This window comes from Oryctolagus cuniculus, chromosome 7, assembly GCF_051225735.1.
Source record: "Oryctolagus cuniculus isolate XC-2025 breed Fujian yellow rabbit chromosome 7, ASM5122573v1, whole genome shotgun sequence".
NCBI classification, from domain to species: domain Eukaryota; kingdom Metazoa; phylum Chordata; class Mammalia; order Lagomorpha; family Leporidae; genus Oryctolagus; species Oryctolagus cuniculus.
In genome coordinates, this window is record NC_142873.1 from 1,039,773 (window position 1) to 1,111,861 (window position 72,089).

A 72,089-nucleotide genomic window follows, 5' to 3' on the forward strand; every position below is an offset into this window, starting at 1 on the left:
TGACTGACTGGAGGCTGTCAAACTGTCATTAACCTGTACCAGGCTGAGATGTCCTAGCTTCTATCCTGGTGCTCATGTCTGTAGAGAGGCATAACAAGAAAGAGAAACTCACCTCTGGCTGTGGTTGACCAGAGGGACTGTGGGAGGTCCTCCATTTGAAGCCAGAATCGTTTTACCCTGAGGTTTCCTCATTCATGGGAAGGCTCTTTTTCTTTTCTTTTCTTTTCTTTTCTTTTCTTTTCTTTTCTTTTCTTTTCTTTTCTTTTCTTTTCTTTTCTTTTCTTTTTTCTCTTCTCTTCTCTTCTCTTCTCTTCTCTTTTTCCTTTTTTTATTTGACAGGCAGAGTTAGAGAGTGAGAGAGAGAGACAGAGACAGGTCTTCCTTCCGTTGGTTCACCCCCTAAATGGCCACTACGGCTGGTGTGCTGTGCCAATCCGAAGCCAGGAGCCAGGTGCTTCCTCCTGGTCTCCCATGTGGGTGTAGGGCCCAAGCACTTGGGCCATCCTCCACTGCACTCCTGGGCCACAACAGAGAGCTGGACTGGAAGAGGAGCAACCAAGACAGAATCCGGTGCCCCAACTGGGGCTAGAAGTTGGAGTACCGGAGCCGCAGGTGGATATTTTCTTTTTTGCATTAAACTCTCCTGCCACCAGATCTCCCACATACCCACAGAGGGCAGATAATAATGACTTATTGAATGAACAGAATCTTGAGGTGTCAACTAAATAGAAGACTCATGAGTCAATACTCACCTTATGGGTGTACTGCAATATGAGAAAATTGAGGCAGGGGATTTTGGTCACACTCAACCTGAGAGTCCTTCTTAAAAATCAAAATAAATAGGAGCTGGTGCTGTGGTACAGCGGGTTAAAGTTCTGGGCTGAAGCACCGGCATCCCATATGGGCACTGGTTTGAGTCCCAGCTGCTCCTTTTCTGATCCAGCTCTCTGCTATGGCCTGGAAAAGCAGTAGAAGATAGCCCAAGTCCTTGGGCTCCTGCACCCATGGGGGAGACCTGGAAGAAGCTCTTGGCTCCTGGCTTCAGATCAGTGCAGCACCAGCTGGTACAACTCCAGCAACTGAGGCCATCTGGGGAGTGAACCATTGGATGGAAGACCTCTCTCTCTGTTTCGACCTCTCTCTGTAATTCTGTCTTTCAAATAAATTAAACACTCCTTGGAATTTACCCAAAGTAATATAAATTGGCAAACAAAAAAGCGGTCTGCACCCTAATGTTTATTGCAGCACAATTCACAATAACCAAGACCTGGAACCAACCTAAATGCCCATCAACGGTAGACTGGATAAAGAAATTATGGGATATGTACTCTTTAGAATACTATACCGCAGTAAGAAACAACGAAATCCAGTCATTTGCAACAAAATGGAGGAATCTGGAATACATCATGATGAGTGAAATAAGCCAGTCCCAAAGGGACAAATACCATATGTTCTCCCTGATTGGTGACAACTGACTGAACACCAAAAAGGAAACCTGTTGAAGTGAAATGGACACTATGAGAAATGGTGACTTGATCAGCATAGCCCTGACTGTTAATGAACAACTTAAGACATTATCCCTCTTAGTAGTTTTTTTTGTCTGTTCTACTTAATATGACTGGTTTAATTCTGTAATTAATACACAGTTATTCTTAAGTGTTGAAATTTAACTGAAATGTGATCCCTGTTAAACATAAGAGTGGGAATAAGAGAGGGAAGAGATGTACAATTTGGGACATGCTCAAGCTGACTTGCCCCAAATGGTAGAGTTAGAAACATACCAGGGGACTCCAATTCAATCCCATCAAGGTGGCATGTACCAATACCATCTCACTAGTCCAAGTGATCAATTTCAGTTCACAATTGATCATAATGAAAGGACTAAGAGTCAAAGGGAGCACACAAACAAGTCTAGTACCTGCTAATACTAACCGATAGAATAAATAAAGGGGAGAGTGATCCAACATGGGAAGCGAGATACTCAGCAGACTCATAGAATGGCAGATGTCCTAAACAGCACTCTGGCCTCAGAATCAGCCCTAAAGGCATTCCAATATGGCTGAAAAGCCCATGAGAGTATTTCAGGCATGGAAAGCCCAAGACACTCTGGGAAAAAAAAAAAAAAAAACTAAATGAAAGATCTCTGTGAGTTGAGCCAGCGCCGGGGCTCAATAGGCTAATCCTCCACCTTGCGGCGCCGGCATACCGGGTTCTAGTCCCAGTCGGGGCGCCGGACTCTGTCCCGGTTGCCCCTCTTCCAGGCCAGCTCTCTGCTATGGCCAGGGAGTGCAGTGGAGGATGGCCCAGGTGCTTGGGCCCTGCACCCCATGGGAGACCAGGAAAAGCACCTGGATCCTGGCTCCTGCCATCAGATCAGCGCGGTGCGCCAGCTGCAGCGGCGGCCATTGGAGGGTGAACCAACGGCAAGGGAAGACCTTTCTCTCTCTCTCTCTCACTGTCCACTCTGCCTATCAAAAATAAAAAAAAAAAAATAAAAAAAATTTAAAGATCTCTGTGAGTGAGATCCCAGTGGAAAGAACAGGTCTTCAAAGAAGGAGGTACCTTTCTCTGAAGAGAGGAGAGAACCTCCACTTTGACTATGACCTTGTCCAAACAAGATAAGTCGGAGAACTCAAGGGGCTTCCATAGCCTTGGAAACTCTTGACTGGTGCATAGGGAGATTACTGATGCCATAAACAGGAGTGTCAATTTGTAAAGTCAACAACAGGAGTCACTGTGCTCTTATTCCTCATGTAGGATCTCTGTCCTTAATGTGCTGTACATTGAGACTTAATGCTATAACAAGTACTCAAACAGTATATTTCGCTTTGTGTTTCTATGGGGGTTCAAACTGTTGAAATCTTTACTTAATGTATACTAAACTGATCTTCTGAAAAAAACAAAAAAGAAGAAGAAGAAATTATCAATTCCCAACTTGACTCTCACTGGGATTAAACATGACAATAGGTCTGATCTGATTTCATCATCATTTAAAAAATCATCTATTATTTTTCACTTTATGTTTCTGTGTGGGAGCAAACTGTTGAAATCTTTACTTAATGTATGCTAAACTGATCTTCTGTATATAAAGAGAATCGAAAATGAATCCTCATGTGAATGGAAGGGGAGAGGGAGTGGCAAAGGGGAGAGTTGCAGGTGGGAGGGACGTTATGGGGGGGAAGCCACTGCAATCCATAAGCTGTACTTTGGAAATTTATATTCATTAAATAAAAGTTTAAAAAAAGCAAAATAAATAAATAATCCCTTTCACAACTCAGAAGTACCCAGCTGCCAACCTCTTGAGTATATGCTCCAGAAAATGAGAAATCCCCTAAGACTAGAGGTGGGCAAGCACTATCTTGACACTTTCAAAACCATGTGAGGAGAAAAAGCCCCACCCCACTAGAGCCCATTCATCCAAGGATACAGCAGAAGCCTCAGAGGCTGGCCTCACTGCACATTTGCCAACAGGGTAGGCAGGGCACAGAAGGCGTGAAGATATTTGTGGCCTCATGGTGCTGGCTCTAGCTGTTGACACACAAAGAATGGGTGATAGGCAGGCATTTGAGCTATCCCTGCCTCTGCCTGGCCACCACTTCAGTATGCATGGACCAAATCTGCATCTGGAGTGCCTGCTGAGGCCAGGGGATACATGGGGACCTACAGTCAGAGGAAGTTTGAAGCACTAGCTTCAAGGTTGGAGAGTTGCCATAGCAACAACACTTTTGGGGGTTGATGTGACAGGGACAGCCCTGGGAAGATGAACTGGTCTCCTGACCCCATGTCTTTCCCTTTATGCTCCTCTGACTTACAACGTGAATGAGGCTCTGACAGAGGGAGAGTGGGGCATGGGATTTGCAAGGCAGACAGATGAGCAAGTGAAGCAATCTGACTTCTTACCGGGCACAACTAGAGAAGAGGAGAGATTTGCAGGCTAGAAACAGAGCAAAGAGACAGCAAAATAATACATCCCTGTTGCTCCTTCCCCAAGACGCACAATTGACCTCTTCCTAAATCAGAATTGATGGTAGTAGTGATGTTGGAAATTGTGAGTGAAGGGCCCAATGTGGCTAATTTTCTGTTTGTCTTTCCTGCAAAAGGTACAGCAAGTGATATCTACTTAAAACATACACATAGCTTGAGCCTGACTGAGAGTTCTTGCAAAATATAAGTACACCTTGTGAACTTGAAAGATGCTAACTGTGTGGCCCCTCACTGGGGATTTGGAGTTCTGTAATTAGAGCTGGATTTTGTCACTGGTGGTGCACACTGTTGTCTCTACTAGAGTCCATGGCCACTCTTGTGGCATTTACCCTGGTTGGACATTTCCTCACATTCCCAGCTGAAAGGCACCAACCATGAATGCCTTTAGCTAAAGAGTGAAATCTATCTGAACTGCAGCAGATTGTGATTGGATAGATTTTTATTGTAGAATTTCTACCAGAAATCACCTTCATCAAAGCATGCTTTGTTCTGACTTTATCATACACAGTGATGGAGCAAGGACAAAAGCCTTGGATCCATGATGACCTCTTACAAAGCAACAAGCAGGCCCCTGTTTTTTGGCCTTGCCAATACAGCGCCACCCTACTTTAACCAGGCCTGTCCTGCCTTGACTTTTGGACACATTACTATCAGAAGACTCCTGCTGTCAGCCCGAGATCTCTCTCACTCCTCCTCTCAAGCTATCTCCCCATATCTCAGCTGCTCAGCCTCAGAGTCCAGTCTCAGCCTGAACCTCTCCCAGCTCACACTGTTATCTCAAAGGACCCTGAAATCTAGCCCAAACTCTCCCTCTTTCTCATCAGCCCAGCATTAGCTCACATCTCCAAGCCCATTGCCTACAGTGCTAGCATCCCATTCAGGCACTGGTTCAAGTCTCAGCAGCTCTACTTTTGATTCAGCTCTGCTATGGCCTGGGAAAGCAGTGGAAGATGGCCCCTGTGCTTGGGTCCCTGCACCCACAGGGGAGAACTGGAAGAAGCTCCAAGGTCCTGGCTTTGGATTGGCCCATCTCTGGCTGTTACGATTATTTGGGGAATGAACTAGTGGATGGAAGACTTTCTCTCTGCCTTTGCCTCTATGTCACTCTGCTTTTCAAATAAATAAATAAATAAATCCTTTTTTAAAAAATGTTTTATGGGGCTTATTAATGTATGATTAATCAACATTTCTAGTTTCCTTATATAATGTCAATTATAGTATAATATTCTGCTATTAACTTTTAACTGTTCATTGTTTAGGATGACAACACAATTTGTTATCTTCTTTGGTTTTGTTACATGTTTTTCTTTTTTAAAATATTTATTTCTTGGTATGTCTGAGTTACACAGAGAGAGAAGGAGAGGCAGAGAGAGCGAGCAAGGTCTTCCATCCACTGGTTCACTCCCCAGTTGGCTGTAATGGCTGGAGCTGTGCCAATCCAAAGCCAGGAACCAGGAGATTCTTCCAGGTCTCCCACGTGGGTGCAGGGTCCCAAGGACGTGGGCCATCTTCTGCATCTTCCCAGGCCATAGCAAAGAACTGGATCAGAAGTGAAGCAGCCAGGACATGAACCAGTGTCTATGAGATACCAGCATTGCAGGCAGCACCTTTACCCACTACTCCACAGGGCCAGCATTGTTATATATTTCTCTTTTGAGCTTTATACCTCTTGCCTGGCAGAATTTTTCAGAAGTATAATTCCCAGCATAATACTCCTGGCCTGGCACTTTGAGATAGTGAATTCTGGCTACATAACAAATATAGCTAAGTTTATTAATGGACTGCAAGTAAAACTAGCCTGAAGACCACTCCTTCTAAACCCTCATTGTTGCTCAAAGTTGGCTAAAAATGTGCTCACACTGACCCCTTCTCATCAAATGTTTCTCTCTTGACATGGGTCTGGATCAAAAACCAGGTCAAATAAAACCTGGAAAAATTGGAACATGATCAGCTGCATTTTCAGAAATGGATTTTGGTCACAAAGAGGAAACAAAAATCAAGATGCAATGAGTCATTAGTGTCAATCCTAAATCAGGTTTGATGAAGCAGGATGGTTATAAAGGAAGGGATTTTTAATGAATTATTGTTTGATAGTAACTATAACAGAACATTCTGTCAGAACTATATCCTCTGGAGAGGGCTCCCATTTTGAAGGGGAGATGCTACCTTGATGTGATACTTAGTGTTCTCATACCTAATGCTAGAAATTTTGTACAGCACCCACAGTGAACTTCTGAGGAAGTTCTTTGACATTGTTGTTCCTGAGAAGCTGGGATTAGGATGCAGAGCACTAATTCAAACTTTGGAAAAATAAAATTACCGATGCTGTAAGATTGATCTGGGCATTGCCACGTGAGGCTGGCTGATATGTCTCAGAATAACAGTCACTTGTGTACTGCAGGACGCAGAGTAGCTCACTTTTGGCCAACCCAGCACAATACATACAACTCACTGTGTGTGCTTCCACTCCTGGAGCAAAGGTTACTGCCTCATTTTGGGCTCTCTGGGAGATATTAAGCCATAGTATTTGATAACCAAAATGTTATTTTGAAGCTATAATGTTTAATCCAGTCACCTTGCCACGAGACCGCTCTGGGACACATATATGTGAATAATTATATGATATTGAACAGCTAGATCTGACCAATGTCCCTTTAGCAGAGGGGGGAACACCCATTCCATGTCATAGAAAGCCCATGGGTCTGACCTTGCTAAGGCAACTGCAAATGGGACTTGAAATTCAATAAACCTGTAGCAGGCTAAATCTTTTTTAAAAAAGATTTATTTATTTACTTATTTATTTGAAAAGGAGAGAGAGAGAGAGGGAGAGAGAGAGAGAGATCTTCCATCCATTGTTTCACTCCCCTAATGGCCACAATGGCTGGAGCTGGGCCAATCGAAATCAGGAGCCAAGAACTTCTTCTGGGTATCCTGAGCAGGTACAGGGCCCCAGGTCTTGGGCCATCTTCCACTGCTTTCCCAGGCCATAGTAGAGAGCTGAATTGGAAGTGGAGCAGTTGGAACTTGAACCAGTGCCCATATGGGATGCTGGCACTGTAGACAATGGCTTTACCTGCTATGCCACAGTGCCAGCATCCCATATGGGCACTGGTTCAAGTCCTAGCTGCTCCACTTCTAATCCACTCTCTGCTATGGCCTGGGAGAAGAGTGGAAGATGGCCCAAGTACATGGGCTCCTACACCTGTGTGAGAGACCTGGAAGAAGCTCCAAGGCTCCTGGCTTTGAACCAGCTCAGCTTCTGCCATTGAAGCCATCTGGGCAGATAACCAGCAGATGGAAGACTTCTCTCTGCCTCTGCCTCTCTGTAACTCTGCCTTTCAAATAAATAAATAAATCTAAAAAAAAAAAGCTGCACAGAAACTGGCTGTGCAATCCTTCTCATAATGCAGAGGATCTCTACAGCTAAACCCAAGACTAGAAACTTTATCTGAAGCAATGCCTACAGGGGCTGGTGTGGTAGTGTATCAGGTAAAACTGCCAACTTCTACTCAGTATCCCATATGGATGCTGGTTAGAGTCACAGCTGCTCCACTTCTGATCCAGCTCCCTGCTAATGGCCTTGCAAAAGCAGCAGAAGGTGACTCAAGTACTTGTTCCCCTACCACTCATGTGGAACACACTGAAGAAGCTCCTAGCTTCGTCATGATCAATCCCTGGATTATGCAACCATCTGAGAAGTGAACCTGCAATGAAAAAACTCTGTCTCTCTTTCTTTCTCTGTTAACTTCACTATTATGTAAATAAATAACTAATAAAAGAAATACCTAAAACTTTGTCTCCTTTCATTCTTACAATACCCCAGTCAGTCATTGTTCCTTTTCTCTGAGGTTTGAGGAATAACAAGAAATTGGGGCAATTAAACCAAAACTTCCATAAGACAAAATCAAGGCTCAGCCTCTTGTCTGTCTCTTAGCCCAAAGCTTTCTTGCCTGTATGGTATTGAAAAAATTTGGGACCAATGCTGTGGCATGGTAGGCTAAGCCTCTACCTGCAGTGCCAGCATCGCATAAGCATGGTTCTAGTCCCAGCTGCTCCACTTTTGATCCAGCTCCCTGCTAATGGCTTTGGAAAGCAGCAGAAGATGGCCCATGTCTTTAGGCCTCTACATCCATGTGGAAAGAATTTCCTGGCACCTGGCTTCAGATCAGCTCAGCTCTGTCCATTGTGGCCATTTGGGGAATGAACCAACTGATGGAAGACACTCTCTCTCTCTCTATCTCTCTCTCTCTCTATCTCTCTCTCTCTATCTCTCTCTCCCTCCCTGTCTGTAAACTCTGCCTCTGAAGTAAATAAATAAATCTTTTTTTAAAAAAAAGGGAGTGATACAGCTGGCCTGACAAGCTAGTAATCACTGGACAAAAGAAGTCATTTGTTTCTGCAATAGATAAAACCCTGCTAGCCAAAATTGTCTGGAAAGGTTTATTTAGGGGAGTTTCAGATCAGGTAAGAAAAATCCAAGTCTGGGAAGTAAATAACTACCATTTACACATAAACCCCAGACAAATTAAGCTCACCTATACATCATAAAAATTCCCTAAAGAACATGTCATCGCCACCAATAAAAGGAAGATCACAAGCACCACTGAACAATCGGGAACTTGGACAAAGCTGAACATGCACCTGTCAGCCCCAATTTTAATCTATAAAAACATTTACCTCTAACTTCTTGGGGAGCCCTGAAATTAAGTGAAAAGTTCTCATCTCCTTACTTTGGACTTTGCCATAAACACCTCTAGCTACCATCACTCAGTGTCAGTGATTGGCTTACTGTGTGTTGTGCAAGCACATATAGGTTAGGGAGTTCTTTTTGTTTTATTTTTTGTTTCTGTTTTAAAGATTTATTTATTTCTTTGAGACTCAGAATTACACAGAGAGAGAAGGAGAGGCAGAGAGGGAGAGAGTGAGAGAGAGAGAGAGAGGTCTTCCATCTGCTGGTTCACTCTCTAATTGGCTGCAATGGCTGAAGCTGCACTGATCTGAAACCAGGAGCTTCTTCTGGGTCTCCCATGTGGGTGCAGGGGCCCAAAGACCTAGGGCATTTTCCACTGCTTTCCCAGGCCAAAGCAGAGAGCTGGATCAGAAGTGGAGCAGCTGGGACTCAAAGTGGTGCCCATATAGTATGCCAGCACTGCAGGCAGTGATTTTTATCCGCTATGCCATGGGGCAGGTCCTGGTTAGGGGGTTCTATAACAACAATGCCAATGAGTTTGGGGGGATTATTCTGCATAGGAGCAGAGATGGTGCTTGAAACCCAGGCATGCTGACATAGAATGTAGGCATCTCAAGCAGTGCTCCAATCACTATGCTAAATCCCATTCCCTTAGTTTGTTAAATTAACTTTCTACTTGAATGCCAGAGAGACTGAGAAGACAGAGGAGATGATCCATCTGATGTTTCACTCCCCAAATGCCCAGAATGTCTGGGGCTGAGTGAGGCCAAAGCCAGGATCCAAGAACTCATTCCAGGTCTCCCTCATGGCTGGCATGGATCTGAGTGGCTTAGCCTCCAAGGGCAAACATTAGCAAGATGATGGGATTAGAAGAGCCAGGACTCTGTCCTAGGCACTCTTGTAGCTAAATGTGGGTGTCCCAAGTGACAGCTTAATTGTTGTGCCAAATTCCAGCCCAGCTAACTTTGTTGAGGTATTTTCCCTCACAAGTCTCTTTCTCTACTTAGAAGAGGGAAAACTGATTTTTCTTTGAAAAAATTGTCAATTAAACAGGGAGATTCTCACAAATGTAAATGAGATACACTCAGTATTATATTAAATATATTATTTGAAAGTTTGCTTTTAATAAATTCAGGAAAGTAAGAAAATAATAGATTGTGGTTTGGGTACAAATAATATATCTAAACCGAGCATAACATGAGTTTTAACACCTCTGCTTTAGAAGACATTTACAACTACATTGAAGTTGTGTAGAAGAGAATGATATAGAATTAATGAAAGCAGGAATGCAGGAGGTCAGATTCTTCTTTTCCCCTCAGGCTTCAATGCAGGACCACCAAGTCCGTATTGCAATGTTCGGATACACTATGCATATTTTCACACTGTTTTTGTCTGCCACTCTCTGAATCTATGTTGGGATTTCTTCCCCAAGCCTTCTTGAATCTGTAGAAATATCACAGCATGATATAGCTCCATCCCATTAAAACACTCAATAATGGATACATGACTCTTCCTTAAACTTTATATGAAGAAACACAGAATAACTCACCTGGAAGCATTTCAGAAAATGAGGTAAACATTCAGGGAAAAAGCATTTGGCATGGTAGTGAAAAGACCCACATTCCATGTTATGGTACCTGGGTTCAAGTCCCAGTACTGATTCTGATCCAGCTTCCTGTTCATACACAAGCAGGTGAGCAGCAAGCTCAATAGTTATCTCTCTGTTGCCAGCGTGGTGGATTCAGAATAAGATTCTGGCTTCTGACTACCCTGGCCGGTCCCAGCAGGTGCAAAGACAATCTCTCTCCCTCTGTCTCTCTCTCTCTCTCTGTGTGAGTGTGTGTGTCCCTCTGTCTCTTAATCAGTATCTGTTTTCAAATGAAATTTTTTTTAAAGATTTGTTTATTTGAAAGGGAGAGTTACAGAGAGGAGGCAGAGAGAGTTTGAGAGAGAGGTCTTCCATCCACTGGTTCACTTCCCAGATGACTGCAACAGCTGGAGCCACACCAATCTGAAGCCAGAAGCCAGAACCTATTCCAGGTCTCCCACACGGTCGCAAGGACCTAAGGACTTGGGCCATGTTCTACTGCCTTCCCAGGCCATAGCAGAAAGCTGAATCGAAACTTGAGCAGCCAGAACACAAACCGATGCCTATACTGGATGCCGGCACTGCAAGTGGTGGCTTTACCGGTAACACTATGCCACAGTGCTGCCCCATGAAATGTTTTCTAAAAATGAGAAACATGGACAAGAAAAATATTTTTTCTTAAGCCATCAGGGTCATGTTCAGCATCTTTACCTACATGTGGAAACTGCCCAAGTCTTCCAGAAGCTGCAATCGTATCTTAGCTCAGTCTTGAGGGAAAAATGCTCTTGTTTTCCTGTAGGTGCTGTGTGTACATCACTGGTAGTAGCAAGCCTGTGCTTGACTCCTCCAGGGTGAGTTTTGGTGCAAAGCTCACTGTTTAGCGGTGGCTTGCTGCCCCCTGCTGGCCCTCTGGTGGAACTAATAAAGTGTTTGGCAGATACTGACAAATTGTTTACAAACTTTCAAGATCCTACATAATGATGAACTGCAAAGTTAAAGTGGTCACAACTTCCCATTTTATAAAGCTATAGGAATGGAGAGACTGAGCCTCCTCTAATCTCAGCTTCAACTGTATCCCATTACCTTTTTTATATGCATTTCATTTCCAATCATTTCACAATGTTTGCTATTGTCCTTTGTGATTTGTTTCTGTAGCTCCTAGGAGTGTGTTCTTATTTTCCACATATTGTGCACTTCTCAAATGTTCTTCTGTTACTGATATTCCAGGTGAATCTATTGTGCTCAAAGGATGTCCTTTTTTATTTTTATTCTTTTAATTTTATTTAGGTTCTTTTGTGACCTAGCAAAAGGTCTTCTGCAGACCATGTTCTGTGAGTACTTGAACAGAATGTGTATTCTTTTGTTCAAGTACATGGTCAAGTTGCTTTATCATTTCCAATATATTGCAAACCTATTCTGTCCATTATTAAGAGACATATTTCTGTTTCCTAATATTAATTTTTTAAGAATTATTATATCTAATGCTGGACTAGAGAGAGAGAGAGAGAGAGGCATTCCTCTGCTGATTTTCTTTCAAAATTGCTACAAAGATGGCCAGTGTTGTGGCGCAGTAGACAAAACCACTGCCTGCAGTGCCAGCATCCCATATGGGTCCTTGTTTGAGTCCTGGCTGTTTCAATTCTGATCCAGCTCTCTGCTATGGCTTGGGAAAACAGTGGAAGATGGCCCAAGTCCTTGGGCCCCTGCACCCAACTCCAGCCATTTTGGCAATCTGGGGAGTAAACCAGTGGATGGATGACCTCTCTCTCTCTGTTTGACTCTCTGTAACTCTTTCACATAAATAAATCTTTTGAAAAGGTGAGCTAGCCAGGAGCTGGATCACTAGAACTGCCAGAACTCGAATGAGTGCCACAATTGGTGGCTTTACTCCCTATGCCACAGTGCCCCTTCCTAATACTAGTCTTGACCAGTCTTTTCTCTACGATTTTTGTCATTTTCTTTCATTTAATGTTGGGCTTATTTGTTAGATACATGCATATCTAGAATTAATCTTATCCAGGTTGATTGACCCTTTTATTACTCTAAAATGTCATTTATCTGTAGTACCTTTATTTTAGAGTTTCTTCTCTTATTGGAATGGTCAGCAAGTATATACATCTCTTTTATAATTACCTTACATGGCATATCCATATTTCATGCTTTAACCTCTACTACTTTTGTATTAGAAGCACCACTGTTCTGGTGCTTAAGGTTCATTTACTCCATGATTCTGGCTTTTTCAATTTATCTTAAAGATTTATTTTATTTTATTTTATTTTATTTTGAAAGACAGATACAGCAATCATGAAGGGAGCACAGTCCAGAGTAGGCAAAGCAGCCCCTGGTACAAATCACCCCAGTGAGCTGTCTTGCTGCTTCCTGAATATTTCTTTGAATCAGAAATAACCTGAGCAACTAGTTGTTGACCTGGTGTCATTGGCCTAAGGAGTTTCAGACTGGCACAAACCAGATTAAAATTCCAACTGAAATCTAGGGAAATGTATCTGGTAAGTATCAAACTTGTACATGGTGCTACCAGGTAATATCTCTTTTAATGTTTTGTTCAGCTGTTAGTGGACATTGGTTTTTTTTTTTTGTTTTGTTTTGTTTTCAAAAGATTGAATTGATTTGAATGACAGAGGTACAGAGAGAGAGGGAGACAGAGAAAGAATTCCCATCCATGGGTCACTCCCCATTTGGCCATAATGACCAGGATTGGGTTGGTCCAAAACCAGGTATCAGGAGCTTCTTTTTCCAAGTCTCCCACATGAGTTCAGGGGCCCAAATTCCTGGATCATTTTCTGCTGCTTTCCCAAGCACAATAGCATGCAGCTGGATTGGAAGTGGAGTAGCTGAAAACATAGGAGGTGACTTTACCCATTATGCTACATTGCTGACCCCTGAACATTGCATTTAAGAGAGCTCTCCCTGGGACCGGTGCTGTGGTGTGGTGCCAGTTTGAGTCCTGGCTGCTCTACTTCCAATCCATGTCTCTACTCTGGCCTGGGAAAGCCAGTAGAAGATCAGCCAAGTCCTTTGGCCCCTGCACCTGTGTGGAAGACCCGGAAGAGGCTCCTGGACCCTGGCTTCAGATCACCACAGCTCTGGCTGTTATGGCCAATTGGGGAGTGCACCAGTGGATGGAAGACCTGTCACTCTCCCTCTGCCTCTCCTTCTCTCTGTGTGTAACTCTGACTTGCAAAAAATTAAATAAAATAGAAAGAAAGAGAGCTCTCCCTTTTGTAGTCAGATATCTCTTCCCTAAGAAATTGCTTTCTTATTTTTTTTAAAGATTTATTTTATTTATTGGAAAGATAGAGTTACACAGAGAGCTAGAGACAGAGAGAGAAGTCTTCCACCTGCTGGTTCACTCTCCAGATGGCCGCAGCAGCCGGAGCTGCTCCAATCCAAAGTCAGGAGCCACAAGATTCTTCTGAGTCTCCCACATAGGTTCAGGGGCCCATGGACTTGGGCAATTTTCTATTGTTATCTCAGGCCATAGCAGAGAGCTGGATTGGAAGAGGAGCAGCCAGGACTAGAACCAGCACCCATATGGGGTGCCGGCACTTCAGGAGAGGGTGTTAACCCACTGTGCCACAGTGCCAGCCCAAGAAATTGTTTTCTAACTTGGTTCTTTTACAGGTCTGGACTAAACAGCAATTGTGATCAGACCTCTATTCTTATTGCCCCTTAGCACTTATTTTCTAAAATAAATAAATTGTATTTGGAAACTACAAAAGAAAAAGCTGTTTTACTATAATGCTGCTTGACCTCCTTAAGACTGAATAAGAAATGGCCACTTAAAAGATCTCTGAATGGGGCTGGGGCTGTGACGTAGTGGGCTAAGCTACCACTGCAGGTGCCTGCATCCCATCTGGGCATGATTTCTAGTCCTGGCTGCTCCTCTTCTCATCCAGCTCTATGCTGCGACCTGGAAAAGCAGTAGAGATTTGCCAAGTGCTTGGGCCTCTGCACCCATGTGGGATACCCAGAAGGAACTCTTGTTCCTGATTAGGATTGGCCCAGCAATGGCCATTGTGGTCATTTGAGGAGTGAACCACATGGAAGACCTTTCTCTCTGTCTCTCCTTTCCTCTATAACTCTACAGATGGTCTGGGTGGAGGCTTCTTGGAAATAGAATTCAGTTGTTCACAGTCGATGGTTACATGTTTCCTCATGAGCTGTCATTGAGGTCTGCCTTCTGTCATTGCCTTTCAGTGGGCTCCTGAATCTCCCATGCAAACACCATTATTCATAGGTCATTCAAAACACCAGCAGCCAGTGAGTGTCAGCCAAAATATGAAAATTTTATCTAAGGTTAAAATTATATTCTGTGTATTGAGTACAATGAATCAGAATCAGCCTTTTGAGTTTTCTTTCATAGGAAAAATTTTCAAAATCGTAGCTTTAAGGAGCTGGCACTGAGTCATAGCTGGTAAAACCACTGCCTGCTGTGCCATTATCTCATATGGGCACTGGTTTGAGTCTCGACTGCTCCACTTCTAACCCAGCTGTCTGCTGTGGCCTGGGAAGTCAGTAGAAGGGGGCCCAAGTCCTTGGGCCCCTGCACCCATGAGCAGACCCCGAAGAAGCTCCTGTCTCCTGGCTTTGGATTGGCCCTGTTCCAGCAGTTGCGACCATTTGGGGGAGGTGAACCAGCCAATTGAAAACCTCTCTCTCTCTTTGCCTCTGCCTCTTTATAACTCTTCCTTTCTAATAAATAAATAAATCTTTAAAAAAAAATGTTGCTGCTGAACACTCCCAAAACTGCCAGGAGGAATTGCTACAGCAACTTCAAATGGGTTCATTTGAATGAGACATAGCAAGTCATTCACTGACTCTGGGGTAGTGAAAAGAAAATATAACTTTAGTTATATACTATCTCAGTTTCTTAAGACTTCTAGGTATTGCTGTTAAGTATAAACTGGGTAAAGCAAATTACATAAATGTTTCTAAATATAAACTGAAGTACTCATTTTTTGTTTGCTGATAGATCAGGATTTCTCTCATTTGTCAGTTGAAAATGGCTAATCAGAATAAAAAATGAAAGGGACTCTGTGAAGAGGCTGGAGTCTCACCTATTTAGAGTTTAGAACCCAGGTATCTCCTCTGCCCAGCACCATTCTAAGGTGGGCTGAGGGGTAACCCCCAGGGGATATCTGGAGGGGCCTAGGCCTGCCACTCCTTTCCTCTGTCCTGTTTTTGGCATGTGATGAAAAATATTGCATTTTGGATTTTTCTCTTCTGTCCTTGCACTTTAAAATCACCTTAACTGTAGGCTAGGGGAAGCTCTGAGGGGCTCACTTAAGAAAGCCACCCAACCCCTCTCTCCCAAGAAAGGGGGGATTTTCTAATAGTGTTTTGAATTAGGCCAGATGCTTTTCCTGATCCCCCTCCTACCACCACCACCAATGTCATGGAGCTCTGACCCCTTTCCTGGGAAGCTAAATGCCAATAAGCCTAGAAAACAAACTCTCCACAAGTCCTTTCCTCTTCTAACCAAGAGCTCAGACTCCTCTCTCCCCAGGTTTCTTTCCTGATCACTTAGCAGCAACAGGGGGTTCTACTACTTCCTTAGTTGGTAACAGACAAGAGAGGGACCATGGGGGGAAAGGAAGACTCTGGTGTCTCCCCTCTTTTCCTGCTGGTCTGAGGACCAGGAAAAGTAAGACCCTCCTTCTTTTACATATCCCTCCCTCATTTTCCCATCCCAAGATAGATATATAATTTCTTTGATATTTATACACACACCTGGTAACACAGAAGATTAAAAAATAGGATCTGTAACAATAATAAAAAATTATTTCTGGTTTAAAAATGATCTGGTTCCCTCCAGGGCAAGCAATTGCACAAATGTCCACTGAGTCTGGTCCAGGGATTAGGGAAGGAAGGTCTTAAAAGGTAAAAGGGGAGAGCTACTACCCCAGCCTCAGGGCCCCAACTCTCCAACTCCCCAACTCGGTTGCATTTTATAAAACACTCATCCTCTGGGAATCGGGGTTTTAAAACATGTCCATGCAGGGGAAGGGAGCCCCTTGAGGGAAGAAAGGTGGTCACCTGAGGCCCTTTGGTCTAGACACAGTGGTGTGGGGAAGGGGAGGTGCTGACGGCTCACACCATATCTCAGGTGGTACCACCCACTCAGGACAGTTTCTTGACTCCTCCCCTTGTGGGACAAGGGGAGGCTGAGCTGATGCTCTTGGGTTGCTGTTGGATTTGCTGTGGGCGTTATTGAGCTGTACTTCATCTTCAGGCATCAGCAGTGGCTGCAAGGCCACTTCCTCTATCTCAGAGACACCAGGTGGGGATTCTTGGCTGCTGTAAGATGTTTAACAGCCCAGATATGGGGTGGTTGGACCTGGTTCAGGGGACCCTAGTCCCTGGCCCCTTAGGCTTTCTGCCTTCCCCAAATGGGGGACAGCTGGGCGTCCAAGTGGAGTCTTGCTCGGTGGTGATCTCTTCGGATCAGCTAAGGAGGAAGCCCTATGAGGGCATGCCTGAGCCAGGTGTTGACTGAATGCCTGAGTCTCCCAAGCCTGGCTCTTCCTCATGGACTGGGAGCTGGGTGACTGGTGCAGCAGCTTCTCTCATTCCTGGAGGGAGGCCACAGATTGTCATAACGGACTGGTGAGGGCTCTCATGTTGGCACCAAATGTGCATACCTCTCGGCTTCCTGTTGCTGGGCCAGGAATACTGACAGGAAGGGAGAGGTGTAGCTGAAAGCTGGGTCTGGCTCAGGCTTCCGTTGCATGTCTGATTGGCCAGGCTCTTACAGGAGGTGGAAGTGGTGCCTTCTGAACGCATGGACTGCAACTCGTCCAGTACAAAACCTGTTCTCTGGGCTGACTTGAGGCTGGAGGAACGAGAGCCACTGGAAAGTGGATCGAAGTGAAAGCTTTTGCCAAAGGTGGGAGAACAGAAGCTCTTGGGTTCCAAGCTGGGCTCTGAGTGGTAACTGGGATGACGGCTGCTCTCTGCAGTTGAGGTTGGCTTCCTCAAACTGTCCCCATGACTAACTTGGTGCTGGAGGAATGAGGCAGGGCAGCTGATGTACTGCTGCTACTGTAACCCGGCTGACACTTGTACATGGTTGGTGTGGGGGGCTGTCCTTGCCCCAAAAGTTGCTATCTCCATTAGTAGCCAGGCAAAGGTGTGTTCGCAGTCCCATGCAGCTGCTCAGGTCTGGCATAGGAGAAGGCCGGGGTTTGGCATTTGCAGACTGGCTCTCTGTTGTTTCCAAGCTTTCCTTAGTCTTAGTTCCCCTAAGCTCTCCCTGGATGCCATTATCCATGATCTTCACAGTAATCTGACACTTCTGGCTGAAGGAAGGGAGGTCTGATTACAATTGTCTTCTCTTTCTTTGGTCTTCCCAAATATCTGGGTGCTGGGGAATTGCAAAGTGCATTGTTACAGCAGCCATTGGTGAAGGGGCTCATGCCTCCCCGGAATTTACCCATAACCTGTTCATTGGCTGTGCGTCCCCAGGCCACCAGCACCACATGAAACCCTGTGAGGCCAGCTACAGGGATGAAGAATAAGCCAGCAACACACTTCACTGCCATTGTGACAGTGTGCAGACCCCCGAGAGCTCCTCTATGTGGCAGAGGACATAAAGGAGGCCAAAGCCAAATATACCCATAGAGTGGGCTGTCAAGGAAAGGAGGAAGAGGAAGAAACAATGCTCGTTCTGGCAGCCAATACAGTTGTTCACCCAGGGGCAGGGATGATCAAATTCCTCCACACAATTATCACAGACACTGTGTGGGAACGCCGAGGAGGACAGTAGCAGCGGCAGCTGGCACATCCTTTCATGCACACCTGGATGCCATTGATCTCCACTGTTTTGTCAAGGGAGCTCGAAAATCTTCCTTGTCCTCATCTTCCTCAGCTTGAGGGAAAATGCCTGGGTCCATGAAGGTGGCCCTACTGAAATTGGCCAGAACAAAGGGAAACATAAATGCATTGTAGATGGGCACTGCAGGTGACATATTCAGGCTTAGTTCTGGACACGTACAAGCAAAGAAGAGTGTTGTAGCTCCCACTAAGAAGATAGCAGCTGCTGAGGTCAGGATGTGTTTCTGGGTCTGAATGTCTATCCAGACTCTGCGGGCATGTTGGAGCTCTGAAGGGACATCTAACCTACTGCATAGCCCAGGCCCACACAGAGGCAGAATGGATAAGACAATGGGATAAGGGAACCAACAGAGAAGAGTACAGAAAAACAAACAAACAAACAAAAAAACAAACAAAAAAATTTCAGGGAAACCAAAAATTTAGAATTATCATCCTTCCACATCCACAAACAAAACTGAAGGTCAAAATATCTCAAACGAAGGAAAGCATATGGGAGGGGGAAAGGAGATTGCAAGTGATAAATAACCACAACTTGGGGGCTGGCGCCGTGGTGTAGCAAGTAAAGCCGCTGCTTGTAGTGCCGGCCTCCTATATGGACACCAGCTCGAGCCCTGGATGCTCCATTTCTGATCCAGCTCTCTGCTATGGCCTGGGAAATCAGTAGAAGATGGCCCAAGTCCTTGAACCAGCAGATGGAAGACTTCTCTCTCTCTCTCTCTGCCTCTCCTCTGTGTAACTTTCAAATAAATATACAATGACTCATTTAGGACTGAGGTCTTGCATGCGGAGTAAGTGTACAACAACTCCTGCTCTAATTTAACAATTGAATCTCTTATGTATGATGTCAGTGATCACCCAAGACTCTTGCCATGAGTTGCCCAGGCTAAGGAAGCCTTTTGAGACCACAGTCTTTGTCAGTATTTAGGCAAAGCCAAAGGCAAAATGGAAGTTCTGTCCTCCCTTCAAAGAAAACTACATTCTTCTTGGATGGCTCCTTCTTTCTGCTGGGGTTTCATTCATGGCAATCCTTCATGTAGGACTTTTTTTATTTTTGCCACAGTGTCTTAGAATTCAATGCCTGAAATGTTTTCATGGGCTTTTCAACCATACAAGAATGCTTTAAGGGCTCATTCTGAGGTCACTGTGCTATATAAAATGATTGTCATTCCATGAGTCTGCTGTATGAACTGCTTTCCAACTCAACATGTCTTAAAATGCAATGTCTGGTCTTACTCTAAGTCTCTTTTTTATTGTTTTTTAAATATTCATTTATTTGAAAGACAGAGTTACAAAGAGAGAAAGAGACAGAGAGATCTTCCAGTGGCTGGTTCAGTCCTCAAACGGCTGCAACAGCCAGAGCTGGACCCATCCAATGTCAAAAGCCAGGAGCTTCTTCCAGGTCCCCCAAGTGGTTCCAGAGTCCCAGTACTTGGGCCATCCTCTGCTCATTTCCTGGGTGCATTAGCAGCAAGATGGATCAGAAGTGGAGCATCTGGGACTCAAACCCATGCCCATATAGGATACTGGCAAGGCAAGCAGTGGCTTTACCCTCTACACCAAAGTGCCAGCCACATGCACACAAATCTTAATCAGTGACTATCCCTGGTTTTAAACTGGAAGTTTTCTGGCAGAAAAATCACTAATTTCTCTGGTTTCATTTGAGGTACAGAAATACTAGCATGTTGCTTTTATTAATGCTGTAGAATGGTTATATACCTGCAAGGTAAAGCTATGCAAAAACTGGCTGTGTAACCCTTCTATTTATATATAAGATTGCTACAGCAAAACCCAGAACTAGCAAGTTTTTTTCTTAAAGAAATGCCTATGGTGGCTGATGTTGTGGTGTAGCAAGTAAAATTGCCAACTATGACCCCAGCATCCCATATGAGTACTGCTTTCAGTCTTGGCTGCTCCACTTCCAATCCAACACCTTGCTAATGGCCTTGGAAGATGACTCATTATTTGTGGCCCTGGCTGATGCAGCCACCTGGGGAAGTGAACCAGCAGATGGAAGATATCTCTCTCTCTCTCTGTGTTAACTATTAAGTAAGCAAATGAGTAAGTAAAAGAAATGCCTCCAACCTCCTCTCCTTTCATCCTAAAAATACCCCCACATTACCCCACAAATTTCATGAAGCAGTCTAACCAATCACTGTCCCTTTTCCCTAAGGATGGAGAAGTAACAAAAAATAAAAACATCTAAAATGAAACCCCTATAAAACAAAAGCAGGACCAAGCATCTCCTCTGTCTCCCTTAGACCAAGGCGTCCTTATCCATATTGTACCAAAAATAATTCACTGAATTGAGGGAGTGATACAGCTGGCCTGCACACAAGAAGTCACTTTTCTGCAACAGATAGAAGCCTGCTGGCCAATATTGTCTGGATGGGTTTATTTAGGGGAGTTCCACATCTAGGTAAGGAAACATCCCAGTCTGGGGCAGCAAATAACTACCAATTGTATGTAAACTCCCAGATTCACTGACGCGCACCTGAACACCATTACACTTCCCTAAAGAATATAGCATCTTCAACTAGGAAGATGAAGGTCAAAAGCATCACGAACCAATCAGGAACCTGGACACAAGCTGAACATGCATCTGTCACCTCTAATTTCAATCTATAAGAATCTTTGCCTCTAACTTCCTGGGGAGCCCTGGAGTTAAGTTCCTTGATCTGGTCTTTAAAATAAATGCTTCTTTACTCCACCACACCAAAGCCAGTGATTGGCTTACTGTGTGTTGGGCAAGTATATACAGGTTTTAGGGGTTCTACAGCAACACCACCAACCAGATTGGAGGTATATCCTGCAATAGGGGCAGAGATGGGACTTGAACCCAGGCATGCTGACATAAAAGATACGCTTCTCAAGGAGTGCTCCAATCATTATGCCAAATCCCATTCCCTTACATTTTTAAACTAATTTTTTCTTTGAATTCCAGAAAGACTGAAGGACACAGCAGAGATCACCCATCTGCTGGTTCAGTCCCTAAATGTCCACAATAGTTGGGGCTTAGAGGTCAAAGTGAGGTGCCAAGAACTCAGAACTCATTCTAGGTGTCTCTCATGGATGGCAGTTGGGCCATCTTCTGTTGCTTTTCCAGGTGCATTAACAGGGAGCAGAATTGAAAGTGGAACAGCTGGGATAGGAACCAGCTCCTATATGGGATGCCAGTGCTCCAGGTGGTGGCTTACCCACTATACCACAGCATCAGCCATGATTATATTGCACACCTCTGCTTTTGAAAATATTTAGAAATAATTTGAAGCTGCAAATTACTGATTTGGACTTGTGCTGTGGTGCACCAGCCTGTAGCATCTGCATCCCATATGGGAGCCTGGCTGCTCCACTTCCAATCCAGCTCCCTGGCAATGCACCTTGGAAAGTAGCGGGGGATGGCCAAGTCCTTGTGCCTCCACACTGATGTAGGAGATCCAGGACAAACTCTTGACTTTGGATTAGCTCAACTCTGGCAACTGTCATTTTGTGAGTGAGCCAGTGCATAAAAGACACAGCTATCTTTCTAGCTATCGCTCTCCCTACCTCTTTCTGTACCTATTTCCAATAAAATAAATAGAAAAAAAATACAGTGTGGCTTTGGGGGGCCACTACTCAACACTCCCTCCCCAGATTTAAAAAGTCAGTGATAGAGAATTAATGAAGGCATTAGTTTAGGAGCTCACATCTTTTCCTCTTGCCTCAGACTAAAACCAGCAGTGAGTGCTCCCCAAGTCTGTACTGCAAAATCCTGATAAATTTGTTATCACACTTTCATTATCTGCCAATCTCTGAATCTGTGTTGGGATTTCTTCTCCCAAACACTCTGGGATACATATAAAAACAACATAGCCCAGTGCAACTTCATCTGATTAAAACACTCAGTGATGGATAATTGACTTTATATGAAAAAAATAAATAAGCCACCCAGGAACATCTTAGTAAATGATTGCTTCTCTGTTGCTAGTTAAGAGAAACTCCCAGGGAATAAGCACTTGGCATGGTAGTTGAAGACCCACATTCCATACTGTGCTGTCTGTCTCAAGTCCCAGTACTGATTCTGTTCCAGCTCCCTGCACATGCACAACCACGGAAGCAGCAAGCTCAATAGTTGTCTCTCTGCCACCAATATGGGAGATCAGATGAATGACCAGCTTCTGATTTGGCCTGGCCAGTTCCAGCCCATGCAAAATCACTATCTCTCCCTCTTTCTCTGCTTATGTGTATGTGTCTGTCTCTCTTTGCCTTTCAAATAAAAATTTTTTAAAAATGAGAAACATCCTAGACTGCAACAAGGCTCATGTGCAGGATCATTTCCTCCATGTGGAAACGGCCCCAAGTCTTCCAGAAGTTGCAACGGTGCTTCCTTAGCACAGTCTTGAAGGAAAAATGTTCTTGTGTTTACTGTAGGCACAGCACCTAGACCACCTGGTGGATTAAGAATGCGCACCATAGGAGGCCTCTTGGGTGAGTTCAGGATCAAACTCATTGTTCAGTGGCTCCTTGCTGCCCTCTGCTGGACTTCTGATGCAACTAATACATTTTTTGTTAGACACTGACAAACTGCTTACAGACCACCCTACACAATGAACAATAGCAGAGTTGAAGTGATCCCAGTTTTCCATTTTAGCACTTAAAAAGCTATAGAAATTGAGAGGGATCATATTCATAACCTGTTTTAACTGCATCCTATTTTTATGTTTCATTTTCATTTCCTATCATCTTGCATTTTTTACTTTCACTTGTTATCTATTTTCTATAGCTCTCTATTTAGGAATATGTTGCTATTTTCCATATATATGTGCACTTCTCAAAGGTCCTTCTGTTATTGACACTCAAGATAAATCCCTGTGGTCATAGAACATTCATTGTTTTATTTGTATCTTTTCAGTTTATTTAGGTTCTTTTGTGACCTAGCAAAAGTTCTTCTGCAGGGTATTACATGTGCACTTGAACAGCAAGTGTATTCTCTTGTCCAACTATACTGTCAAGTTCTTTCATGATGTTCATATTTCCTATATCCTTTCCAATATATTGCAAGCTACTTTGCAAACTTCTTTCCATTACTGAAAATGGCAAATACATGTGCCCTAATACTAGTTGACAACTCTACTTCTCCCTTTTTGTCTCTCTGTGACTCTGCTTTCAAATAAATCTTAAAAGCATCCCTAAAGAATAACATTGAAATTTTCATTGCAAGTGCATTGGTTTGATTTTATCTTCTGTAATTTTTCTGAGTTCTAACATTTGTAATGGACTCATTAGGGTTTTTTGACATTTGAAATTCCAAAAGAGGGGAGGGATGGATGGACAGAGAGCAGCCACGTGTTGGTTCATGCCCCGAATGATCACAGTAGCTGGGGATGAGTTAAGTCAAAGCTAGGATCTGAGAGTTCAATCTAAGTTTCTCATGTGAGGGAAAGGGACGACTTGAAGCATCAACCCCCTGCTGTCTCTGTTAATGATACACATGCCATGTAACAGACAACTAATTCTACTACGTTCTTATTTTTATCAGTTTGCTCTCTTTCTTGCCTAATAGCTCTAGTTTGAAGTTCCACTGCTACAACAAAAGAAATGATGAGGGCAGGGATCCTTATCTCCTTGATATTAGAGGAGACAACTGAATACCGTGAGCAGTGATCTAGCTATGGCCTGGATCATGCTGATGTGTAGTTTTCTATACCCAGTCTGTTTATTACACCACATCTATTTCTTTGTGTGATGCAAGGCAATGTCTTGTGCTAAGCTCTGTCACATCTCAATTATCCCCTTGTGGGTCTATAGTAACTCAATACAGACATTGACCAATTGACCATCAAGGTTGTGGTGAGGGAAACATTCCCCAGCTGGAGGCAAGATAGAGTAAAATTGCAGTGATGCTTCAGTGATCCCAGCATCTCATATGGTTAAGGTCCTGGCTACTCCACTTCTGGTGCTACTCCCTGCTACGGCTCCTAAAAAAGAAGTGGAAGATGGCCCAAGTTCTTGGATCTCTGCCACCCAAGTAGAGACGTGGATGGAGTCCCAGTCTCCTGGCTTTGGCCTGGCCCTACACAGCTGTTTCAGACATTTGGGGAGTGAATTGCTGAAGCTGACATGAGGTGATATTTTGAATGAAATTAGGTCATTGTTAGTCCCTCCTCAGCTTACAAATAGCCTACTAAATTATGTTTCACCATTAAGAGACTCATTGTACCATATGCAATTGTGTATTAAAACAGACAGCTTGGCAAATAGCATAAACTTAAACAGAAATACCATTAGTTTTAACAATCCTCTACTAAGGTATATAAATGAAAGACATAGAACCCGTATAATGAAGAGCTGCCTATATTCTCATGTGTATTACACATTACTCAGAATGTTAGATGTAAAAACAGTGGATATATCTGCCTACACATGAATAGACTTGAAATGTGCCACATAAACACAATGGGGTTCCACTGAGCCTTCCATAGTGAAATTCTGTCACTTTTGACAATTTATGTGAATATAGAGATTATATGTGAAGTGACAAACCCAGAAGGACACAAAAGGACAAATATTATCTCACTAAAAATCTAGAATGCATGTTAGAGAGAAGAATGGTGGAGTAAGGATAAAGGGGACACATTGGTAAATATGCACAAAGTTTCCCCTAGACACCGTGAATGAAATTATAATGCTGCATTTCATATTTCAAGTTTCTTGTAGAGGTTTTCAAATGTTCTCACCATAATACATGAGGTGAAGAATGTGAATAATTCTGGGCCAGTGTCGTGGCTCAATATGCTAACCCTCCACCTTGCGGCGCTGGCACACCGGGTTCTAGTCCCAGTCGTGGTGCTGGATTCTGTCCCGGTTGCCCCTCTTCCAGGCCAGCTCTCTGCTGTGGCCAGGGAGCGCAGTGGAGGATGGTCCAGGTGCTTGGGCCCTGCACCCCATGGGAGACCAGGATAAGTACCTGGCTCCTGCCTTTGGATCAGCGTGGTGTGCTGGCCACCACACACTGCCTGCGGTGACCATTGGAGGGTGAACCAATGGCAAAAGAAGACCTTTCTCTCTGTCTCTCTCTCACTGTCCACTCTGCCTGTCAAAAAAAAAAAAAAAAGAGAATGTGAATAATTCTCATTTGAAAATCCCAGAATTAACATTCATCAAATGATCACATCATACCCTAAAGTATCTACAACTATTTTTCAGTTGAATATTTATAAAGGCAAATATTATCAGGTCACACTAAAAAAAAAAAAAAAAAAAAAAAGAACAATATAATCTGTATAGGATTAAAACTTTTTTAAAAAACTTTTTTGTATTAATACAAAGAGAAATGTTCCATGCATTCCATAGCAGGATAAAACTTGAGGGGCCAGCACTGTGGCATAGCTATAATTCTAACATTTGAAGCTAAAAAAATTTTTTCAGAGAAAACTCAAGCCAAAACAAGAAAGCAGAAGAAATAAACAGTAAAATGGAGAAGGTGGAGACAGGAAGGGGTAATTCTCCCCATCTTCATGTAGGAAAGAAGCAGTGCTGTGATGCTAGCATGTGGCAAGGATGCCTCCCCACCAAGACCCTACAATCTCTGAACCTTGCTCTCAACCACCATACTCACATATGGATCCTCTTTGGACTCTGCTGATGCCTCTGGGACAGTCACACAACCCCTGCTGTGCATGTAAGCCAAGCCCAGGAAGAGCCAGTTCAGATTTACCACCCACATGCTCTTGTCTGTTGGCTGGCAGGGTGAAAACCCTGCAGAGTTTACTACATACCAATTGTAAGAAGGCGGCATGTTTGAATATCCTGGGGATTTTGTATTTTTACCTGGGTCAGAGACAAAGGATTGTGCTGCTTAATGCTGAACACAGTTGCTCCATCAGCAAAATGATTTCCTTCTTTTGCCTGGAAATGCAGGGGCTACACAAGCGGTACAGATAATATTAAACCTTTTAAAGTGTCCAGCTCCTGCTGCTCCTCCAGGGTGAAGTCCACAGTCCACACTTGTAACAGTGCATTTCTCCAGATGGTATCAGCTCTGGGTCACAAAGAAGGGTGACAGGGAGTTCATTCTTCTATTTATGTCTATCTTGCCTCTTATAAGTGCCACAGCAGATTAAGCTACCATCTGAACCCACAGCATCCCACATGAACACCAATATGAGCCACACCTACTCCATTTCTTATCCACTCCCTGTGAATAAATGTGGAAAACCAGTGGAAGATGGCCGAAGTACTTAGACTTCTGCCATCCACCTGGGAAACTTGGAAGAAGTTCTGGGCAGGTACTGGCCCAACCCCAGCCATTGTAACAATTTGGGGACAACCAGCAGATGGGACATCTATCTCTTTCTCTCTCTCTGTAACTCTCTTTCAAATAAATAAATAAGTAGTAAATAAAACTTTTTTGGATCATCAGGTTACACTTCACAGAAAAGACATATCTCTTCATCAATGTGTCCTCATGAATATAAAATTGCAAAACACACTGGCAAAAAAACAAAGAAAAAACTAGACCAAGTGATGGGAACTACAAATGCACCATATCTAGGTGAGTGGTCCTGGACTGTGAGGAGAAAAAAACAGTAAACATGTTCAAAGAAGTGTTAACTGAATGAATCACTGTTTTTGTAAATTATTTATAAACAAAAGTATACTTATAAGCTTTTTCATATTTCTTCCAAAAATCAATGTAATTGCTATTGTTTACATGAAAGATATTGTGTATGTCCTCAAACAGGGCACATAAACTTGGAAAGTTATCTTAGAAGATTTGCATTTTTTTAAAGATTTTATTGGAGCTGGCACTGTGGTACAGTGGGTTAAAGCCCCAGCCTGCAGTGCCAGCATCCCATACAGGCAACAGTTTGAGTCCCGGCTGCTCTACTGCCAACCCAGCTTCTGCTGTGGCCTAGGAAAACAGTGGGAGATGGCACAAGTGCTTGGGCCCCTGTACCCATGTGTGAGACCCAAAAGAAACTCTTGGCTCCTGGCTTTGGTTCAGCTCAACTCTGGCTGTTGCAGACATTTCAGGAGTGAACCAGTGGAAGGAAGACCTCTCTCTCTCTGGCTCTACCTCTATCTGTAACTCTATCTTTCAAATAAATAAAAATAAATATTTAAAAATAACAGATAAAAGGGACAAGATTTTATTGATTTATTTGAGAGGTACAACTACAGACACAGAGAGGGAGGGATAGAAAATATTTCTTCCATCTGCTGGTTCACTCCCCAAATGGCCTCAATGGCCAGAGTTGAGTCACTCAGAAGCCAGGAGCCAGGAGCTCCTTCAAAGTCTCCCACATGGGTGCCAGAGCCCAAGCACTTGGGCCATCTTACACTATGTTCCCAGGCCACAAGCAGAGAGCTGGATCAGAAGGTGAGCAGTCAGGACACAAACGGGTACCCATATTGGATGCTGGTGCAACATCACCAGCCCCCAGAAGATTTGAATTTAAGAGTCAACATCTGGAAGGAGAATGAAGAAATAGAGAGGAAGAATTGGAGAAGACATGATGACCAACCATTAGACATAGAGTAGTCAGAATACTGAAGAAAAAGACAGGAAGCGTGAACACAATTCGGTACTAATTGGTTATGCAGAGGGTTGAAAGTGGAGTTCAATTCCATGATGTGTACATGAAAGACTGTGTGGACACTGGCACAGGAAGTTGAAATTGGGAAAAAAATCAACAAGAATATGATGCAAAGAAGTGAGACTGGTACCCATATGGGATGCTGGCACTACAGGCCATAGCTTAACTTCTATTCCTGGTTGCTCCTCTTCCAGTCCAGCTCTCTGCTGTGGCCTGGGAAGGCAGTGGAGGATGGCGCAAGTGCTTGGGTGCCTGCACCTGCATGGGAGACCAGGAAGAAGCACCTGGCTCCTGGCTTCAGATCAGCGTAGTGCCGGCTGTGCCAGCATTTTTGGGGGTGAACCAACAGAAGGAAGACCTTTCTCTGTGACTCTCCCTCTCACTGTATATAACTTTGTCAAATAATTTTTTTTAAAAAGATACCTGTGGGAGAAGAGACATTCCAGCATGTGATGACCAGGGACCACTCATCTTCAGTGTTGTTTCTTGTGAGAGGATCTTACACCCCCATTCCTATACTTAAAATCACAGAAAATCACTGTTCTTTATCATCCAGCCACAATGACCATCAGTAGACACCATTCTATCAGCCTGAGGTCAAAATGACAGCTGATGCACAGCTTAAATGTGGAAGACTTGAAGAAACTGAGTCATTGGTTACCTGAGAAAGCCATTAAAAGGCCATTAGCTGTAGTAGATGGCACTCATAAATAGATGGCACTGCAAGTCCATGGGTTATATCTCTGGAATTTTTAATAAATAGTGCTTAACACAAATACAGAGAAAAGGGACTGGCGTGTGGCACAGCAGGTTAATGCCTTGGCCTGAAGTGCCAGCATCCCATATGGTGCAGTTTCTAGTCCTGACTTCTCCTCTTCTGATCCAGATCTCCGTTATGGCCTGGGAAAGCAGTAGAGGATGGCCCAAGTCCTTGGGCCCCTGCAGCCACGTGGGATACCCAGAAGAAGCTCCTGGCTCCCAGCTTCAGAATGGTACAGCTCTGGCCATTGCAGCCATCTGGGGAGTGAACCATTGGATGGAAGACCTCTCTCTCTGCCTCTCTTCTCTCTGTAACTCTGTCTTTCAAATAAGTAAAATAAATCTTTACAAAAAAGAAATTAAAAAAATAAAGTTTTGGATCAAGACACAGAAATAAATAAATCTTAAAAAATACAGAAAAAAGCTAAAATGGAATCCAAAGATCACATCAAATGTACAAAAACTTGACAAGTACATGAAGTATATGATTTATAATTTTGAGTGAGAAAATTCCATAACATTGTACTAAACACTAGATGAATAAAATAACAGAAATTTAGTTTCTCATAGTTTCACACTATGCTGCCTGAAGTTTTGATTTCTTCTGAGGACATTCTCTTGTTTCAAGATCATCAAATTTCCAACATAACCTTTGGGATCTAGTCTGTTTCTCCTCCCATCTCTAGGGACTCTCTTTCAAAATCAGATTGGAGGGGCCAGCGCTGTGGCACAGTAGGTTAATCCTCCATGCCTGCAGTGCTGGCATCCCATATGGATGCCGGTTCGAGTGCCAGGTGCTCCTCTTCCAATCCAGCTCTCTGCTATGGCCTGGGAAAGCAGTAGAAGATGGCCAAAATGCTTGGGCTCCTGCACCCACATGGGAGACTGGGAAAAAGTTCCTGGCTCATGGCTTCAGATCGGCACAGCTTCAGCCATTGTGGCCATTTGGGGAGTGAACCAATGGAAGGAAGATCTTTCTCTGTCTCTCCCTCTCACTGTCTATAACTCTATCTCTCAAATAAATAAATAAATAATTTTTTATATATCAGATTGGATTAGGTCGGGATATAAGATAACACTCAGATGTCAATAGCCTCTGTATACACAGACAATACCACAGCTGACATAGAACTTCTAACATCAATCCCATTCACAATAGATACAAGAACAATCAACTACCTTGGAGTAAATTTAAGCAATGTCAAAGATCTCTGTGATGAGAAATACAAAATATTAAAGAAAGAAATGAGACAAAAAATGAAAAATTGTTCATGTTCATGGAGTTAGAATCAATATCAAACTCCAAACTACTGAAAACAATTTAAAGATTCAATACACCAAGATTCAATATACTGATTCAATATACCAAGGACATTCTTCTCAGATATAGAAAAGGATGCTGAAATTCATATGGAAACAGAAGAGTCCCTGAATAGCTAAAGCAATCTTATACAACAAAAACAAAGCTGGAGGCTTATTTGAGAGGTAGAGTTGCAGACAGTGAGAGGGAGGGAGAGAGGTCTTCCATCCACTGCTTCACTACCCAATTGTTCACAATGACCTGAGCTGGGCCAATCTGAAGTCAGGAGCCTGGAGGTTCTTCTAAGTCTCCTATGTGAACACAGGAAGGAGCTCAAGCACTTGGGCCATCCTCTACTGCACTCCCAGGCTATAGCAGAGAGCTGCATTGGAAGAGGAGCAGCCAGGACTTCAACTGGTGCCCACATGGGATTCCAGCACTGCAGGTGGAGAATCACCCACTGTATCACAGCACTGCCCCCAGGTTTCAAGATATACTATAGTACAGTAATCAAAATAGCCTAGTACTTGTACAAAAACAGATGGATAGACCAATGGAACAGAATATAAATGCAGAAATCAATCCTGGAGAGGATAGTCTCTTAAACACATAGTGCTGGGAAAACTGGATTTCCTCATGCAGAAGTATGAAGCAATACTCCTACTTTACACCTTACAAAAATACACTCAAAATGGATTAAAATGGATAAAAGATTTAAATAACAACCTGATACCAAATTATTAGAGAAAGTTGGGGTGACCCTGCAAGACATTGGCATAGAAAAAGACTACTTGGAAAAGACCGCAGAGGCACAAGCAATCAAAGCCAAAATTGACAAATGGGATCACATCAAATTGAGAAGCTTCTGTACTGAAAAAAAAAAAAAAAAAAAAAAAAAAAAACAGTTAGCAAAGTGAAGGGCCAACTGACAAACTGGGAGAAATGATTTGCAAACTATGCAACTGATAAAGAATTAATAACCAGAATATATAAAGGCTCAAGAAATTCCACAACAGCAAAACGAAAAAACCAGTGCAGAAATGGGCAAAGGAGTTACATACATAGTTTTAAAAAGAAATCCAAATAGCCAACAGATACATGAGAAAATGCTCAGGATCACCATTCAACAGAGAAATGTAAATCAAAACCACAAGGAAGTTTTACCTCACCCCCGTTAGAATGGCATTCACGTAGAAATCAAACAAATGCTGGCAAAGATGTGTGGAAAACTTAACCCTGATCCACTGTTTGTGGGAATATAAACTGGTAAAGACACCATGGAAGACAGTATGGAGATACCTCAAAACATCGTACTTAGTGAATAAGCCAGTCTAAAAAGGACAAAAACCATATATTCTCCCTGATCTGTGATAACTAATAGCACACCTAAAGGTAACCTATAGAAATGAAATTGACACTTTGAGAAGCAATGACTTTGAACAGTCCTTGTCTTGACTATTGAGGAACAATTTTTTCACATTATCTGCTGAACTCTTTACTTAGTATAGAGTTACTCATATGTGTATAAAGTTAATTGAAAATAGATCTTAGTAAAAAATAGGAATGAGAATAGGCGAGGAAGAAGAGTGTAGGTGGGAGGGTGGCTATGGTGGGAAGAGTCACTATGTTCTTAAAGTTGTAATTATGAAATGCATGAAGTTTGTCTTCCTTAAATAAAAGGTTTCTAAGGAAAAAAGATATGAAAGGAATATTCCAGAAAAATTTTCATTTTGATGATTTGGGTCAAGGCTACTTGGTAGCAATATTTAAAAGCACAGAATGAATGATGCATTTTTCATCTTATTTATTTTTAATTGTTTACTTTTTTGTTTTAAAAGACATAGTTTTGGAGAGAGAGCAGAAGGCAGTGGAAGATCTTCCATCTGTTGCTCTACTCCCCAAGTGGCTGTAACAGCCAAAACTGGGCCAGACTGAAACCAGGAGCCAGAAGCTTCATCTGGGTCTCACACATGGGTGACAGGTGCCCAAGCACTTGGACCACCTTCTGCTGCTTTCACAGGTGCCCTAAGCAGGGAGCTGGATTGGAAGTGGAGCAACCAAGAAACAAACCAGAACCCATAGGGATACTTGAATCCCAGGCAGCTGTTTAACCCAATATACTGCAATGTCACAATTTTTGTAAATTTAGACACTAGAAGTGAGTGTGGACAACTCAAGAAATTAAGCTTCTGCAACTTAAGTGAGAGGCTAGGACTATATTCCTGGCTCTCTGTTATGACCCTGTCTCAGTCCTGGTTGTTGTGGGTGTGAATCAATGGATTGAAGGTGTTTGTCTCTGTCTCTCTCTCTCTCCCTTTCTCTCTCATTCCATAACACAGAGTAGGCTAAGCCTCCACCCATGGTGCCAGCATCCCATATGGGCACCAATTTGTGTTCCAGATGCTCTTCTTCTTTTTTAAATATTTATTTGAAAGTAGAGTTGCAGAGAGAGAGCCAGAGACAGAGAGAAAGGTCTTGCATCTGCTGGTTCACTCCCAAAATGGCTGCAATAGCTGGAGCTGGGCAGATACAAAGCCAGAAGCCAGGAGCATCCTCCAGGTCTCCCACTTGGGTGCAGGGGCCCAAAGAGTTGGACCATCCTCAACTACTTTCCCAAGCCATAGCAAAGGGCTGGATTGGAAGTGGACCAACTGGGACTCAAATCAGTGCCTATATGGGATGCCAACACCACAGGCAGAGGCTTAACCAACTATGCCACAGCAAGGGCCCCAGATGCTCTTCTTTGGATCCAGCTCTCTGTTTTTGTCCTGGGAAAGCAGTGGAAGATAGCCCAAGTCCTTGGGCCCCTAAACCCACCTGAGAGACCCAGAGGAAGCTCCTGGCTCTTAGCTTTGGATCAGCCCATCTCCAACTATTTTTGCCATTTGGAGACTGAACCAGTGGATAAAAAATTTGTATGTCTCTCCTCTCCCTGTAACTATGCCCACCAAATAAATAAATAAAATCTTTTTTTTAAAAAAAGTCTCTATGTATTTCCATCTACTTCTCATTCTCTCTCAAGTATATAAATACTTTAAGATGGCAAAAGATTGGCCGGCACCATGGCTCTCTAGGCTAATCCTCCACCTGCAGCACTGGCACACCAGGTTCCAGTCCCGGTCAGAGCACCAGATTCTGTCCCGGTTGCTCCTCTTCCAGTCCAGCTCTCTGCTGTGGCCCGGGAGTGCAGTGGAGGATGGCCCAAGTCCTTGGGCCCTGCACCCACATGGGAGACCAGGAGACGCACCTGGCTCCTGGCTTCAGATCAGCATGGTGTGCCAGCTGTAGCACGCCAGCCGCGGCGGCCATTGGAGGGTGAACCAATGGTAAAGGAAGACCTTTCTCTCTGTCTCTCTCTCACTGTCCACTCTGCCTGTCAAAGAAAAAAAAGATGGCAAAAGATTCAAGTCAAAAACTAGAGAATTGTCTTGGGCTCTGACTATAGTTTATGCCATTGATAAATGGAATAATTTGACTGAAACATAACTTTGTGGAGTCTGAAGTAATCCTGCATTTGTACACTCACTGTGATAAAACTATGGAGAGTTATTTAAGAACCTGCAATAGATTCTATCCTCTACACATTTTCTGATCTAATCCATGAAGCAAGTTCAGCCTCCAAAAAGCTTTTAAAGACACTCTACTTTAATTATTAAAAATATTATCTTTTTAATTTTTTCTGATGGTAGCAAATTCTTGCCAAAGTTTGAATTCAAACCATGTAAAAAGTCTTGTAGCTATGGCAATAAAAAAAATTAAGACCAAAGTGAATTCAGCTCAGATGGCTTTAAATCTTGAAACCATTATTACTTTATCTTATATGAATCCTGATTCTGAATTATATTTCTTTATGCTTTTCCAATTTATTTAAAATATCTCATAAAACTCTTAACATACAATGTGAAAGAAGCTGAGGAATAAATAACCTACCAACAATATATTTATTTTTGTCGGTCTTGGCCACATGTAGATGTCTCTAGAATCTTACCTGCAAAAGAAATTGCTTAGAAGGAGGGGTCAGACAAAGTCTAGATTCTTCCTAGATTCTACTGTGCTAATCAAGAGCATGAAGGAAATGTATATAGAAAAATGGGCATATTGGCTCAGTGACAAAAATGAAGTAGCCTCCCTGTGGGGGAATATAATCTTTACACATGGGAAAAACAGAAAAGATGCCAAAAGAGCACACACAAGTCTACCAATCACTTTGATTAAACATAAACTATTGTTAGACTTACTAAAATATTAATTTATTACCAATTATGTAAAAAAAATCATTGTCAGGGGCTGTCACTGTGGAGTGGTGGGTAAAGCCACCTCCTACAGTGTGGGCATCCATATGGGCACCAATTTGAGTCCCAGCTACTCTACTTCTGGTCTAGCTCTCTGCTATGGACTGGGAAAGCAGTGGATGAACACCTAAGTCCTTGGGCCCCGTGCACTCACATGGCAGACCTGTAAGAAGCTCCAGGCTACTGGCTTCAGATCAGCCCAGCCCAGCCATTGAGGACATGTGGGAGTGAACCAGCAGCTGGAAGGCCTCTCTCTCTTTTCCTCTGTCTCTGTAACTCAGCCTTTCAAATAAATAAATCGTATAGAAATAATTTATGTTCATCACTATTGTTCAAATAAGTAGCAGTACACCAAAAAAATTATGATTTCACTAGAATCTATATTACATAGAAAATTACTCAGGCAGTACTGTTTTCCTTAAAACATCTCTTGCTTTTTTTATGTATCTCAAATTCCTTAAAAGTATCCAGCTTGAAAATTAGTTTTTGGCCACAACTATATGTATAGGAAAAATTGACAGAATCTACTAGCACAGCTTTCTGCAACTTCCATGTGACACTCCTCCCTGTATCCAAATCTTAACATAATTCTCCACCACACAGACCCCTGACATTTTCCAGTTCACTTGTTCTAGCCCATGAGATGACCATAAGTATGATATCAACATAGTTTGTAAAGTATTTTACAGTTGGGAGTGTGCCTTCTTGTACAGTAATCACATGGAGAACCCTGAGACTTACCTGATGGACACCTGGGGCCTAGGCCATAGGCTGTGCAAATCAGACATTGGAAGGGAAGGCATTATGATGCAGTAGGCTTACCTACTTCTCTGGACATACCACATCACAGAGTGCCTGGTTTGTGTCCTGGCTATTCCACACCTCCAACTCAACTTCCTGCAAGTGGTTTTTTTTTGTTTGTTTGTTTGTTTTAAAAACTATTTATTTATTTGTTTCAAAGGCAGAGCTACAGAGAAGCAGAGGCAGAGAGTGAGAGGCCTTCCACCTGCTGGTTCACTCCCCAAATGGCCATAATGGCCAGAGCTAAACAGATCCAAAATCAGGAGCCAGGAGCTTCTTCCAGGTCTCCCATGAAGGTGCAGGGGTCCAAGGACTTGAACTATCTTCTACTGCTTTCTCAGGCCACAGCAGAGAGCTGGATTGGAAGTGGGCAGCCAGGACTGGAACCAGTGCCCATGGGATGCTGGCACTGCAGGTCGTGACTTTCCTATTACAGCACAGCACCAGCTCAAAAGTGTTCTCTTGAGGCAACAGATCATGGCTCAAAAACTTGGTTTCCTGCCATCTGAATGGGAAACCCACATAGAGTTCCTACCTCCTGGCTTTCATAGATATAACACTCGCTATTGTGGGCTTTTGCAGAGTGATCCAGTGGATGGAGGACCTTTTTCTCTGACTTTCAAATAAACAAATCAGTAGAAAATTATCGGTATGCGATATGGAACAGTGGGTCTCTACCACCACTGGTTAAAGCCAGAGTTGCTCCACTTCCAATCCAGTTCCCTACTAATGCACCTGGGAAAATACCTGAAGACAGTCCAACTACTAGGACCATTTCTATCCACCTGGGAAACCTGGATCGAGTTCCTGTTTTCTGGCTTTGGCCTGGTCCAGTCCTAGCCACTGACACCATTTGAAGAGTGAACCAGCAGAAGATATTAGATAGAAAGATAGATCTGTCTCTCCCTGTCTCTCTATGAATCTGCCTTTCAAATGAACAAATAAATAAATAAAATTTAAAAAATATATTGGTGTGAGTTAAGCAATCCTGAAGGCAGCAGACTCAATTAAAGCAGTAGACAACTAAAACAGGTGATTTGTGATTCCAGGTGCCAGCAGCATATGGATGGCCTAGCAGAGGCCACCCCAAAATGCTTACTAAGAATTACAAATGAAATGGTTGAATTTTATACCTGCACAATTTTTCTCCATTTTGAGTGCAAGAGCCCAGAATCTTGGACCATCTTCCTGTTTTTTCTCAGAATATTAGCAAGGGGCTGGATCAAAATTGGGGCAGCCAGGACATTAACTGGTGCCATATAGGATGCCAGAGTCACAGGCAGTGGCTTCACCTGCTATGCCTCAACACAAGCTGCAAAACTGTTTTAATCTTATACATCTATTTGAGCACTCTACTGTGATTTATTTGTATTTTACAAACCAGCAAGCAGTAAAAGCATGAATTGTTCACATGTTAAGTAATGGAAAATATATTCACATTAAATTTTGTAGCATGTAAGTAGCTGATACTAAGTGTGAAAAACTTGTATAATGCTCACATTTGGATACACAATTCATAGAGATTATTAGGGAAAAAGTATAACCATGAACAAGGAAAAGTCTTCCAAAACAGTGTGTGTTCCAAATCAACTGTGGTTTCTGAAATGGGTCTCAAAATACAACTTTTAATATAAATGTGGCGAATTAAATAACCCTACTCAAAAATAAATAAATAAACCAGAGTTTGTGACATCTACAAATCATTTGATATTTGTCAATGCACTTCACCATAGCTCTAGATATCAAATATGACAAACTACATTTCACATTAATTGGAAAACAATAAATTTTTTAAAAAAATCATAGTAGACAAGACACACACCCTGGTATTTGATGTGAGCCTCCCAATCAGCAGATTAAACTGATGCAGCACAATCCCTGCCCCACAGCTCCTGGTTTTGATTTAGCCCAGACTCAGTTGTGAGCCTTGGAGGATGAAAGCACTGTATCTGTTTGTGTCTCTGCCTAAAAGATATAAAAGAATAAATGAAAGAAATGTACTACTCCACTCATAAGCAGGATGCAGCTACAGAAGAGATGTTGACTCTAAGCCCCTCAACATCCCTTAGGATTAAGAGAATGGGGTCTGAGGGGAGAATGTTGTAGGCAGGCATATAGAATAAAATTGATTCGGTGTGTGAGCTAAAAGACCACACTTTCACCATGCCCCTGTGTGACCTCATACCCCTACTTGGCCACACCTGTGTATCCACAGGCCAATCAGGTTAATTAACCTCTCCCCTTTGGAAGCGGAATAAAAGTCTGGGACATGGTGTCCTTCTCTCTCCTTTCCTTGGCCTTTTGCCAGTATGGGGCTTGCTGCGGCCCTGCACCTCCAGGGCTCATGGACTTTGGGCCACCCACCCCATGCTTCCTGGCCTAGATGTTCCTCCATGTGGCTGGTTCCTAGTACTCAGCATGAATTCAGATTTGCTTCTCTCCTGTAGATAGGGTTCTCACTCTCCCATGCATTTCTTTCACTAAATAAAAGCTTAAAAATGTGAAAAAAAATTTGGCTGTCTTCTGCTCTTTTCCCTATTTCTAAACGTTGCAACACAAGCAACTGCAAATGTGCTGCATTAAAATAGATTTGCTTACTGTGGACATTGCATGGAGGTTTGAGGGTAAGAAATGCCACTTGTGATAACGTCATTGCATACTGGAGTGCCTTGCTGGAGCCTGCTTGTCCTACCTGATCCATCTTCCTGCTAATGTTCATCCTTAGATGATGATTCAAGTACTTGAGTCCCCCCTCAGAAACATGGTAGCTGCAAATGCAGTTTTTGGATGCTGGATTTAGCCTGTCCTAGCCACAGCTGCTGCAGGCCCCTGGGCAGTGAGCCAGCAGATGAGAAGGTCTTTCTGTCTCTGCCTTTCAAATAAATGAAAATAAATAAGACATTAAAGAAAAATGACAGCAAAAGAGAACAATTAAAATATCCTATTTTAATGAATTCTACTATATAAATTATCATGTTCAATGTGGATTATCTAAATATACCAATTAAAAGAGATTGAAACAGCCAAAATAAAACCAAGACCAAACTATGTGTGATCTATAAGAAAACTATTTTAAATATAAAGACGCAAAAAGATGATCTGACTCTGAGTTAATTAAAGAAAAAATTGGATGCCAGCATTATAGCGCTGTATCAAGATTAACTTCCTACTTATGATGCTGGCATCCAGCAGAGTATCAAATATCAGCTGCTCTGTTTTCAGTTGAGCTCCCTTCTAATGTCTAGGAAAACAGTGATGATTTTCCTAGTACCTGGCTCCTGCCACCCATGTGGGAAACCCAAATGGAGCTCAGGTATCCTCCAGATGAAGAGTTAGGGTCCTGGCTTAGGCCCAGCCCAGCCCAATCCAGCCCATTGCAGCCATTTGCAGAGTGAACCAGAGGATGGAAGATCTCTTTCTCTGTCACTCTCCCATTCAAATAAATATTTAAGAAAGAATAAATTTCACTTGCATATGAAATGTGAAAGATCTGCATTACAACATGGTGACTCCACCATCATCAAAAACAACTACATGATAGAATGCATATGGTGGTGAGGTTTATTTCACTTCTACACACATATTTATCACCACTAATGTGTTAAATTATTCCATTTTTTTCAAGTGAAAATATATAAGTACATTAAGAGTAGGATAAACACAAAGATAGCTTCAGTTCTGATTAGGATTTAGGTAAGAAAATTTTAAGTGTTACACAATGAAACTGAAGGCAGTTTTCCAAAAGGATAGTACACTGTTTCCTTAGCATCAATCTGTGCAAAGTAAAATCCATACAACTGAACGGGCATTACAGATACATCAGTGGTTATCAGTACAAATAAATATAAAAGTGGAAATACCAAGTCACTGGAAACTGGTATTTAGTAATGAATAATCAGAGATGCCAGTTACTACTAGATGGAATAAGGAAATAAGGTCATCCCAGTGTTGACAAATCACAAAATACACATCAATGAAAATTTAGTTAATCCCTCCACTCTATGAATACTTCATATTAAATTTGAATTTATCCACAACCTGCTGCCTAACAATATTTTTCTCACATATTTAAAATATTTGCCATGCATTAGCACAGGTGGGGAATTAAAAAAAGTAACAGTCACAGACATCGAATAATAATCTAGAAGAAAGCAACGTTCCATAACCACTGGAACCACTGACGTGAACTGCCTGAATGACAACCTAGAATAGAAACATCTGGGGAGGCCGGCACCATGGCTCACTAGGCTAATCCTCCACCTTGCGGCGTCGGCACACTGGGTTCTAGTCCCGGTCGGGGCACCGGATTCTGTCCCGGTTGCCCCTCTTCCAGGCCAGCTCTCTGCTGTGGCCCAGGAAGGCAGTGGAGGATGGCCCAAGTGCTTGGGCCCTGCACCCACATGGGAGACCAGGAGAAGCACCTGTCTCCTGCCTTCAGATCAGCACGGTGCGCCGGCTGCAGCGCGCTGGCTGCAGCGGCCATTGGAGGGTGAACCAACAGCAATGGAAGACCTTTCTCTCTGTCTCTCTCTCTCACTATCCACTCTGCCTGTCAAAAATTAAAAAAAAGAAAAAAAAACATCTGGGGAAAAAACACTCAAGGCAAAAAAGGAAGACATCTTTTTAGTGTAAAATATCAATAGTTAGTATCAGCATCCTGAAAAGTTGAAAAGCCAAGAGACAAACACAAGCAAAATTCTTCTTTGGAAGAAGCAGATCGTAAACTACAAAAAGAACCACAAAGAATTAGACCTGGTCACTTCTGAGGGCAGTGGGGGAAGAAATCAGGAAGACACCTGAACTGACAAATGCCCATTCATTCACTTGGGTAAGCATTCTGTGGGTGTTTATACTTTTTATGTAAAGTCAGCAGAAAATAAGGCTACTGAACAGTAATCAGGCCCTTGCTTCTCAACAACTGGATTCACCAGAGAGGAAAGCATTTATTTCAAGAAGCCGGCATCTTGGCGAGAAAGAGGTCTCTTCATCTAAAATGTGCTCTTTCCACCCAACAAGCCAGCAAGAGCTGTTTCTAAGAACACGGGTCGAGGGGCAGACACTGGTATATGGGGTAAAGGCACAACCAGCAGTACCACTGTCACATATGGGCACCAGCTGCTCTGCTTCTGATCCAACTCACTGTGAATGCAGCTGGGAAATCAGTGGAAGGTCACCCATGTGCTTGGGCCCCTGCCACCCCCTTGGGAGACCTGGGAGATGCTTCTGACTCCTGGATTTGGTCTGGCCCAGCTCAGGTGATTGCAGCCATGTGGGGAATGAACTAGCTGATGGAAAATCTCTCTCCATCTCTTCCTCTCTCTCTCTCTATCTCTTCCTTTCAAATAAAATAAATAAATCTTTTTTTAAAAAATGGGTAGCTTCAGATGGAGGTTAGAAATCAAAGTGATTCTACTTAGTTGACAATTTGGCAGCTGTCCAGGCTTTGCGCTAATAAGTGCTCATCTGGGGATATCCAAGGCATCAACCAGGTGAAGATGTTTTGATGTGGCTGAAGCTCCTTTGTTAGCTGGGTCAAAGCCTGCTATTCTGGGCTGGTGCTGTGGCACAGCAGGGTAAAGACCCAGCCTGTGACACCAGCATCCCATATGAGATGCTCCTTTTCTGATACAGCTCTCTTCTTTGGCCTGGGAAAGCAGTAGAAGATGGCCCAAGTCCTTGGGCCCCTGAACCTACATGGGAAACCCAGAAGAGGCCCCTGGCTCCTGATCAGCTCAGATCTTGCCATTGCGGTCATTTGGGGAGTGAACCAGTGGATGGAAAACCACATAGGATCCCTGATCATTATAATAATCACTTACATAATATTAAGTCAAATTATGTATAAATATATTAAGTATATTGAATATTTAATTAATAGACATTTAAAATATATTAAAAATCTCAACTCTTAAAACTCAGTTTTCTAAACCCAAAGTCAGAGAATACATGAGATAATCTTGACAAAACACAAAATTTCTTTCCCTTCTGTAATAACCAAAAGGTAAAGAAAATTCTTTTGTGCTGTGTTTCTTCTAATGGGAAGCTCCTCCAGATTACTTAGAAGTTAAACCCAATGGAAAGGTACCCAACCTTAGCCACTGGAGGCTGTGAGCATTCAACATTATAAAAGAATGAAAAAACTTAGAAAACATTACACCTGTTGCCGGTACTGTGGCTTAGCAAGTAAAGCCACTGCCTGCAATGCTGCGATCCCATATGGGTGTCAGTTCACGTCCTGGCTGCTCCACTTCTGATACAGCTCTCTGCTATGGCCTGGGAAAGCAGCAGAAGATGGCCCAAGTCCTTAGGCCCCTGCATCCCTGTGGGAGACCCAAAAGAAGCTCCTGGCTGCAGCTCAGTGCAGCTTTGGCCATTGTCATCATATGGGGAGTGAACTATCAGATGGAAGACCTCTCTCTATCTCTCTGCCTCTCTGTAACTCTGCATTTCAAATAAATAAATACATCAAAATTAAAGAAAATAATACACCTTAGAAACAAAAGCAGAAAAAAAAAACCCATAGAACAATTTAAATACATCTAGAAAAGTCAGGTGTAGGGGCCAGTGTTGTGGCGTGGAGTGTAATAAAAGCCACCACCTGTGACACAGGCATTCCACATGCACACTGATTCTAGTCCGGACTATTCCATTTCTGATACAGTTCCCTGCTAATGTGCCTAGAAAACCAATGAAAAATGAAAAAGTCCTTGGGCTCCCGACAGCGAGGTGGGAGAACCAGAAGAAGCTCCTGATTCCTGGCCGTTGTGGCTCAAGTTCAGCCATTGTGACCATTTGGGGTGTGAAGCAGTAGACCAAAGATCTCTGTCTCTCCCTCTCTCTGTAAACTCTGCCTTTCAAATAAAAAGAAAGCTTAAAAAATATTAGGTGTAGGGGTTGGTGCTGTGGCGTAGCGGGTCAAGCCACTGCCTGCAGTGCCAGCGTCTCATAAGGGCACTGGTTTGAGTCCTGGCTGCTCCACTTCCTATCTAGCTCTCTGCTATGGCCTGGGAAAGCATCAGAAGATGGCCCAAGTCCTTGGGTTCCTGCACTCACTTGAGAGACCTGGAAGAAGCTCCTGGCTCCTGGCTTCACATCAGCACAGCTCTGGCTGTTGCAGCCATCTGGGGAGTGAACCAGCAGATGGAAGACCTGTCTCTCTCTCTCTCTTCCTCTTCTCTCTCTGTGTAACTCTGACTTTCAAATAAATAAATAAAGCTTTTTAAAAAATTAGGTGTAAAGATCAAGTACTCTTATTATCCCTAGTCTCCTAAGATAAATATTTCTTTCAAGATTAATTTATTTCCAAGGTAGAGTTACAGGGAGAGAGATCTTCCATTGGCTAGTTCATTAGCCAAATGGCCACTACAACCAGAACTGTGCAAGGCAGAAGCCACTGCCAGGAGACTCATCCAGGTCTCTACATGGGTGCAGGGTCCCAAGGACTTGGGCCATCCTCTCCTGCTTTCCCAGGTGCATTAGCTAGGAGATGAATCAGAAGTGGGCCACGAGGAATCAAACCAGTGCCCATATGGGTTGCTGCCATCACAGGCAGTGTCTTAACCCGCTGTGCCACAGTATCAGCTGTAAAGACAAGCATTTCTCATGACAGGCCATAACTAAACAATAAAGGAGGAGAAAAGGCTTATAAGAGATGGCTAGTTGTTGGAAAGGAGTCAACCAAATGGAAACTGTAAGAAGCTGCAGTTGAGAAGATGGTTGAAAATGTTATTAGAGGGGCCAGGCACTGGAGCGTAGTAGGTTAATCCTAGGAAAGCAGAGCAAGATGTGCTTGCGAATGGGGGACCCACAAGAAGCTCCTGGCTCCTCTTGGATTGGCTCAACTCCAGCCATTGTGGTCATTTGGGGAGTGAACCCGTGGATGGAAGACATTTCACTCTGCCTCTCCCTCTCTCTCTATCAAAATTTTAGGCACTGTGGTATAGAAGGTTAAGCCTCCTCCAGCAACTCATGTGGACTCCGGCTCAGTTGAGTTCCAGCTGCTCTACTTCTGATCCAGCTCTCTGCTAATGCACCTGGGAAAAGCAGAGGAAGGTGGCCTAAGTACTTGAGTCCCTGCACCTGTGTGGGAGACAGCAGGTGCTCCTAGCTCCTGCTTACTGGCTCCTGCCTGACCCAACCCCCACCCATTGAGGCCATTTGGGTAGTGAGTCATTGGATGGAAGATCTCTTTCTTTTCCTCTTTCTCACTTTGTATCTCTGTCTTTCAGATAAATAAATCTTTTTTAGAAAGTTATCATACTTTAAAATCAAATATTAAAAATCTCTAGCAAATATTTATCATTAATATTTATATTTTCTAAAAAAACTTTACTGATTTAACACAGGGGACTAAATCCTAGTTTTATTTATTTGAAAGACAGAGTTACAGAAAAATAAAGCCAATGAGAAAGAGATTGTCTATCTGGTTCACTCCCCAATCATCTACAACAGCCAGAGCTGGGACAGGGTGAAGCCAGAAGCCAGGAAAGTCCATGTGGTTCTCCCACATGTGTGGCAGGGGTCACAGCCATCTTCTGCTATCCCAGGCACATTAGCAGGGTGCTGGATTAGAAGTGGAGCAGTCTGGACTCAAAGAAGTACTCTTATGGGATGCAGGTATGATAGACTGCACTTAACCTATGATGCTGCCCCCACTTTGAAAATTCTTAATGTCAGGGCCAGTGTTGTGATGTATGGGTAAGGCCACCACCTGTGATGCTGGCATCCCATATGGGCACTGGTTCATATCACAGCTGCTCTACCTCAGATCAAGCTCCCTGCTAATGGCCTGGGAAAAGCAAAGGAAAATGGCACAACTGTTTAGGCCCATGCTACTGATGTAGGAGACCTGAATGGAGCTCCAGGCTCCTGCCTTCAGTCTGGCCCAGTGCTTGATTATTACAGACATCTGGGGATGAACCAGTAGATGGAAGATGTCTGTCTCTGTCTCTCTAACTCAGCCTTTCAAATACGTAAATAAATCTTTCAAAAATTCTAGGCTTTGGGATATTGACTTAGAATTATTTCTTATTGGGGCTGGTGCTGTGGCATAGTAGGTTAAGCCTCCACCCGCAGTGCTGGAGTGCTGGCATCCCATAAGGACACTGGTTCAAGTCCTGGTTACTCCACTCCAATCCAGCTCCCTGCTAATGACCTAAGAAAGCAGAGAAGGTGGCCCAGAGTCCTTTAGCCCCTGCACCCATGTAAGAGAGTGGGAGGAGGCTCCTGGCTTCTGGCTTGAGATCTGCAAGGTCCAGCCATTGCAGCCCTCTGGGGAGTGAACCAGTGGATGAAGGACCTCTCTCTCTCTCTCTCTCTCTCTCCTTCTCCCTCTCTCTGTTATTCTGCTTTGCAAATATTTAAATAAATAAATCTTAAAAAATTATTTCTTATCCTTGGAAACTTACTGTTTAGTGAAAACTTCGCAAGTAATTTTGAACAGTTATATGTTAACAACTTATGAAAACATTTACCGGGCCGGTGCCGCAGCTCACTAGGCTAATCCTCCGCCTTGTGGCACCAGCACACCAGGTTCTAGTCCTGGTCGGGGCACCAGATTCTGTCCCGGTTGCCCCTCTTCCAGGCCAGCTCTCTGCTGTGGCCTGGGAGTGCAGTGGAGGATGGCCCAAGTGCTTGGGCCCTGCACCCCATGGGAGACCAGGAGAAGCACCTGGCTCCTGCCATCAGATCAGCGTGGTGCACCGGCTGTAGCACGCCAGCCATGGCGGCCACTGGAGGGTGAACCAACGGCAAAAGGAAGACCTGTCTCTCTGTCTCTCTCTCTCTCACTGTCCACTCTGCCTGTCAAAAAAAAATTTACCAAAAGGCCCAATGCCTTCTATATATTTTAAGGCAAGAGTACATGTATTTAGAAAAATCTATCTTTCACATTTAGCAATTCAAAAAAAGTCATCCTACTGCAGAGTAGCCCTTGGTCTCTCTAGCTGTTACACTGCTTTATCTCTCTTCAGCCACTCTAAGTAAGAGATGCTCTTATCCCTGGGCAGGAAAACCTGAGGTCTAATTGCATAGGGTCCCCAAATCAGTAATCCATCTGTGATCACCTTGAGGAGAGGATCTGGGTTGCGCATGGCACAAGCATCATGAGCCATCGGGGTGGGATTCCCTTTGTACCCAGTCATCCTCCTCACCTTGCACAGCTCGTACTGGGCATTCTCTTCAGTGTGTGTTCAGTTTGTATACCACCTCCAGCTCATGTCTGCCACCATGTGGCTTCTGTGATGTAGTGAACAGCAAGATGGCCCTGTGGTGTCAAAGATCAGGCAGAAATGCTCACCTGTTGGCTTGATGCTGATGTTTGCTCCATCTCACACATATCCACAAATCCAGCAAGGCTTGCAGCATCAGCTTGAACCTTGCTGTGGATTCTGACCCAGCACTGCTACATTATCTTCTCTACCCCCTCTCCAGTCAGTGCATACTTGAGTCTATTTCTCAGGAAGGTGAGGAGAGGGAGACATCCCTTAGGTTGCAGGGACCTGATGATGCACAAGGTGCCACAGCAAAGACCACCAATTCATTTTTCAGCAATTACACTTACATTGCCTGAGAAACTACCATATTAGATAAGTATGGTTATTCTCTTAAGTCATGATCTTGCCACAGAACAACTTTAAATTGGACTTCATAGGAAGCAATGAACACTGCATCATCTTTTCATCTAGTGTTTGTGCTTAGGTGAATTTACGTTGTGATTTTAAATAACACAAACAAGCACAACCAACTTTTACACATACAGCAGTACACACACATAATGCATAGCATACATTATGACACAGAAAAATATAGAAATCTCTGCAACTCTTTTTAAATCTTTTAATCAGGCCCTATGGTTCACCATGTGGGTAGCCAATTGCACAGGGATGAATGTTGGTAAGAAGAAAGAGCTTATTTCTGGAAGCTGGCATCTTGGGAGAGCCAGAGAGGAAGGTCCTCCACCAGCTGGACCACCCCCCAAATGGCCACAATGGCTGAGGCTGGGCTAATCCAAAGCCAGGAGCCAGGGCCTTCCCCATATCTCCCACATGGGTACTGGGTCCCAAGCCCCCTGGGCATCTCCCACCACATTCCCAGGCCACAAAGCAGAGAGCCAGATCAGAAGAGGACCAACAGGGACATGAAACAGTGACCACATGGGATGTCAGCACTACAGGTGGAGGTCCAGCTCTATATGCCACAGCACAGCCACGAGAGAGCTCTTGATATAAAATGTTCTATCTCTGTTAAAGGGTTAATTTTTTAAGATTTATTTATTTATTTGAAAGTCAGAGTTAGAAGAAGAGGTAGAGATAGAGAGAGAGAGAGAGAGAGAGAGAGGTCTTCCATCCAAAGGTTCACTCCCCAATTGGCTGTGATGGCCAGAGCTGTGTCAATCCGAGGCCAGGAGCCTGAGATCATTCTGGGTCTCCCACTTGGGTGCAGGAGCCCAAGGACTTGGGCCATCTTCTACTGCTGTCCCAGACCATAACTGCTTAAGGGTTTCTTAAAGGACAAGGGTAGCTTCAGGGGAGGTAAATAAAACAATGAGTCACCTTAATTGACAATATGTAAATGCCCAAGCTTTTTTCTGATGAGGCTTCTTAACCAGGGGACTCACCATCAGTTGGGTGAAGGCTGCTTTGTTAGCTGGGGCAAAAGTCCACCATTATACAAATGCTACTATTCACCAGAGTAATTCAGGCAATATACAATATCAGTAATTGGTTTTTGCTATATAAAATGTGAAAAGGAAAAAAGAAGGAGGATGGCTTTAGTATGGTTAAAATTCCTTTTTAAAAGCTCCAATCAACTGAATATAATTACTTCCTGCTGTTAGTAACCTCAATTAACCCTATTGTTCCTGAAAAATTTACTTGAGCATTTAACTTGGAAAGCAACTCTAGTCCCAGTGATGGTACTGGACACTAACATACATGAAGATAATTATATCCTCATTTCAGATTCAGTAAGCACTCTGTTGGAAAAACATCTTTTATTGCTTTATTAACTCTTGTTCCTCACAGTCAATTTTATCAGAGGCCTTTGTGGAAATTTACAATAGATTTAAAAAAAATTTTTTTTTAATTTGACAGATAGTCGGTGAGAGAGACAGAAAGGTCTTCCTTCCATTGGTTCACCCCCAAATTGGCCACTACAGTGGGCGCTGTGCCAATCTGAATGAAGCCAGGAGCCAGGTGCTTCTTGTTTCCCATGTGGGTGCAGGGCTCAAGCACTTGGGACATCCTCCACTGCCTTCCCAGGCCACAGCAGAGAGCTGGAGTGGAAGAGGAGCAACTGGGACAGAATCTGGTGCCCCGACTGGGACTAGAACCTGGGGTGCTGGTGCCGCAGGTGGAGGATTAGCCTAGTGAGCTGTGGCACTGGTCAATAATGGGATTTCTAAGAGCTGGGTGTCTACTTCTCACTGTTTCTACACACACACACACACACACACACACTCCTCTCCTAGACAAAAGATTTCCCAGGTACAAAATTAGGTAATGTTATCAGACTCAGTAGCCTTCTTTGCACCAAGCAAACAGTGTTTTCTGGGTGTGTGTTTATTGGAGAGGAAGACTAGAACCACCTATGAAGTTATTGGGATAAGGCAGGACTTTGTAGTATAAAATATCGGGCTGTTTCCCAAGGCCTGCTTCTGTAGGCAGCCCATAAAGAAGTCATCGACAAGTCAAGGTCCGTCTTGGCTTGTGGAATTCCTGGGATAAAAAAGTCATGTACTCCCATGTTGAAGGAGAATGATCAAACAAGAACATTCTGCTAAAATTAACTATGTTATGACTGTGTTGCAGAAAGCCCGATAAGTTGCTTGTGTATGGTCTTATCCTCTGTGTTGCCTTGACCTATAGCTGGTTATGTATAAATATCACTGAGACACTGGAATAAACGAGCCTTGTCTTGGCTCCATTCTCTGACCCTTGTCCCTCTTTTCATTCCCACTGCCCCCTTCAGGTTCTGTTTGGTGCTGCTGGCCTGCACATGCTTCTAAGACTACTGCATAACTTCTGCGGGGCATGTGTTTTGTTTCCCATGGCTGCTTTCACACACATAGGCTAACTTCTATCTTCCTATCTAAAAACATTATTGAAGAACACGAAAGCCTTGGATAGAAGAATACCCTTAGAAACAAAAGCTAAAGGAATTGTCTGATTACATGGGAAAAATTAAACACATTAAGGAAATGCCACTGGAGAAGCTAAGGGTCCTTGTATTTGTGCAAGAAAGAACTCAGGTGTGAGACAGAGAGCAGTGGAAAGCAAAGTAGCAAAGTTTATCAGGGTTGGGACGTCCGTAAGAACAGATGGGCACCTCTCCAGACAAACCAGAGAGAGTGCCTAGTTCACATTTAGGCTGGGGCTTTTAAGGGGCTGGGTCTTGCCTTTCCACCTTTTTGCTGTCTCCTTCTTCTCCAGAACAAAGGACTTCTTGGGTGTAAATACAAAAAATTCCTGTCTGAGTTTCCCACTGAAGTCAGACAGGGGAAGCCTGGCTAGCTTAGCCAAGGGGTTTCTCTCTAGGGTGCCTGCCTTAGAGGAAGGATGCTTATCAGGCCAGGTAGAAGGGGCAGGGCCCCCTGGAAGGCTATCAGGGTCTGAGGGCAGGACTTTGAAGTGCAGATACTGGACAGCACCTGCAATGTTATTGGGTGACTTTGAAATGCGAATGCTGGACTGCTGTAGATGTCCCTTTCCTTAGGCCCTTGTCACACACATAGGTTAATTTCTGACTTCTTACCTAACAAAAAGACAGAAGAATCAAGTTATCCTAGTGAAGTAGGCATAACCTTAGGTTTCTAAATAAAACAGTTTTAATGTCAGGTCACAACAGTCAGAACCAAGGAGGAAGAAATAACTTACAGGAGATGCCTAGAAATTTGACAAAGAAAATCAGCAATTAAGTAGAAATTACTAAAAGGGAAATTGCATTAAAATAGATTTCAAAATGAAACATTAAGACTTATATGTGTATATATATACATATATATGTATATATAAATATATATATATGACTTATTACAGATATATATACATACATATACACATATATGTATCTTTTTACAGATAAATATATATACATATATATATATATACCTGTAACTAAATAACTATTGCTTTAGCATGTTGCCCAAATCCATAGTTCTGTCTTTGTACTTATATAACATGAGAAACTCATAGAAATAATTTCCTTCTAATCTCAGCCAAAGCAACCTCACACAAAGTTATCTGCTACAAATCTGTAACATTCTTATATTCCCTTATATTCCTTAAGTTATTTGTTCTGCTTTGTTCCTCTCTCTCCTTGCCAAACACCAGTTTTATGTCATGTTAGGACAAAGATCACTTGCATTCTTTGTGCAAGGTGTCCAGTGTGTAAGAAATCTTCCTAGCCAAATGAATCAGTTTACAGGTATTTATTTGGATTCCCCTCCTGGGCAAGGTTCACCAGTTCCAACAGAGTGGGGGCCAGGCAAGTCAGGCTTCAGAGGTTGGGAGGGCTCCTTTTATAGATACAGGGCATGGGGGTTAAAGGTTGAGGTGCATCTGATCCTCATTGGTTGACCTTTAGGTGCACGCGAGACCTTGGCAAGCACTTTTTGTTCCTGGAAGTGTGGGACTTCTCTCTTGTGGATCCCAAAGCTACCTCTTTGTTATTTGGAACACATCTTGGGTGCCAAGACACATTATCATTCTCATTTTTCTCTTCCCTATCTATTGGTTCCTTAATTTGCATTTTGAAATAATCCTAAAAAGCCTTTAAAATAAGAGCAAAGAATTTCAAATTATTCTAAAGTAGTCTAAAATGGTTTGTCTTATATCAATGATTTATGTAAACAAAAAAGTCCATTGTCTTTTACAATTTTTAAAAAGCAAACAGTACAGGGGCTGGTGCTGTGGCACAGCAGGTTAATGCCTGGGCCTGAAGCGCTGGCATCCCATATGAGCACCGGTTTGAGACCTGGCTGCTCCACTTCTAATCCAGCTCTCTGCCCCAGGGTCAGCTCATACCCAGCAACCACAATATGAGAGCCTCACTCCCTTAGGAAGAGCTGTGGCAAGAGGACTGGGTTGTGGATTTAGTGACCTGTTTCCTAACTGAGGGGAATTACATTATCCAGGAGGAAAAACAAGGGACAGGGGATCCCACAAGTCATGGGTTCTGCCCCAAATTTCATGCATGAAATCTGGATTCTCCCTGAGAACCTGTGCATCCTAACCACACAATTTGGAAAAATACAGAGCTCTAGGGCTGAGCCAAAGTCACCACATTCAGGAATGAGAAGATATCCAGTGTCCCATGCCAGATACCATCTTGCAAGCAGGAGGCAACTAACCCCACAAACTCACCATATTCCAGATTCCAGGCATCCTTCTGATGGTTTTTGTAGTGAGAGAACTTCACAGGTGACAAAGAATGAGCCTCGTGGAACCACTATAAGCAGCAGACTGGAGAAGCTGTATTTAGCAGCATGAAGAAAAAGACCCCATGTTGCTCTTCATTGTTGATCCAGTGTGTCTGATTGGACAGTTTGCTGAGCCAATGAGAAGGCATCATGTCAGAGAAGATGCAGCCAATCAGAGTCACACCTACTAGATTTCTGTGACAGTTGGGGAGAAGGGGTGCCATTCATCCAGGCTGTGGCTGGTGGGGGTAGTGAGGGTTGAGTATTGGGCTCAGGTCTGCAGGTGCTCACCCTCCTTGGGCCTCGCTCTCCTAAGAGCAGGGGCTGCTGTCACCTTCATGATGACTCAACCACATGAGAGTGGGGATCTCTCCCACCCTCCAATGTCTGTGATTCTGCTGGGATCTTATGACCTGGAGCTTCCAATAAACTCCTTTGCAAGAGATGAAATTTACTCAAAATTTAATGAATTCTGAGCTTTTCATTTTCTTCATTTTTTTGACTTATTTTTGTTTTAGGTCATTTTGCTTTTTTAATGATTTGAAAAATATTTAAATATACTCTATAGAAGTTTTCTAGTCTGTATTTTGTCCTTTAAAATGGCTTTCTATTTTTTCCTGCTGCTACATGGAAAGCCACTTGATATATATTGATCTTATACTCACTAATATCACTTAATTATCTTGCCAGTTTACAGTTTGTTTTGGATTACCTCTGTAGATTGTAGAGTCAACCACATATACTGAAAATTTTGTTGTTTAATTGGGTGTAGAAGGGACATTCCTCAATACAATCAAGGCAATTGATGAAAAACCCACAGGCAGTATCATAGCGAATGGGGAAAGGTTGGAAGCATTTCCACTTGTGAGAGGCCAGAGCCATGCCATGACAGGCTTCTCACAAGACAAAAAAACTGACTAGGCCCAGGATGCCCCTGGTATGAGAAGATGAAACCTGACACCGGGCAGTACTTGGTCCTGTCTGCAGGACCAGGTGGAGGCAACCAATAAGGTAGGCCCTCCTTGCTCCTGCAGGCCCAGGGGAAGGAAGGAATGCAGATGTAATACTTGTTTGCCTGGGAACTATAAAACCCTGAGAACAAAGAGAAGGGGGTCTTGGTCTCCCAGCACTGCATTGCATGGGCGGCTGGGGCCCCAGCATGCTGGACCTACAAATAAAGTCCCTTCATTCTTTGCATTATGGTCAGTCTCACTGGTTCTTTCTATCTGGGCAATCTGGAACACAACACACTGAGATCTGATACCAGACAGCAATGCCCACTCTCACCATTGCTATTCAATATAGTACTGGAAGTTTTTGCCAGAGCCATTTGGCAAGAAAAAGAAATTACAGGGATACAAATTGGGAAGGAAGAACTCAAACTATCCCTCTTTGCAGACAATATGATTCTTTATTTAGGGGATCCAAAGAACTCTACTAAGAGACTATTGGAACTCATAGAAGAGTTTGGCAAAGTAGCAGGATATAAAATCAGTGCACAAAAATCAACAGCCTTTATATACACAGGCAATGCCATGGCTGTGAAAGAACTTCTAAGATCAATCCCATTCACAATAGCTACAAAAACAATCAAATACCTTACAATAAACTTAACCATGGATGTCAAAGATCTCTATGATGAGAATTACAAAACTTTAAAGAAAGAAATAGAAGAGGATACCAAAAGATGAAAAAAATCTTCCATGTTCATGGATTAGAAGAATCAATATCTTCAAAATGTCCATTCTCCCAAAAGCGATTTATACATTCAATATGATGCCAATCAAAATACCAAAGACATTGTTCTCAGATCTGGAAAAAAATGATGCTGAAATTTATATGGAGGCACAGGAGACCTTGAATAGCTAAAGCAATCTTGTACACAAAAACAGAGCTGGAGGCATCACAACACCAGATTTCATGACATACTACAGGGCAGTTGTAATCAAAACAGCATGGTACTGGTACAGAAACACATGGATAGACCAGTGGAACAGAATAGAAACACCAGAAATCAATCCAAACATGTACAGCCAACTTATATTTGATCAAGGAGCTAAAACCAATTCCTGGAGCAAGGACAGTTTGTTCAACAAATTGTGCTAGGAAAACTGGATTTCCATATGCAGAAGCATGAAGCAAGACCCCTACCTTACACCTTACACAAAAATCCACTCAACTTAGATTAAAGATCTAACCTTACTACCCGACACCATCAAATTATTAGAGAACATGGGAGAAACCCTGCAAGATATAGGCACAGGCAGACTTCTTGGGAAAAACCCTAGAGGCACAGGCAGTCAATGCTAAAATTGGTCTGTAGAGGCAGGAGGTGGATGTTGGTTGGAGACACCAGGCCGTTGGCTGCTAGCTGGTCGGTGCTTGCAGGTTGTTTGATCCCTGCTTTCGTCTCTCCCTGGAAAGGGAGGGAGGCCTCTATGTCGAGAGGCAGCGGCCGCCGCAGTTCCGAGCGTGAAGTCGGACTTCTCTCACGCTTGTGTGCTGAGGACACTCATATGTTGGCCTCAGCTCCTAGGCTGAACTCGGCAGACCGGCCCATGAACACCTCTGTCCTGAGACAAAGGAGAGGATCAGCCAGAAAGCTAGGCGCGGCAGCAAGGAAGAGGCCAGGCGGTGGGAACCCTGCACTCTGGGCAGCAGACTGAAAGGTGACAAAGAAGCTGAAGATGGGTGGTGGAGAGAGGTATAACATTCCAGCCCCTCAGTCTAGAAATAGTAAGAACCAACAGCAGCTTAACAGACAGAAGACCAAGGATCAGAATTCCCAGATGAAGATTGTTCATAAGAAAAAAGAAAGAGGACATGGTTACAACTCATCAGCAGCCACATGGCAAGCCATGCAAAACGGAGAGAAGAACAAAAACTTCCCAAATAATCAAAACTGGAACGCGAACTTGTCAAGTCCTAGCTTACTTTTTAAGCCACAAGCCAATCAGAACTATGCTGGAGCCAAACTCAGTGAGCCACCATCACCGAGTGTTCTTCCCAAACCACCTAGCCACTGGGGTCCTGTTTCCTTTAATCCTTCAGATAAAGAAATAATGACATTTCAACTTAAAACCTGACTTAAAGTACAGGTATAAAACTGTTAAGTGCTAATGTTTAAATTGGCCTGAAACAAATTTGACTAGGGAGTTTATTTGTGTAAAACTGATTAGTATAAGCATATATCTCATTTGTTTTGTGTGCACTGTGATATAATGGTAGTATCAGTGCAACTTAAGATAACTAAATAATTGTGCTTCCTACTAAGTGTCCTCAATTGAGTAACTTTGAGGTGAAACCATTCAAGTTTGGATTCTCATTCGTTTAGATTTAGGGGAGGGCAAAAGAAATAAGTTTTCTATTGTCTGTTGGGGGAAAGTAGTTATGATTATCATTCATGGATCAGTAGTGAGCTGCTTAAGGTCAGTGAATCAAATTAATCACCTAACACAAGGATCAAAAACTAGTTGAACCTTTGAAAGTTTATGTTCTAGAAACAAACTAGTAATGTCAACAACCCAATGCACTGCCAAAAGAAAATGTGAATTTTCCTTAATAAGTTACAGTTCAGTGGATTATGCAGTGGTGAATGGGAAGGGCACAAGTTTACCCATCAGCCTTCTTTAACTGCAGTTCGATAGGTGTCTGCTAATGAATGCATCCAAACCATTTTTTATAGGAACAGTATTTGAAGGTCACTCAATAGCTTTCAAATACATATTTTGTATTATAGCACTGCACAAGCTATTCTGTCAGTGACCTTAACATCCCTGCAAAGCTTGCTTAAAGTGGGGAACTGTATAATGTGAACCTTCACTAGGGAAGAAAGAGCCATGTAAATACATGTAATCTTGTAGCATATGTCAAGTTTTCTTGGCTTTTATCTTACAAAGAGTATTTTGGTATGAACTTGCTGAATGTAAGACCATGGATTGTTTTTTATACTATGGCCTAATTTTAAAGGTCTGAAATGTTTTTAGTTTGCCCCTGTGCTGAAGTGCCAGTGTATGTAATGACTGATTGGGATGTAAATTATATTTCAGAGGAAATCCTAGTGTGTAATGAGTTTTATAATATAACTGAAAAAGCTTTAAGCTGCTAAAACACTTCCTATTTTTGAGAGATGTGAAATGCAGTACAGGAACACCCCTTCTCCCATCTCCAATCAAGCCCAAAGTTGAGCTGTTGTAGAGTTCCTCCAGTCTTAAAGGTTCCTTTGGGTTTTCACAAATTCTTAGGTTCTATGATTCAAAAACACTTGAAATGTGTAGTACCAGTGGAGTTTTGTGTAATAAGTAATCCAGGGGACAACCTATTATATAAAAGCATTTCTTGCATATAATACCTAGGTACATTTTGAAAGGTAAATTCAAAATAAAACTTAAAAATTAAGCCAGTTACACTGTCAAAAAATGCTGAAATTAACAATTGGGATTACAGCAAATTGAGAAGTTTCTGTACTGCAAAAGAAACAGTCAGAAAATTAAAGAGGCAACAAACAGAATGGGAAAAAATGTTTGCAAATTATGCAACTGATAAAAGATTAATAACCAGAATCTATAAAGAGATCAAAAAACTCCACAACAACAAAACAAACAACCCACTTAAGAGATGGGCCAAGGACCTAAGCAGACATTTTTCAAAAGAGGAAATCCAAATGGCCAACAAACACATGAAAAAATGTTCAGGATCACTAGCCATCAGGGAAATGCAAATCAAAACCACAATGAGGTTTCACCTTGCCCCAGTTAGAAAGGCTTTCATGCAGACATCAACAAGCAACAGATGCTGGAGAGGATGTGGGGAAAAAGGCACACTAATCTATGGTTGGTGGGAAGGTGAACTGGTGAAGCCATTACGTAAGACACTTTGGAGATTCCTCAGAAATCTGAATATAGCCCTACCACACAACCCAGCCATCCCACTCCTTGGAATTTACCTAAGGGAAATTAAATTGGTAAATAAAAGAGCTATTTGTACCTCAGTGTTTATTGCAGCTCAATTCACAATAGCTAAGACATGGAATCAACCTAAATGCCCATCAGCAGAAGACTGGATAAATAAATTATGGGATATGCACTCTATAGAATACTGCACAGCAATTTTTAAAAAATCTGATCATTTGCAACAAAATGGATGAATCTGGAAAACATCATGCTGAGTAAAATAAGCCAGTCCCAAAGGGACAAATATCATATGTTCTCCCTGACCTGTGACAACTAACTGAGCACGTAAAAGGAAGCCTGTAGAAGTGAAACTGACATGATGAGAAACAATGACTTGGTCAGCCCTTGTCCTGACTGTTGAGGAGTAGCTTACTATTTTTTTCTTTTTAGTATTTCCTTTTTCTACTTAATACCATTGATTGAACTCTTTAATTAACATACAATTATTCTTAGATGTTTAAATTCAACTGAAAATTGATCCTTGTCAAAAATAAGAGTGGGAATAAGAGAGGGAGGAGAGGTACATTTTTGCACATGCTCACTCGGACTTACCCCTAATGGTAGAGCTAGAAACATGCCATGGGGCTCCAAATCCCATTAAGTTGGCAGGTACCAATGCCATCTTATTAGTCAAAGTGATCAGTTTAAGTTCATAATTGATCATAAAGATAGGATTACTTGTCAAAGGGATCACATAAATAAGATCAGTGCCTGCTAAAAATAATTGAAAAAATTAAAAAGGAGAGAATGATCTAACATGGGAAGCAAGATACACAGCAGACTCCTAGAATCACCAATGCCCTAAACAGCACTCTGGCCTCAGAATCAGCCCTTAAGGCATTCAGATCTTGCTAAAAAGCCCATGAGAGTTTCTCAGGCATGGAAAGCCAAGACACTCTGGCAAAAAAATGACCTAAATGAACGATCTCTGTGAGTGAGATGCCTGTGGAAAGAGGGGACCATCAAAAAAGGAGGTACCATTCTCTGAAGGGAGGAAGAAACTTCCACTTTGATTATGGCCTTGTCTAAATAAGGTCAGAGTTTGTGAACTCAAGAGATTTCCATAGCCTTGGCAGCTCATGACAAGAGGCTCGGGTGATAACTGACATCATAAATAAGAGTGCCAATTGTTAAATCAACAACAGGAGTCACCCTGCACTTACTTCCCATGTAAGATCTGTGTCCTTGATGTTTTGTACTATGTGAATTAATGGTAAAACTAGTATTCAAACAATACTTTACACTTTGTGTGTCTATGTGGGTGCAATCTGCTGAAATCTTTCCTTAGTATATACTAAGTTGACCTTCTGTATATAAAGATAATTAAAAATGAATCTTAATGAAGAATGGGATGGGAGAAGGAGTAGGAGATGGGATGTTTTGCAGGTGGGAGGGTGGTGATGGGAAGAAAAACTGCTATAATCCACATGTTGTATTTTCAAAATTTTTTTTCACTTTTTTTTTTAACTTTTATTTAATGAATATAAATTTCCAAAGTACGGCTTATGGATTACAATGGCTTCCCCCCCATATCGTCTCTCCCACCTGCAACCCTCCCCTTTCCCACTCCCTCTCCCCTTCCATTCACATCAAGACTCATTTTCGATTCTCTTTATATACAGAAGATCAGTTTAGCATACATTAAGTAAAGATTTCAACAGTTTGCTCCCACACAAACATAAAGTGAAAAATAATAGATGATTTTTTAAATGATGATGAAATCAGATCAGACCTATTGTCATGTTTAATCCCAGTGAGAGTCAAGTTGGGAATTGATAATTTCTTCTTCTTCTTCTTTTTTTTTTTTTTCAGAAGTTCAGTTTAGTATACATTAAGTAAAGATTTCAACCGTTTGCACCCCCATAGAAACACAAAGCAAAATATACTGTTTGAGTACTCATTATAGCATTAAGTCTCAATGTACAGCACATTAAGGACAGAGATCCTACATGAGGAGTAAGTGCACAGTGACTCCTGTTGTTGACTTTACAAATTGACACTCCTGTTTATGGCATCAGTAATCTCCCTATGCACCAGTCATGAGTTTCCAAGGCTATGGAAGCCCCTTGAGTTCTCCGACTCTTATCTTGTTTGGACAAGGTCATAGTCAAAGTGGAGGTTCTCTCCTCCCTTCAGAGAAAGGTACCTCCTTCTTTGAAGACCTGTTGTTTCCACTGGGATCTCACTCACAGAGATCTTTCATTTAGGTTTTTTCTTTTTTCTTTTTCTTTTTTTTTTTTTTTTTTTTTTTGCCAGAGTGTCTTGGCTTTCCATGCCTGAAATACTCTCATGGGCTTTTCAGCCAGATCCGAATGCCTTTAGGGCTGATTCTGAGGCCAGAGTGCTATTTAGGACATCCACCATTCTATGAGTCTGCTGAGTATCTCGCTTCCCATGTTGGATCACTCTCTCCTTTATTTATTCTATCAGTTAGTATTAGCAGGTACTAGACTTGTTTATGTGCTTCCTTTGACTCTTAGTCCTTTCATTATGATCAGTTGTGAACTGAAATTGATCACTTGGACTGGTGAGATGGCATTGGTACATGCCACCTTGATGGGATTAAATTGGAGTCCCCTGGTATGTTTCTAACTCCACCATTTGGGGCAAGTCAGCTTGAGCATGTCCCAAATTGTACATTTTCAAAATTTGTATTTATTAAATAAAAGTTTTCTAAAAACAAAATAAAATTTTGTTGTTTAAAATTTGATCCATTTATCTAATGCTTCCATTTTGTTGTTTCCTTTTCCTGACTACACTTCTAGTACAATGTTGCAGAAATAGAATGGAAGGAGGTAGCTTTGTCAGAGTAAACTCCCAGGAAAAGAGCTTTCATTGTCTTATCTTAATGATACTGATTGTTATGGGCTCCTCAGAGACAATTTTGATTATAATAAAAAATTCTGATATTTTACTTCTCTTCTAACAGTTTCTTTAAAGCTTAGATGCTGAATTTAATCAAATGCTTTCTAGCATTAAGCTTAAATATTTATGCATTTTATTCTTTTATTTTTAATGATTTATTTGAAAGGCATATTGATAGAGAACTTTCATCCATTGGTTCACATCTCACATGATGACAACAACCAAGATGGACTTAGCTGAAGCCATCAGACAGGAATACTAACTGGATCTCACACATGAGTGTCAGAGACTCAAGTATTTGGGCCATTTTCTGCTGCTTTCCCAGGTGGAACAGCAGGGAACTGGGCAAAATGTCAATCATTCAGAATTTAATCTAGCACTCTGATATGGGACTCCAGCACCACAGCTGGTGGGTTAACCCACTGTGCCACAAGGGGAGCCATTGATTTTGAGTGTTTTTCTTTTCTTTTTTTTTTTTTTTAGGCAGTAGCTTGATGTACTATATATATATTTACATACATACATATATATATTTGAAAGGCAGAATTACAAACACACACACAAACACACACACACAGGATCTATCAGTGATGGCTAGGTCTGGGACAGATTGAAGCAGGAGGCTTGAACTCCATCTGGGTCTTCCACAAGGGTACAGAGGCCCAAAGCTTTGTGTCATCTTTCATTGCATTCTTAGGCCTATTAGCAGGGAACTAGATCAGAAGTGCAGAAGGGGCTGGCACTGTGGTGTAGCAGGTAAAGCCACCACCTACAGTACCAGCATCCCATATGGATGCCAGTTTGAGTCCTGGCTGCTCCACTTCTGATCCTGCTCTCTGACTGGAAAAACAGTAGAAGATGGCCCAAGTCATCAGGCAGCTACCCTTGAGTGGGAGATCCAGAGAGAGTTCCTAGCTCCTGGCTTCGGATCAGCTCAGCTCCATTCATTACAGCCATCTGGAGAGTGAATCACTGGATGGAAGACCTCTTTTTCTCTGTTTCTCCCTCTCTGTATTTCTACCTTTCAAATAAGTAAATAAATCTTTAAAAAGAAAGAAAGAAGTGTAGCAGTTAGTACATGAAGCAGTGCCTATATAGGGTGTCATCATTTCAGACAGTGGACCCAAGATATATTTTTAATAACTGTAATGCTTGATATCTTGGGGATATTTGAATAGGTAAACACACAGGTAAATGACATACATCCCAGGGTTCATCCTTACCTTTTGGGTAGAGCTAAACATCAATGGCTCCTCAGCACTCCAACTCAGAACCACTCTCAGAGGGCTTATACACTGCACTGATGAGTAAACTTGCTTCAAGTGTCCCACAGAAAGAAATTACTGAAATGTGTCAACTGGACTCTCTAGGGAGCAATAGTGACGTGCAGTAAAACTCCAAATCCAGTGATTGGTTGGCACCTGTCTGTTGGGTCTTGTGCCTACTCATGTGGGTTAAGGGAGCCCAGGAAGGCTGCAAAGACTGCAGCTGGCAAACCTGTCATTTGGAGGTTCAGAAAAGGGAGCAGCAGCATCTTTCTGTAACTTGGGGTCCCAGCAGGGAAATCTTGTGATGTTTCCTCCCAGTAGCACAGAGGCTGCTTCTCTCCTCCAGGGTCAGGCCCCAGATTTCAGGTCTCTGCAAAATTGAAATGTTCTTTTGCACCCCCAGCCAGTGCTGAAGTGTTCTATGACCCCTTGCTAGCTGACAGCTGCTGTCATCTCAGCATCCCTTGTGACCTGGAGGATGGATGGACTCTTGTGGCAACAGTGTCCTGTTCAGAAACTCAGTCTCAGAGGAAACAGGTTTGGAGGAGTGGTGACTCGGTTTCTGAATATGAGGGACACTCATAACATGTTGAGGTACTGTAGAGTCTGACACATACAAACCCCTTGACAAATACTTGCCATCCCAGGAGCACTCTCAAAACATTGGGGGGGGCACTGTTGTGGCATAGTGGCTTAAGCCACTTCCAGTGATTCTAGCATCCCATGTGGGTACCAGTTTGAGACTTGACTGCTCCATTTCTGATCCAGTTCAAAACTAGCATGCCTTGGAAAGCATCAGAAGATGGCCCAGGGGCCAGTGCTGTGGCATAGCAGGTGAAGCCACAGCCTGCAGTGCTGGCATCCCATATAGGCACCAGTTCGAGTCCTAGAAGCTCCACTTCTGATCCAGCTCTCTGCTATGGCCTGGAAAAGCAGTGGAAAATGACCTAAGTCCTTGGGCTCCTGCACCCACATGGGAAGACCTGCAGGAAGCTCCTGGCTCCTGGCTTCAGATGGGTGCAGCTCCAGCCATTGTGGCCAACTGGGGAGTGAACCAGTGGATGGAAGACCTTTCTCTCTCTCTGCCTCTCCTTTTCTCTCTGTGTAACCCTGACTTCCAAATAAGCAAAATAAATCTTAAAAAAAGAAGCTGGCCCAAGGGCTTGAGCCCCTGCCTGCCATGTGGGAGGCCTGGATGAAGCTCCTGGCTTCTGGCTTCAGCTCGGCCCGTCTCTGGATATTGCAGGCATTTGTGGAGTGAACCAGTGGAAGGAAGGTCTCTCTCTCTCTCTCTCTCTCTCTCTCTGTCTCTTCTCTCTCTCTCTCTCTGTAGCTCTATTTCAAATAAATAGATTTTTAAAAAGACTTAGAAAACAACCTACCAAACATTCTACATGCTGGGCACAGGATCAGTTCCCAGTGTCTGGGTCCCCATTCATTGTAATGATGTTATCACACCATTGCATTCGTTGGCTATATGATTTCAAACACAACCAGGAAGATACTCCAAGATTTATTTTTTAAAACTAGATTTATTTATTTATTTGAAAGGCAGAAGGGCTGGCTTTGAGGGGTAATGGGTAAAGTTAGCACCTGTGATGCTGCCATCTTATATGTTTATGTTCTGGCTGCTCCATTTCCAGTCCAGCTCCCTGCTAATGGCCTGGGAAAAGCAACAGAGGATGGCACAAGTGTTTGAGCTCCAGCCACTCGCATGGAGACTGGAAGAATCTCCTGACTCATGGCTTTAGCCTGAACCAACACCAGCCATTGTAACCATCTAGAGGGAGTGAACAAGCAGATGGAAGATTTCTCCCTCTGTCTCTGTCTCTTCCTCTCTCTGTGCAACTCTGACTTTCAAAAGAAACAAATAAATCTTTAAAATATAGAAGGCTGAGTGACAGAGAAGGAGAAAGATAGATAGTTGAAAGAGAGAGAGAGAGATCTTCCATCTATCAGTCTACTCTCCAAATGGCCACAATAGCTGAGGCTGAACCAGAACAAATCCAGGAGCCTGGAACTCCATTCAGGTCTCCCATGTGGGTGTAGAGGCCCAAGTACTTGGGTGATGACTCCACTGCTTTCCAACATGTATTTATAGGGTGTTGGATTGGAAGAGGAGCAGTAAGGACTCAAATGAATGCTCATACAAGATGCTGGCATTGCAGGTTGAGGCCTAATATTTGCACATAGTGCTGGCCCTGATTTTCACAGATTTCTATTGGTCACGATGGATGTCACATAGAATGCTTGTTTTCTTGGAAACAAGCAGTTAGACAATCACTCCAAAGACACCATGCTAATCTGTCATACAGATCTGGATGTACTAGGAATCTCACATCAAGTATGCCCACTGTCACAGAATTTCAGACAATAGTAACATTTACTATGACACTACAATGGATGTTAAGCAATTTAGAGTGTAAACCAAGCTTTGAAAAGTTGATGAATGTTGGTGAAGGATAAAGATCTGGATAGTAGAAATTCCTGTAATTTTAGTATTTGTCTAAGAAAGATACATGCTTTCAACAGCTTGAATTAAAGCACCTCCCTTAGTCTTATCTTTCTGTTGAAAGGACTCTGGGATGCAACAGTGACATAACTGCTGAGGGTTTGCAATATACTTAGATTCTTGATCCACAAATCTGCACATCTCAGCTGACTGGTGTGTGACTTGTCTGTGGGCTTTTTTGTTGGGTCAGTCCATGTTGGGCTGTTTTGTGGCATGTGTCATGCAAAAGCTGGAAGTGATAAGTGATATCACATGGAGGCTGCTAAGGTGGCATGTGTGGCACTTTTCCTGCACCAAGCCAAAAGCCTATGCCCTCATTTACACAGTGAGGAGAGTTAGAGACAGTGGGAGGATGTTAATAGGTGAGGAAACAAGAGCCCTTGGAACAGATGATCCAGAGAGGGGAGCACAAGGAGACTAATATGTGAAAGACCCTGAGACACTGGAACATCTAGAAGAAAAGTCAACCAAAGAAACAACCTGAGATGTGTTAAATAGCCTCCAGGAACAAGTCTGAGTGAAACCTACATTTGTTCTCAGGAAAATAAACTTTTCTCTGCCTTCTACTGCAGTTTAGTTCACAGGTTCCAATGCAAAAATGGAATAAAAAATAATCATCAAGAATATAAACATGCATAAAACTCAGTTGCTGGGACTGGCATTGTGGTACAGCACATTAAACTATCACTTATGATGCCTGTATCCCCTATCAGAGTGCCAACTTGAATCCTAGCTGTGTTCTTTCTGATCCAATCCTCTAAACCTGTGCCTAGGAATTAGCAGATAATGGCTCGATTACTTGACTCCTTGCCACCCACATGAAATACTCAGATGGGGTTCCTGACTGCTAGCTTCAGTCTGCCCAGGCCCAACTGTTGCAGCCATTTAGGGGAGGGAACCAGTGAATGGAAGTCTCTCTCTCTCTCTCTCTCTCTGCACTCCTCCTTCATGCATGTGAATCTCCTTCCCTGTTACTCTGCCTTTCAGCAAAATAAAATCTCCCATCATGATCAAGCATTTGGGGATACTACACTTTAGGAGGAAATGGATTGATTTGGTCAGAGTACTCAAAGCAACTTTTTTATATCACACACTTATGTTTTTATAGCACTTATTATGGCATCAGTGTGAATTTTCATTCATTTTTTCGTATCTAGTCTGTGACCTATGAAAAAGCAGCCTTCCTGATTGTGTCTTTTTGCTGCTCCATCCCATATACTTAGAATAGTGTCTAGTGCCTGATATGTAAAGAACATATGCTGAATGAGCAAACTGAGCTATTTACTAAGTGTTATGGGGGAGCTCATGTATAATCAATCCATTTATAAAATAAAGCTCAGCAGACTATGGAATGTTGATATTTTAAATAAAATATATATGACTTTGCAGTCTGCCTTTGAACTCGGTCATAAGCATCAGCATCCTGGTCTCCTAAATTTGTTGTGGGCAGTAAGAAGACTTCTGTCTGCTCTGTTTAAAGATCCCCATGGTTCTCAGTGTTCAAAGAGCTTTTCTACTGGTGACCTTCCATGTCCACCTGGTTTCTCTTTGTACCCAAGCCTGGACTTGAGGATTGTGATTGTTGATATGGGTCCCAGCTCAAAACTCAAAATAGGGGCTGGCACTGTGGTGCAGTGGGTAAAGCCACCACCTACACTGCTAGCTTTCCATATGGGTACCGGTTCAAGTCCCGGCTGCTCCACTTCTGATCTAGCTCTCTACTGTGGCCTGAGAAAGCAGCAGAAGTTGGCACAAGTTCTTGGACCCCTGCACCCATGTGGGAAATCTGGAAGAAGCTCCTGGCTCCTGGCTCAGGATTGGCTCAGCTCCGGCCATTGTGGCCATCTGGGGAATGACCAGCAGATGGAAGACCTGACTCTCTGCCTCTCCTTCTTTCTCTGTGTAACTCTGCCTTTCAAATAAATAAATAAATCTTTAAAAAAACTCAGAATGTACTCACTGAAATATTTTTTATTTCCTTTTTCATTTCTTCTTCAAGCCAATGGCTGACAGTGTGGATTGAGATCCACGTATGTGTGACTTTTCCAGTTTTTCTCAAATAGATTCCTATTTTTATTCTATTGGGGTTATGAAAGACAGTGGTATGACTTCAATTTTCTAAAAATTGTTGACATATTTTTTTCTGAATTAGATGATCCCACCTGGAGAATTTTTGACAGCTGTTGAGAAGAACACATGTTCTGCTGCTGTCGGGTAGAATGCTCTCTGTGTAACTGTTAGGAAAAGTTGATTTACAGTGTTCAAATCTACCACTCTCTATTGATTTCCCACCTAGATATCCTCTTTTATTTTGAAAGTGGAGTATTGGCCTCTTCTGTTTGTTCCATTGCTGTTTACCCCTTCAGAGCTGTCAACATTTGCTTTACATATTGTAGTGCTCTGTGGTTGAGTATACATGTTGTTCAACCTAGAAAAGTACACAGGTGGACAACTCAATATCAAGAATGATATGGGAACAAAATGAGGAATTCAAAATATACATAGAACCCTGAAGAAGACTCAATAAATTTTCAAGATGTAGAAAATGATGAATAAAAAGAAAAAAATAAAAACTTCTACTCCAAGGAAACACAACAGAAGAAATATTTTGTTATGCAGAAATGGGGTTGGGCTTGTATGATCCTCAAGCTCTGATGCTTTTCCCTGGCACAAATCCATGTCTTCTACTGAGAGCATCATCCCAGGACTTCAGGGAGTGATCCATCCCACCTGTCAGTGCAAGTGGTAAGTGAGGATAGAACTAGCTCCTGCTGCAGGGGCAAGGGTCATGCTTGTTCTTCCTGCTGTGGCATTGTTGGTGCATGAGGAGTTGGGGCTCAGGCATGCACATCTTTTGAGGGAATGCACAGGCCCCAGGATTTAGCCCTGGCTGTGAACAAATGGTCCTATGTTCATAACAAGACACACCTGCTTCCACCTAGTGTAAGATGCCAGGGGTGACCAAATTATGTCTCCCTCAAACACAGCCAGGAGGGAGGGGATCCAGGCCTCACTCACATTGAACATGGCTTCTGCACTCTGTCATCAGTGTCCTTAGTAAGAAAAGATGGCATCTGCTGATTCCTATTAAAAAAAATCAACATAGCAGCTCATCAAAATGGAATCAGAAATGTTATTGTGGAAATGGGCAAATATAAGAGATTTTACAAAATTAGCAAGTATTAATGGTGCTTCTGAGAAAGCATAACATGTTAACTTTTATGAGATGTGTATTTGCCTTTTTTTTTTTGACAGGCAGAGTGGACAGTGAGAGAGAGAGAGACAGAGAGAAAGGTCTTCCTTTGCCATTGGTTCACCCTCCAATGGCTGCCGTGGCCGGCGCACTGCGGCCGGTGCACCACGCTGATCCAATGGCAGGAGCCAGGTACTTATCCTGGTCTCCCATGGGGTGCAGGGCCCAAGCACTTGGGCCATCCTCCACTGCACTCCCAGGCCACAGCAGAGAGTGGGCCTGGAAGAGGGGCAACTGGGGTATTTGCCTTGTTTACATCAAGAGTTCTTTTTTGTTTTAAAGATTTGTTTTGTTTATTTCAAACACAAAGTTAGAGAGGTAGAGACAGAGAGATCTTCCATCCACTGCTTCACTCCCAAAATGGCCACAATGGCCTGAGTTGGGCCAATCTGAAGCCAAGAGGCAGGGGATTCTTCCAGGTACCCCATGTGTGTGCCAGGGCCAAGTACTTGAGACATTTCCCACTGCTTTCCCAGGCACATTAGTGAAGAGTTGGATGGAAAGTGGAGCACCCAAGACTCAAACCGGCATCCATATAGCATGTAGGCATCACAGGCTGGAGCTGTGCCATAGCTCCAGCCCCTATTTGATCACTTCTTAAATGTACTGTTAGTGTGGTACTGACAAAACAAAATACAGCTGATGAATTTTATCATTTAAGCATTTCTAAGTGTATGTTGAGTAGTGTTGAGTATAAGCACATTGCTGTGTTTGTTGAGCAATGTGGAGGATAAGCACATTGCGGTGTGACCAATATTTAGAACTGTTTTTCCTTATGAGACTGAAACTCTACCCAATGAATGAAAATTTCCTATAATTCCACTCTCCCTAACTCCCAGTAACTGCCATTCTACTTGCCATTGCCCAGCCTACAGAGTCTTTAGGAGGTACAGTGATTTCTCAGGGTCACATAACTGAGCATTTAGAGGGAACCATGTTGGAACTCAGTTCTGTCTGTGCAAAGCTGGGTCCTGATTATACCCAGCACTCCCTGGGGTTTTGGGATTCAGCTATGTGATTATGGACATGGCATGAGCCAGAAGGAGGATAAGACTTTGGAGAGGTCTTTTCTGCTGAGGAATCCTATGAAAGTGGATCCCAAGAAATGAAATCAATTTCTTGATGAAAGTCAACAATAGAACCTGGAACTCATTGTGTTAAGCTTTCTTTGCTGAAGGCCCACTGGAGAAAGCCATCTGTTCTGCTCTGTCCTGACTTTCCAGGTGCCCAGACTCAAGAAATCTTGCAGATATTGGCTCAGCTCTCATTATTGATACCTCAGACATTTGGGCAGGAAGGACCCCATGGTGACATGGGTTGTCCCAAAGAAGGAAACTCTAGGCAAGGTCACCACTCTGATCCCACTTGGGCATTGCAACACTACTTCCCCTTTTGTGTCTGTTTTTTGGGAGCCTCATGTAGGGTGTTCTGTCCCATATAGGAACAATTTATTGGAAGAGTTAAAATATGGGTCAGCCTGATAGGTCTACACTCTAGGTCATGGCAGATAGAATGGGAAGAAGAATGATGTGATGGTGCTCATCTTTTATGTGAATCCTAAGCTAGAGAAATGTTCAGACAGAAATCTGTGTTTGGCCTTACTAACAGAAAGTTACCTGGAACAGAAACAGTATTGATAGCCAGATGGGGTTATGATACCACCAGACCTACCGTTAGAACCATTGCACAGGGGCCAGCGCTGTGGCACAGTGGGTGGCCTGAAGTGCTGGCATCCCATATGGATGCTGGCTCAAGTCCTGGCTGCTCCACTTCCCATCCAGCTCTCTGCTATGGCCTGGGAAAGCAGTAGAAGATGGCCAAAGTCCTTGGACCCCTGCACTCACATGGGAGACCTGGAAGAAGCTCCTGGCTCATGGCTTTGGATCGGTGCAGCTCCAGCCATTGGGGCCAATTGGGGAGTGAACCATTGGATGGAAGACCTCTCTCTCCCTCTCTGCTTCTCCATTCTCTAACTCTGACTTTCAAATAAATAAATAAATATTTTTTTTTTAAAAAAAGAACCATTGCACGAAGTTGAAAATGTACTTAACAGAGTCGTATACTTCTCCCTGGGTGAGGAGCAATTGCACCACATTGACAATGAAGCCCAATGCTGAATCACTTTGAGTGCACATGCAAAGAGATCTTCATAACCATGGCCTGGAAATGGCCAATAAGATCTCCTGCTCCTGTTCTTTAAAAAAAAGAAATACCCAATTGTGTTGGTGAAGATACAAAGATTTTCAGCCACATGTGTGTTGTTTGTGGTAACATAAAATTGCACAACCACCACAGAAAACAGTGTCTCTTAATTACATTAAAAATTGAATTTTTATGTGATCTAATACTCTCACTTCTGAGTATACATCTAAAAGTATTGAAAGTTCAATATAAGCAACATATAAATATTATTCACCACAGCATAATTCACTGTAGCCAAGATTTCTAGTGTGGCCTGTACTCACAGTGAAAAGTTATGCAGGCACAGAAGAAAAGGAAATCCTGTGACATGGATGAACCTTGAATATATTTTACTAAATGAAATTAGCCACAGGTATCAGTCCCCAAAGGAAAAATACTGCAATATTCTAATCATATGAAATAAATAAGGTAGTCAGAGGGACTGGCACTGTGGGGCAGTGGGTTTAAGCTCCTGCCTACAGTGCCAGCATCCCATATGGGTGCTGGTTCTAGTCCTGGCTGCTCCACTTCTGATCCAGAACTCTGATATGGCCTGGGAAAGCAGGAGAAGATGGCCCAAGTCCTTGGGCCCCTGCATCTGAGTGGGAAGCCTGGAAGAAACTCCTGGCTCCTGGCTTCAGATTGGCTCAGCTCTGGTTATGTCGGTGTTTTGGGGAGTGAACCAGTGGATGAAAGACCTCTGTCTCTGGCTCTACCACTCTCTGGAACTCTGTCTTTCAAATAAATAATATAAACCTTTAAAATAAGTAAAATAGAATACTAGAAACAGAAAGTAGAAGAGTGGTTATAAATGGTAGGAAGGGTATGCTATTCAGTGGAAGTGGAATTTTTAGATTAAAAAAATCCTAGAGATCTGGTGTGTGTAGACACATGTATATGTCGCTTACCTTAGAATGACACCTGCCCTTGTGAGATACAGTACTCAAGCCCTCTTCTACCTGACCCTGGATAAGAAAAGGGCTCCCTGTGTTGGTCATATGTCACTCTCCAGGTGCTTGTGAGTAGGGCTTGTGGCAGGCTATTCCCAAAAAAGTGGAGATTCATGACTGGTGCTATCTAGGAATGTTGGGAAGACTGCAATGATGTCTTCTTTCTCTCTCCAGTTTGGTCTCCTTAGTTATCACACTGTCTTTGGGTGAGAATACAGGAATATACACCAGTCTCTGCTGAGTTTATGATGATGCAAATGCAGTTCAGTCTGTGATTGGATCCTCCTTTGTAAGAAAATGGGCAGCCTCTCATCTTGGCCTGAGACTTGGAAATGCATCCAATAAATATAGTTCTAGTTTTATTTTTGTAGGACCTTTGTCCAAGTTTATCAGGCCAGAGGATGATCAATAATATCTTTCCAACATTTACATTAGCATTTCTTTCTCCATGAAGAATTTTCCTACAGAGAAAAAACATGAAAGACTGTGATTTTTCTCTTCTATGTCATGGAATTGCTAAAGAAATAATTCCCTCATTAACCATTGGAGTGATGGAAGTGAATCTAAGTGAGTGGTGCACACAGGAGATAGAGCTGAGTGAAGGCAGAAGCTCATAGTGCAGTGGGGAGGCAGACACTCCTGCAGGGAGCACAATCAGTGTCAGAGGGACTGGGAGAGGTTGAACAACCCTGAGTGAGGGAGAAATGAGAGGGTTGGATAGAAGAGCAAGATGGAGTTATTCATTTGTGTTCGCCAATTTAAACTTAAAAAATTTATTGGATGTATAGGAACATTTGGATAAATTCCTTTTCTCTCTTTCAACATTTCATTTATTTTATTTGCAGTTTGTATTCAGTGCAAATCAATTCCATAACATGGGGAATTACTATGAATCAAAGCATAAGCCCACAAACATATATGCAATCCAAAATAGAGGAACAGCATTAGATATGAAGCAAAAAGTCACGTTCATTCACACACACAGTGGACTCAGATCTGGTCAACCTGGTTGTTTCCAGGCAGGTTTGTAAAGATGATAAAGTGTGACTGTGGAGAATAAGATTTCTGCCAGAGCACTCTTAGTGAAGACATTTTCTTCCTAGTACACAGAGTTTGACCTCAGGTACTGATTAGGATAGCTTATGACCTACTAACAAGAAGAGCATTGAGCCCTTGTGAGAACGTAGGCTTCACAAGAACATGCAACTGCTTTTTCAGACATGCTTGTTAGGGTTTGCAACCATGACTGGGAACTACAACCAAGACCATGCTGAACAAAGAAAAAGTTTTAGGGCGAAGAACTGCCAGGAGTATCCTCAGAGGGAGAGGTGCTCTGGGCTCAGGTGTGGGCTGGGGTTTCATAGGGAACTTGTACCAAGGGAGGTGGGAGATAGGTGGGAGATGGATTGGAGCAGCCAAACAAATGGATGTGGGATGTGGGCTGGAGCAGCTGGAGAAGATACCTGATACCAGGAGGTACAGTATGTCTGCCTGATTTATAACTAGGGGCAGTTGTGGGAACAGTGAGGCACAGAAAGTCTCTCAGGCCTGATTTGTGGGAAAGATGAGGCTCTCCATAAGCACAGCACCTCTGTGCTTTTGCTTTCTGATGCCAAGAAAGAGTGGGGGAGATGCCTCAGGCCAGTGTGGATTCAGGACTCTCACAATGTTTATCTACTATATCTTGCTAAACATGTTTCAGAGAATCCTTAGTTCTATGAACACATGCATGTGCTCTACAATAGGCTGTTGTAATCCTTATCAGTAAAGAAACCACACCTGGTTAGTCTGTGCACACTTTCTGGAGGAAGAGACCCCATGTCCTGTTTTTCCTTTCATTTGCACACCCCAACATATAACCTTGGTTATCCAGACTACTGTGACCAAATTAGATATTGGAACATCTAAGCATCAGCATGTGAGCATGCAAACTCAAGATTTCAGGGATGGTCTGGTTTTGAAAAGATTTCTGTGTGTCAAAGTAGTTGTAAAAGATTGGCTGCAGAATAAAATCGACTATTAGGCTTAAAGCTCCCTGTCACTGGTTCACTCCCCAAATATCTACATTGGTCAAGATTGTGCCAATACTTAAGGTGGTGTCAAGAACTCTATATAGGTTTCCCAAATGGGTGACAGGAACCCAGTTAGTTGAACCATCACCATTGCTTTCCAGGGTCTGCAGTAACAGGAAACTGGAGTATGGTTCTGGATGAAGATATCAAACTTATGCAGTGTAATGTAGGATTCAGGCATCTAACTACTAGACCTGCCTGCTTCTCTTATCCATATTTTTAAAATACATATAATATATGAAGAGTAATTTTATTTACTTTTAGCTGTGGATTTAAGATTTTTAAAAATAATTATTTATTTATTTGAAAGAGTTACACAGAGGAAAAAAAGAGAGAGAAAGAGAGAGAGAAAGAGCAAGAGATCTTCTTTCCACTGTTTCATGCCTCAAATGGCCACAATGCTCTGGCTGGAACCAGGAGTCAGGAGTTTCTTTCAGATCCCTCACATGGGTACAGGGGCCCAAGCACGTGGACCATCCTCCACTGCATTTCTGGGCATATTAGCAGGGAGATGAATTGGAATTGGAGCAGCTAGGTCTTGAACCAGCACCCATAAGGGATGATGGTGTCACAGGCAGTTTCTTTACCCACTATGCTACAATGCTGGCCCCCTAGCTGTAGATTTAAAATGCATGTAACAATAAAAAATAATGTTAAATGACAATTTTTCTAATGACTGTTGAGATGACATTAAATTGGAAATATTCTGTTTCCCATTTAGCAGATAGACTGGATTAAGAGACAAGGAGATGGGACAGGCACTATGATATAGGAGCTAATCCTCCTCCTGTGGTACTCATATGGGCACTGGTTGGTCTCCTGGTTGCTCCACTTCTAATCCAGCTCCATGATAATGGCCTGTAAAAGCAGTGGGAGATGGCTCAGGTGCATGGGCCCCTGCACTCACATGGGAAACCCAGAAGAGATCCTGGCTCCTGGCTTGGGATTGGCCCAGCTCTGGCCATTGTGGCCATTTGGGTAATGGACCAGATTATGGAAGAGCCCCCCCTTCTCCCTGTCTAAAACTCTGCCTCTCAAATAAGTAAATAATAATAGTAACAGATAGAAGGAAAATGATAACTGATGATTGGAAACCCCAGAGAAGAGAGAAGTGAGTCCTCACCACAAAAGAAATCAGGCTAAGACCATCATATTGCAGCAATTCAGGAATCCGAGCCTGTCCAGAACTGCTTCTTATTTGTGACAGTGAACACGATGGAGATAGAGGTGAAAGAGCTGCACCTGCTGAACCCCAGGTTTTGTGTTTCGACTGTTCAATCTGAATAGTGCTGGTCACTGTTTCATCATCCTCTCCACCTTAACACAAACAGACATAAATCCCATTTATTATTTGCTACATAAGCAACACCATATAGTTTAGCTCTTCCAATGTTCAGTCATTTTGTGGAGTAACCTAAGATTCATATAAGAGAAGAGTTCACTCATGGTCATAGTTGATATGTCAGAATCAATTCATGTTTAGCTGCCACATAATGAGTTAGGAGATGCATTTGAAACTGATAAGGAAATAGTTTTGTATTCTTAAGTTCAAAAATTGATAATCATGTATAATTTCCCACTTTACTCAGACATCTACAGGTTATTTCACAGCATAGCTGTGACACTCCCATATATTGAAATCACTGACTGTTCAGATTGTGTACATATCCCAGTAATTGTGTGGGAAAGACATGTGGAAGGCCAGCACAGGGAAATACTTGAGGGTAATCCCAACCATGGTTTAAATTTTCTATCCATAGAGCCACCCCCTTGGT

General features: G+C 42.8%; 1 long non-coding RNA gene and 2 pseudogenes across 1 annotated transcript; 1 reads left to right on the forward strand and 2 right to left on the reverse strand.

Moving 5' to 3' along the window:
- Window positions 1-15,829: 15,829 nt before the first annotated feature.
- On the reverse strand, window positions 15,830-18,777 carry LOC149125246 (palmitoyltransferase ZDHHC5 pseudogene; annotated as a pseudogene).
- A 5,529-nt stretch (window positions 18,778-24,306) lies between these two features.
- Window positions 24,307-30,644, reverse strand: LOC149125247 (uncharacterized). Its single transcript, XR_016236804.1, has 3 exons — window positions 28,115-30,644; window positions 26,045-26,133; window positions 24,307-25,185 (listed from the first exon to the last, which is right to left on the reverse strand). It is a non-coding gene; the product is annotated as an uncharacterized LOC149125247 (long non-coding RNA).
- Window positions 30,645-52,853: 22,209 nt separating this feature from the next.
- On the forward strand, window positions 52,854-53,365 carry LOC127486969 (proline-rich nuclear receptor coactivator 2-like; annotated as a pseudogene).
- The last annotated feature ends 18,724 nt before the right edge of the window (window positions 53,366-72,089 follow it).